This window comes from Aegilops tauschii, chromosome 7 (genome assembly GCF_002575655.3).
Source record: "Aegilops tauschii subsp. strangulata cultivar AL8/78 chromosome 7, Aet v6.0, whole genome shotgun sequence".
In the NCBI taxonomy this organism is placed as follows: domain Eukaryota; kingdom Viridiplantae; phylum Streptophyta; class Magnoliopsida; order Poales; family Poaceae; genus Aegilops; species Aegilops tauschii.
In genome coordinates this window covers 207874538-207946626 of record NC_053041.3, presented here as the reverse complement: position 1 = coordinate 207946626, position 72089 = coordinate 207874538, and the positions used below count along the sequence as shown (strand labels likewise).

The 72089-nt window shown below is 43.6% G+C and overlaps 2 protein-coding genes across 5 annotated transcripts; both read right to left on the bottom strand.

Annotated features, from left to right (window-relative positions):
• Positions 1-15403: 15403 nt before the first annotated feature.
• LOC109775821 (probable galacturonosyltransferase 4) lies at positions 15404-48474 on the bottom strand. Of its 4 annotated transcripts, XM_020334520.4 has the most exons (12): positions 47790-48474; positions 47618-47697; positions 47478-47531; positions 47337-47391; positions 19383-19662; positions 19254-19291; positions 19116-19160; positions 18660-19013; positions 17612-17877; positions 17122-17479; positions 16409-16984; positions 15404-16145 (listed from the first exon to the last, which is right to left on the bottom strand). In XM_020334520.4, exons 5-12 carry the CDS (start codon positions 19513-19515, stop codon positions 15870-15872), a joined length of 2046 nt encoding a protein of 681 aa, XP_020190109.1. In that variant the 5' UTR covers positions 19516-19662; positions 47337-47391; positions 47478-47531; positions 47618-47697; positions 47790-48474; the 3' UTR covers positions 15404-15869. The 4 variants fall into 4 exon arrangements, 2 of the variants coding, with proteins under 2 accessions (XP_020190109.1, XP_045087392.1); XM_045231457.2 differs by lacking the exons at positions 19254-19291; positions 19383-19662 and having other exon boundaries at positions 47618-48474; XR_012190314.1 differs by lacking the exons at positions 15404-16145; positions 16409-16984; positions 17122-17479; ... (3 more) ...; positions 19254-19291; positions 19383-19662 and adding an exon at positions 40952-44191 and having other exon boundaries at positions 47618-48474.
• Positions 45886-47316, bottom strand: LOC120968422 (uncharacterized). The gene is made up of 2 exons (XM_040395185.3): positions 46807-47316; positions 45886-46647 (listed from the first exon to the last, which is right to left on the bottom strand). The coding sequence occupies exon 2, from the start codon at positions 46637-46639 to the stop codon at positions 46181-46183; it is 459 nt and encodes a 152-aa protein (XP_040251119.1). The 5' UTR covers positions 46640-46647; positions 46807-47316; the 3' UTR covers positions 45886-46180.
• Positions 48475-72089: the final 23615 nt, after the last annotated feature.

Below are 72089 nucleotides of genomic sequence, written 5' to 3'. Positions count from 1 at the left end.
ACCCGCCGATCACCTTTAAGCAACAAGTGCTCGCAACGGTGAAACCAGTCTCGCGTAAGCGTACGCGTAATGTCGGTCCGGGCCGCTTCATCTCACAATACCGCCGAACCAAAGTACGGCATGCTGCTAAGCAGTATGACTTATATCGCCCACAACTCACTTGTGTTCTACTCGTGCATAGCATCAACGCATAAAACCAGGCTCGGATGCCACTGCTGGGGAACGTAGTAATTTCAAAAAAATTCCTACGCACACGCAAGAACATGGTGATGCCTAGCAACGAGAGGGGAGAGTGTTGTCCACGTACCCTCGTAGACCGACAGCGGAAGCGTTATCACAACGCGGTTGATGTAGTCGTACGTCTTCACGATCCGACCGATCAAGTACCGAACGCACGGCACCTCCGAGTTCAGCACACGTTCAGCTCGATGACGTCCCTCGAACTCCGATCCAGCCGAGTGTTGAGGGAGTGTTTCGTCAGCACGATGGCGTGGTGACGATGATGATGTTCCACCGACGCAGGGCTTCGCCTAAGCTCCGCGACGGTATTATCGAGGTGTAATATGGTGGAGGGGGGCACCGCACACGGCTAAAATATCGTATATCAAGTGTGTATAGAGGTGCCCCCCTGCCCCCGTATATAAAGGAGCAAGGGGGAGGCCGGCTGCCCTAGCCGCGCCAAGGAGAGGGGGGAGTCCTCCTCCTAGTAGGAGTAGGACTCCCCTTTCCTAGTCCAACTAGGAAAAGAGGGGGGAAGGAAAGAGAGGGAGAGGGAGAGGGAAAGAGGGGCTGCGCCCCCCTCTCCTAGTCCAACTAGGATTCCTCATGGGAGGGGGCACGCCACCTCCTGGCTGCTGCCCTCAAGGCCCACTAAGGCCCAGTACTTCCCCGGGGGGTTCCGGTAACCCTCCGGCACTCCGGTTTAATCCGAAACATCTCCGGAACACTTCCGGTGTCCGAATATAGTCGTCCAATATATCAATCTTTATGTCTCGACCATTTCGAGACTCCTCGTCATGTCCGTGATCACATCCGGGACTCCGAACAACCTTCAGTACATCAAAACATACAAACTCATAATATAACTGTCATCGTAACGTTAAGCGTGCGGACCCTACGGGTTCGAGAACTATGTAGACATGACCGAGACACCTCTCCGGTCAATAACCAATAGCGGAACCTAGATGCTCATATTGGTTCCCACATATTCTACGAAGATCTTTATCGGTCAAACCGCATAACAACATACGTTGTTCCCTTTGTCATCGGTATGTTACTTGCCCGAGATTCGATCATCGGTATCTCGATACCTAGTTCAATCTCGTTACCGGCAAGTCTCTTTACTCGTTCCGTAATACATCATCCCGCAACTAACTCATTAGTCACAATGCTTGCAAGGCTTATCGTGATGTGCATTACCGAGTGGGCCCAGAGATACCTCTCCGACTATCGGAGTGACAAATCCTAATCTCGAAATACGCCAACCCAACAAGTACCTTTGGAGACACCTGTAGAGCACCTTTATAATCACCCATTTACGTTGTGACGTTTGGTAGCACACAAAGTGTTCCTCCGGTAAACGGGAGTTGCATAATCTCATAGTCATAGGAACATGTATAAGTCATGAAGAAAGCATTAGCAACATACTAAACGATAGGGTGCTAAGCTAATGGAATGGGTCGGGTCAATCACGTCATTCTCCTAATGAGGTGATCTCGTTAATCAAATGACAACTCATGTCTATGGCTAGGAAACATAACCATCTTTGATTAACGAGCTAGTCAAGTAGAGGCATACTAGTGACACACTGTTTGTCTATGTATTCACACATGTATTATGTTTCCGGTTAATACAATTCTAGCATGAATAATAAACATTTATCATGATATAAGGAAATAAATAATACTTTATTATTGCCTCTAGGGCATATTTCCTTCAGTTTCTTCATTGACGTAGAGTTCTTCATACTCACACCACTCCCGAGCATTCATACCAGCCCCGTCTACTATAGTGTAGCATTAAAACTATATAGCGTCACGGGCTTGATAACAGGGTGATGGGTTCCTACCTCATGCATTCTACTCAACTACAAGAAGTCAATATAACTACTGGAAGGATTATGAATGGTGACACTAAATGCAATAAAAACATAGGTATGAAATGCATGGTCAAAGTGAATTTCCCTGGTATTACTTGATGAAGATAATAACGCTCTCGTAATCTTTGATAAACTATTCGTCACTCCGAGAAAATCTATATGGTCAAACATTGTACTCACATAAGCAATAATCCTAGCAAACAATACTAGCAATCAAAATGACAATCAAAAAGCAATAAATGAAACAATAATGAAGTCAAAGAAAACCAAATAGAATTCCAAAGAAAAACTTCACGAAAACAAGGGAGAAACCAACTCACACAATACCAGTCAATACTCTCGTAGAAACACTAAATTACTCTAATAATTTTCTACAGCAAAGAAAATAAAATTCTAATGCAACAACAGAAAATAATTTACTAAATTAATAACTAGCAAAACACTAAGACAATAATAAACAATACTAAAATAATTATGAAAACTAATTTACTTCTAAATATAGAATCAATAACAACATATATTCAAGTGGCAAAAAGAATTACTTTAAAACTAATAAAAATATTTCATGAACTATCACTATGAACTAAGCAAACAAATACTAAAATAGTAGCTAAACACTAATAAATAACTACAAAAATTTATCTACTGTAGTCTAACAGAAACATATGACAACATGTAAAAATCTACAAAAAGAATTAACTAAAAATAATTAAAAACACTAATTATATGACTAAAACAACTACATAAGCAAAACAATACTGTTTTCACAATAAACCTAATTTAAAATAAAATAAAAATAAATAACTATATGCTACTGGATAGAAAAAATAATAACAAAATAGTAGCAAAAAGAATCAATCAAACAATATTTTATAAAACTCGGGGTTGGTAACGGTTGCCTGTACTTGGATCAATCGTCCTACCATTCTAAGGTTTAAACAAGGTCTCGATATCGTCGTCTCTCAACTATGGGTAAGTCACTCTATATTTACCATCCCAAATAGCAAGAGTGAATGATAAGAGTAAGTCGGTATGGTGATCAATACATTCCACACCCAGATCATTACCCTATATAAGGTTTAGCGGATCTCACAGTTCTAACGCTCGGGCAATCTCACAAGCATTGCATAATTTCTCTTGTCCTCGAACTGGGTTCGAGTAATTCCATTATTTCTGCAAGCTGAACAAAACATCTACCGTTCTTCACAACTCTCGAGTTTTTGCGTAATCCCCTAGGGAACGTCTGCTCATCAAATCATAGCTTCTTCCAATATTTCTTCTTCCAGGGAGTTCTTGATCCTTATTAATTTCCTGGGCCTATGGGTTATGGACCTACTTCAATTCTTATACAGTTTTCACTCATCCTTGGAATTACAATCGCTCCATATTTCAACATTACACCTCCTTTAAATCCAATATTACTTCATTCCTTCATAAAATCATATTAAAGATAAAACTCCAACTCATTTTGTCCAAACTCCAATCTGTGGAACACATTTTCCTTTCCATTGGTCTAGTGTTCTTCAGAAGGTACTACCGCCCTTAAATGAAATTCACAAATCCATCCATAGACCATATTTCTCATATCCTCGAAACTGGTCCAAAATCTTTGTTCATAGAGTAAAAACTCATATAATACAACATATGAAGTCATAACACATTAACTTTATTGATTCATGAATTCATTAACCGAGGCTTCCATTACATAATTCAACTCATCGAACTTATGAAAATACAATTGCTTTCTACTACTCTTATTATCCATATCAAAATCTCAATTACTCAACTCCAGCTTCCTTCTTGTAGGGACATTCATCAGCATAATGCCCGGCTTCCTTGTAGCGAAAACAGATGACTTCCGTCAAGTCTCGAGGCTTCTTGGTGATTATGTATGCTCCATGGGTTCTTGGCTTCCTCTCTGGACATTTATTAGCGTAATAACCTAAATCCTTGCACCTGTAACAAGTGATATGACTCAGGTCCTTCTCTGCAGAAATTGGGTTGTTCTGGGGATGCCTTCATTTTCTCTTCCTGTATCCCTTCGCAATGATTAGAACTTCTATTTCCTGGGGGTCAAAATTCACCTCTGCTATCGGGGTGTCTCCGGGATACTCTTGGCTTTCCTTCGTGCAATACTTTGAAAAATATCCTTCTTCTCCACATGAATAACATGCTTGGGCGAAAAAGTTGTTTAGGCCTTCACCATCAGGGCCTTCAATAACTTCCTTCATCGCACGTTCTTCTGAATTTTCCCTGAGGGTTTCTTTCACGGCTTCTTTCTGCTGCTTGGTAATTTCTTATACCTTGGGGTAAATGTGACATTGATCAGGGTAGTGTGTAGTTCCTTCACACAGGAAACAAGTAACTTGCCCAGTCGGGCACTCTTCGGCTGGGTGATTCTCCTCACAATGAGGGCATCCATCCTTGTGTTCCTCATGGGTGTGTCCTATTTCTCCACATATCTTGCATGCACAAGTTTGCTTCATCGAGTTATCACGGTGCTTCCGGATGAGACGTGATCTCATCAGAGTCTTCTTGAATTCCTCCCAAGTTCTTGCTCCATTACATCCTTGTATGGCTTGATGCATTTTCCACCAGATTGCAGCACTTTCTGTAAAGTACTGAAGTGCGTATTGAACCTCATACTTCCTTGCAATCAATTTTTTTCCGAAGTGATCTGCCATGTTCTTAATCCATAGCTCTGCCTCCAACTGTGTCGTCGGTCCAGAGAATACCAGTCCAACTTCATTCATTATCTATGGGGTCCAAAGGTTTGGGATGAGATACGAGGGGAGAATGGAGGGATATACACACAATACAAACAATAGTTTTGAAGGAACAGGTTTTATTTTATGTCTGTCGGAAAACATCAAACAAACGACAGCTCACAAATCGTCGTATCTAATGTACGTATATAACAGGGGTTTGGTCTTCTAAAGGTCAAATAAATCTTCAGAGTTTTCCAATTCTTCAAGTCTTCGGAGTCTTCTGTTGTTGCAACTGCAATTCTTCCAACACATGGTGAAATCCTCTTTACTCTGAAATGGCCATCAGTTGTCCGATATGTTGTACTTCTTGGAGTGACTTCAGTTGATCCTCCGTGTGGTCAAAAGGGAAAAGGGTATACTCCGGCTATTGGAGGTAAGAGGGACTACATGATAAAATCAGAAAAGACGAGAAGTAAGAGTCTTTTTGAAAATAAAGTTTTGGAGATATTCTATCCTAGGGCTTTCCGGTTTCTAGGGTCACGTCCTACAGTCAACATGTGCTCTGATACCATCTCTGTAGCGACCCAACCTCAGACGGTCAAGCCTTTGTGTATCTGTGCCATCCCTGGATCAGTATGCTGGCACACACAGTACATCAATGTATATATCAAAGTGCAATCACATGTATAAATAACGTAAAATTGATATATACCTCATAAATCTCAGCGGATACAATCAAACGGGTGTGGAGTCCCATCAACGCCATCGGCGGGTTGAGTGTAGACCATAATCATGTATCGTAACTCTTGCTCGTCGAAGAAAATCCTGCAACATGATACGTTCCAGCCATGTAGGTCAGTACATTGAATGTACCGGCAAGATCACTGTAAGAAAAACAGATGATAAAACTATATTGTATGCAATATGGCTTTGTGGCTCTGTATCTGAGTTTTGTTTGCGTAAAAGCTGGTTTTATTTTTCACACATCAAAGGAATATCAGGAGTCTGTACTACGGAGTTTTCTAACATGACATGGTTCCGCCAACCGATGTCTCATAGCCCGGAACAATCATAAGTTGCCCACAATTAAGTTATCAGTCCGGTGTTGAGAGTTTCGAGATAGATCCAAGTCCAGATGCTCAAATTGTCCGTAACCGGGGACATGGCTAATCGATTAGGTTTTAACCCTCTGCAGAGGTTTGTACACTTTACCTGCAAGATTCGATCCCTCTTTTTATGTTCTCGCACTTCAGGGTGTTTGAGAACAAGATGACTGAAACATGGTCTTCCGAAGAGTTCCTCTGACCACTGTCTGGTGCTCATCCAATCCTACCGTAGTTCTACATCTGCTAGCACCGTCCCAGCCAAAGTCACCACTAAGGTCAACCAAGCCAGAGCCCATAGTGACTTGCGGTTGCACAGGTAAGCTTTCGGGCATGAAGTATTCTTCCGTCTCTTTGAGCCTGGGTGGAGCTTTCCGCATGATATCACGGCGCTTCTCCGGAATCACCAAGTACTAGACGCACCAATGTACCCTTCTTAACCATTCTCCACCCAGAGGTATACTGAATTCTTGTCTTGAGTCTTTGAAGTCTTGGCCTTCAAGATGCAGTCCTTGCACATGCCATCATGGAGTTGTCTTCATTGACGTAGAGTTCTTCATAATCACACCACTCCCGAGCACTCATACCAGCCCCGTCTACTATAGCGTAGCATTAAAACTATATACCGTCCCAGGCTTGATAACAGGGTGATGGATTCCTACCTCATGCATTCTACTCAATTACAAGTCAAAATATCTACTGGAGGGATTATGGATGGTGGCACTAAATGCAATAAAAACATAGGTATGAAAAGCATGGTCAAAGTGAACTTGCCTGGTATTACTTGATGCAGATAATAACGCTCTCAGAATCTTTGATAAACTATTCGTCACTCCGAGAAAATCTATATAGTCAAACATTGTACTCACATAAGCAATAATCCTAGCAAACAATACTAGCAATCAAAATAACAATCAAAAAGCAATAAATAAAACAATAATGAAGTCAAAGAAAACCAAATAGAATTCCAAAGAAAAACTTCACGAAAACAAGGGAGAAACCAACTCACACAATACCAGTCAATACTCTCGTAGCAACACTAAATTACTCTAATAATTTTCTATAGCAAAGAAAATAAAATTCTAATGCAACAACAAAAAATAATTTACTAAATTAATAACTAGCAAAACAGTAAGATAATAATAAACAATACTAAAATAATTATGAAAACTAATTTACTTCTAAATATAGAATCAATAACAACATATATTGAAGTGGCAAAAAGAAATACTTTAAAACTAATAAAACTACTTTTATCAACTATCACTATGAACTAAAAAAACAAATACTAAAACTGTAGCTAAACACTAATAAATAACTACAAAAAATTATCTAGTGTAGTCTAACAGAAACATATGACAACATGTAAAAATCTACAAAAAGAATTAACTAAAAATAATTAAAAACACTAATTATATGACTAAAACAACTACATAAGCAAAACAATACTGTTTTCGCAATAAACCTAATTTAAAATAAACTAAAAATAAATAACTATATGCTACTGGATAGACAAAACAATAACAAAACAGTAGCAAAAAGAATCAATCAAACAATATTTTATAAAACTCAAAGTATGGCCAAAATAGTGATTTGAACAAATTCATGCAGACTCAACTTTAAACTACTAAAATTTGAAATCCAATTGCACTAACAGAAACTTCAAGAAATTTTGAATCCAATGCAAAAAAGAATCACTCAATTTGGATTTAAAACATAAAAGATATTAACAATCTAAAACAGAAACTATTTCTGTAAATAAAACAAAAACAGAAAAGAAAAGAAAGAAAGAAAAACAGGCGCTAGCTACGTGGCCTACTGCTATTGGGCCAGGGAGGTGAGTGATGCGAAGCTAAACGGCGCTCAGCCGTGACTTAACAGGAACGTGCACATGCGTTTAAAAATGAAACCGGCACCCGGTTCGACCTAAACCACACTAAACCGTATAAAAAACCGATCTACTTAAATAAAGAAAAAACCTAACTGATTCGTTTAGATCTAATCTAGGCCGTGCGTTGAAGATCCAACGGAGGGGGGTCGTCGGAGCTTACAGCGGTGGTGGTCACCGGTGATGCGGCTCGGACGTCGGCGGCGGCGACACTCCGGTCGTCGGCGATCTCCGGCGAGGGCACGGGCGGACGCGGCGTTCGACGACAAGTCCAGCGGTGGTCGAAGTGGTAGCATAGGTGGACGGAGGAGGTCGGCGGCGAGGTCGAGACGGCGTTGGCGTTCGGGCATCGGTGGTGGCGGCGCTCCGGTGGTCCTAGAGCTCCGGCGAGTGCACGGGAAGGTGCGCACGGCGACGGCGGTTGCAATGGTGGTGGTGGAGAGGCTTGGAGATGGCCAGGGGGCTTTAGTGGGGATCGGACGAGGGGCAAGGGGTTTTATAGGGGGAAGCCTTGGAGGAGGGGTTGGGCGAAGGAGATCCGGGATACAGCGGCGCGACAAACGGCCACTGGGTTCGGCTTGGCGTCCCAAGCAAGAAGATGAGGAGTGGGGCCCGGCGTTAGTGACCACGGGAGAGAGGGGAAAGGGTCGGGCGATCGACGCGTAGCGACTCGAGCGCTCGAGCGGGCCGAGGATGAGAGAGAAGGGGAGGTGGGCCTCGGTCCGTTGGCTACGGCCGTTTGGTTTTTTTTAATAACACACAGTAGGAAAAAACATAACCAAACAAAATACAAATATTATAATATATCCAAATGTTCACAAGAACAAGTCCTAAAAGATGAACTATTTTTCAGAGACAAATAAAATACAAAAAAAATCACAAAAGTCAAACAGTGCTGCTATTGAAATAAAACCAAAAAAAATCATTTTTAAAATACCAAAATGATTTCAAATTTATTTTCTCCTAATTTTCCATTTAAGGGAATAATTTTACCCTTATTTAAATTTATTTATTTGTAGGAGGAAAATAATTTGAATAAAAATTCAAATAACTCCAAATTGAAAGTGGGTTTCAAAATACTTCCAAATGACTTTCAATTTGATTTATTTTTAAACTTCTAACTCATATTTCACATAATTTGAAGAAGTCATTTTATCTTCTCTCATGAAAATCATTTAGTTGGATAAAGCTTCTGAATTTGAAATATTTCCAAATGGAATTCAAATCTTTTCAAAACCCTTTTCGCTTATTTAAATGGAAGAAGTCACTTTATCCTCACTCTAGGGTTTAGTGATGAAATGAATTTGAATTCATCGAGATCAAAATGCAAGGATGAAATTTTGGGAAAGTCATTTCATTCCCTCTCATTCAACTTTCAAAAAGTTTCAAATTTCACACAATCAATCACACAACAAACAAACAACAATCAAAACTATTTATTTAATATAACATTCCAAAATTTAGGATTTTTGGATGTTACACTACGGGTCTATAGCTAGTAGCTAGATGGCTTCTTCTCTCTCTTTGATCTTTAATACAATGTTCTCCTCGATCTTCTTGGAGTTCTAACTGATTTAATCTTCTTTTGTGGTGTGTTTGTTGGGATCCGATGAATTGCGGGTTTATGATCAGTTTATTCATTGAAAGTAATTGAGTCTTTTTTGAACTTTATTATGCATGATTATGATAGCTTTGTATTTCTCTCCGATGTATCCGTTTGATTTGGCCAACTAGATTGATTTATCTTCGGTGGGAGAGGTGCTTTATGATGAGTTCAATCTTGCGGTGTCCTCACCCAGTGACAGAAAGGGTAGTGAGGCACGTATTGTATTATTGCTGTTAAGGATAAAACGATGGGGTTTATTCATATTGATTGGGTTTAATTTGTCTACATCATGTTGATACGTCTCCGCCGTATCTATATTTTTGATTGTTTCATGCCAATATTTTACAATGTTCATATACTTTTGGCAACATTTTATATTATTTTTAGGACTAACATATTGATCCAGTGCCAGTTCCTATTTCTTTGGATGTTTTCTTGTTTCACGAAATATCCATATCAAACGAATTCCAAACATGATAAAAATTGACAGGGATTTATTTTGGAATATATGTGATTCTTGGGAAGAAGAATCAACGCAAGACGGTGTCCGAGGTGGCCATAAGCCACCATGGCGCACCCAGGGGGTGGGCGCGCTGTGGTGGCTTGTGAGAACCTCGTAAATCGGTTGACCCCCTTCTTTCGTCGCAAGAAAGATAATATCCGGAAAAATCATGTTAAAATTTTTGCCCAATGAGAGTTACGGATCTCCAGGAATTTAAGAAACAGTTTTCGGCCAGAAAACAGGAATGCGAAACAGAAGAGAATAGAGAGAGAGAGAGAGAGAGAGAGAGAGAGAGAGAGAGAGAGAGATCCAATCTCGGAGGGGCTCCTGCCCCCGGGAGCCATGGAGACCATGGACCAGAGGGGAAACTCTCATCCCATCTAGGGGCAAGGAAGAAGAATAAGAAGGAGGGTGGCTCTCTCCCCCTCTCTCCCGGTGGCGCCGGAACGCCGCCGGGGCAATCATCATGACGGTGATCTACACCAACAACTTCACCGCCGTCAACACCAACTCTCTTCCCCTCTATGCAGCGGTGTAATCTCTCTATTCCCATTGTAATTCTCTATATAAACATGGTTCTTCATGCTATATATTATTTATCAATGATGTATGGCCATCATGTGATGTTTGAGTAGATTCATTTTGTCCTATGGGTTGATTGATGATCGTGATTGGTTTGAGTTGTATGTTTTATTTTGGTGCTGTCCTATGGTGTCCTCCGTGTCGTGCAAGCGTGTGGATTACCCTTGTAGGGTATTGCAATACATTTATAATTCGCTTATAATGGGTGGCGAGAGTGACAGAAGCTTATACCCGAGTAAGGGGGGTTGTTGCGTATGGGAGTAAAGAGGACTTGATACTTAGTGCTATGGTTGACATTTACCTTGATGATCTTTGGTAGTTGTGGATGCTTGCTAGAGTTCCAATCATAAGTGCATATGATCCAAGTACAAAAAGTATGCTAGCTCATGCCTCTCCCTCATATAAATGGCAATAATGATTACCGGTCTAGTTATCGATTGCCTAGGGAAAAATCTTTCTCTTGTGTTACAAAAGCTTTCTACTAAAAAACTAACTTTTACTATCTTGCAAATTACTTGTAGTTTTATTCTCACTAAGTATATCTATTTTATTCTTGCAAACTTATCCTTACAACTACAAAATAGTTTCATACTTGTTCTAGGTAAAGCGAACGTTAAGTGTGCGTAGAGTTCTATCGGTGGTCGATAGAACTTGAAGGGAATATAAATCCTACCTTTAGCTCCTCGTTGGGTTTGACACTCTTATTTATCGAAAAAGCTAAAATTGATCCCCTGTACTTGTGGGTTATCAAGACCTTTTTCTGGCGCCGTTGCCGGGGAGCAATAACGTGGGGTGAATATTCTCGTGTGTGCTTGTTTTCTTTATCACCAAGTAGTTTCATTTTCTGTTGTAAGTTGTTTTATATCTTTAGTTATGGATATGGAACATGAAATACAAAAAAATTAGTTGTACTTGCTACTCATGGAGATGGGGAACCTCCTAAAACCCTCGATGCTCGTTATGTGGAAAATATTAAACACTACTTTGGTAATCCTGAGAAAACCCCATTCAACTTGATAATGGGGGACATGTTAGATCAACGTGAATACTATAGGGATTATCGCTTGACTCAAAAGGGAAACTCTTATGGGATCAAATTGATTGTTTGCAATGGTATGCTTGGGATTTATGCTTAAGATATGATTATACTTGTTGCTCTAGGATGAAGGCTCCACACCTTCTCTTTTCATGTGAATTTAATGATAAAACCTTGGCTTCTTATGCTAATGGTATATATGATTAATATGATGTGGAACGAATAGAAGAATTTGTTGCTTTTAAGGGTGCTTGTGAAATTAAATGTTTGTTTGAAGAGTATGAACATTATGATGATGCTCTTTACAGATCTGAAAATTTTGCTATACTTAAATATTGCTATGAGAATTATAAATACAATGCAGCTATTGATGAATTTATCGAGAAGGTCTCCGCTGTCCAAGAAGAGACTAATATTTTGCAGCAATCTATGGAAGAAGAAATTGTTGAAACTGTGAGCTCATTAGATGAAAAAGATGAGGAGGAGAGCAAAGAACAAAAGGAGGAAGAGCGGATTAGCTACCCGTGCCCACCTTCTAATGAGAGTAACTCTTTAACTCATACATTGTTTAATTTCCCTTCGTGCTTACCGAAGGATCTCCACGTCCTCCACCTTCCACGGTCCCTTCCTCCGTATCCACCCCTTCCTTCTCTTCCATCCATACCCCTTCTACCTCCTCCTACTTGGAACCAACTATTGTCCATGTGAAACGCCAGAACAATGAACTCTGGTGGGTAAAATAATCTTTTCCACTGCCAAACTCCATACCCACATTCTTTTGAAACATGTCCCACAAGACCACATGCACCACATAAATTTGACATATTCTCATACTGCAATGTCATCAGAGTGATGCTTGCTACCGGGTTAAGGGCTTGCATATGTCAATAGGAACACCAACCCTCACCCCATTTCCTGGCCCCCTTCACCGAAAACGCATCCAACCTGATCACCTCCCAAGCCTTCCTCGCCAACTGCTTTGCAATGTTCCCTGTTATGAGTTTTTCTTTAAGATCAAGCATGTGCACCCAAGCCGGAAACCTGACTAGTTTGATAGTATTCGGATCCGCCCATCCATCATACTCCGGCATTAACATCGGGTGACCCTTGAAGATCCATGGACCGCCTCCCATTACCCTCTCCCAATCAGCAAGACACTGGAGCTGGACAAAGAAGGGATTGTCCTCCATCACTCGGAAGTCCACGTCCTTTGCCAAGTGCCACCCTCATATCACCATACATCGCGCCATGACTGAAGTTCCTCGTCATGAACACCTGCGCTAGGGCTAGCCATTGGACGTCAGCTTCGAGTTCCTCCAGATACTAGTCCAGCACTACGCCCTCCTCTTCATCCTCCCTTGCATAATCAACAATAGAACCTCAATCGGCACCTTTCCCCTTGGTCTGACTTCACACTACTCCTTGCCTCCGACCCCTCCTCCAAAATCCTACCTCTAGCATCCCATCGTCTTTGACGTGGATGCCCATTTTTTTTTGAACAATCACCGGGGGGGTCCCCACCTGAATGCATTACTCAAAGGGGGCAAATCCCAGGTTTACATAGAGAAGCGAGAGGCGAAGTAGTGCCGCCATGACATGGCGGCCGCCTTTTGAGCGGTATCCCTAAATCTATGAGTCCAGAGGGTAAAGTCTGAGATGATGTTTTGATGCCATCCCGCTTCCTTACAGCCAAACCGATGTACAATGGCCAAGGAAAGAAGCCCGCACCTCTTTATGTAGATCAGACAAAGAATCCCACTCAGAGTCGGTGAGAAGTCCGGCCCGGAGCAGGGGATACGGTGGCACCCTCGGCAGAGATGACGTTATGTTGGGCCGGCCCATTTACGGGTGCGGTAGCAAACGGCGCAAACTGAAAATCTCGCAAAAAATAAAGTGCACTAGCTAGGGATCGAACTCCAGCCCTCCCGCACATGAGTGCATGTAGCTAGCCACGGGAGATGACAACAATTGTTGTCATATACATAGCCCGAAATATTCAAGAACTAACATCAGCGCCAGATTCTGAAACATTTTTTGAAAATTCTAAATGCGAACATTTTTTACTGTAGTTGCCTTTTTTATTCTGAACAATTTTTCAAATTTGTGAAAAATTTCGGAATTTATGAACAAAAATTGAAACAGGAACATTTTTTGAACTTCTGAACAGATTTTGAATAGCAAGAACATTTTTTGAATTTTTGAACAAAATTTGAAAACGGGAATATTTATCGTAAAAGCACGAACATTTTTATAAATTGTGAAGCAAAATTGAAAACAGGAAAAAAATTCGAACTTCTGAACAATTTTTGAATAGCAAGAACATTTTTTGAATTTCTGAACAAAATTTGAAAACAGGAACATTTTTTGTAAAAGCACGAACATTTTTTTAATTTCTGAACCAAAATTGAAAACATGAACATTTTTCAAACTTCTGCACAATTTTTGAAAAAGCACAAACATTTTAAATAAAAAAGCGAAATTTTTTTGAATTTCTGAACAAAATTCGAAAGAGGAAACATTTTTTGAAATTTTAAACAATTTATGATAAATGCAAACATTTTTTGAAATTTACGAACACTTTTCCAAAATACAAACATTTTTTTGAAAAAAAGAAAATTAAAACGAAAATGGAAAAAGGTAAAAAAGAAAAAGAAAAAGGAAAAGGAAAAAAAGGAGAAGAAGAAAAAAACATGAAAAAAGGAAAAAGAAAAAAGAAAAAAAGAAAAGAAAACAGAAAAAGAAGAAATAAAAAGGAAAATAGAAAACCAGCTGAAGGAACCTTCTAGAGGGTTCCTAAAACCGATAAAAACAGGCTGGGAAACTTCTTGAAAGTTGCCAAAACTGAAACTGCCTACAGTAGGAGATGGGCCGGCCCAGCTGATCGCTCCCCTATGCTTTCGCTCGACATTTTGACGCAACGAGCGTCCAATAGGAATTTCCGAGAGGAACCATAACCCGTTAGGGGAAAGGACAGATAATTCCGTTATTCATTCTCCAATCGAAAAGAAAAAGACACAGCATTTTGTTGTTGTTGTTGCTGCTGCGTGCATGCAATTGGTCAGTACGTCCTGTGTGCCACTCGAAAGCAGAAGGAGCTAGCATAGGCCCTAGGCAACAACGCCGGGGAGCAAGCCACAGATGCGGTTGACGACGGGTAGGTAGGCGGCGCCCAAGTGGAGGCGGGAGAACACGTCGACGACGCACTTCTCGCCGACCTGCCCCAGCACCACGCAGCACTCCTTGCTGAGGTGCGGCGCGCCCCGGACCAGCGTCCGGATGATGTCGCGCGCGCACGGCACCGGAGTCTCCATCACGGTCTTCCAGCAGTCGGGGGCGACCGGGCGGCCGCGGTGCCCAGGGGCCTCTGCCGCCGCGGCGACCGTCGTCGACACGGCGTGCCCGACGAAGATGACAAAGACGAGGAGGATCGGGAGGCAAAGGCGGAGGACCGCCATTGTTGTTGTACCACGAGGAGGCAGGTTGTACCGTACGGACGCAACTCTGCAATGCTGCTGTGCTGTGGCAGTAGCACACAGTGCAGTATTTGTAGAGCAAGGTGTCTGTGTCTCGCTTGCAGATTATAAACCGGCCGCCGTAACGCTGTCGATTACTCCCAGGACTCCGTTACCCGTATTGAAGCTATCTTTACGGCCATTGATGGCCATGGTGGAGACTATGAATGTTTATGTCTGTTACAAGATCTGTTAGACAGAGCATGACAATACTAATATCGCTTAATCCATCCTACCACCCAGTAGTAGTTATCCCACATATCTTATATACTACCATATGATACTATATATACTATTTTATTATTTTAAATATGTTCATAAACTATATCTAAGATATTTCAAAGCAAGTTACATGAAAAAATTGCGTATGAGTCCATAGTTTTTGTTATATTTATGAAATTCGTACATATTTGTACGTAAAAAAGAGCATACTCAAAATATGGTACATACTATCTAAAAATTAGTATATATACTACCTAATCATTGATATATACTACATACTACACGTACATACTCTCGATTTTGACAGATACTACATACAACATAGAAAACGCAAGTGGTGGTAACTACCACTGCGTGTAGGAAACATTTGTCCTATACACACACACACACACACACACACACATATATATATATATATACTCTACAGCACTGCTGGCTCTAGCCTCTACTGCACATTTTATTCCAAGGCCTGCTACGACTTACTTGCACTGTGATTTAGTCACCAAACCAACGCTCTAGATAATGTAGATACCAAGGAAGAGAAAACCTACGGAGCTACAAAAAAACTGAAGCCATCTCAGCAGCCTATGCACAGGATTCCGCAGCAGCAACTCATGGATGTATGTGGCACTCCCTTATGAACGCGTGATCGAAATTGACATACTTGGACCAGTAACTGCGGTATTTTGGCAACCCAACCTCAAGCCAAGGTTTCAGATTCCCGTTGTAGTGTATGACTGCAGCCTGCTCGATATCCATTGGGTTGACATTCCGCTTGTATCCTAAGCCCAAGAGATGCCATGAGCGATCGAGAGGGAAGGTGTTGTTCCAGAATGTCACCAGGCCAGCAGGGAGTGTTCCTAACTTCCATAACAGTCTATGTTCATTCTGCAGAATGAGATACATGTCCTTGGGTGAACTATATGGTAACAGCAGAACAGAATAGTGAAAACAAACTTAATGTTGAGTATGATACCACAGCTTCAACATAGTTCAATACTTGAAAAAAAAAGGATCAATAGCAAATATATAATGCTCATACAGATAGAATGAAACGCAATTTTCTTTTAGTTGTTGTCGGAGCTCATGCGAAACATAAGGGCGAGGGCAATTTAACTTTAAACATTGTTGAAAAGCTCACGAATACTCACCTGTTCCTGCCAGTAGTGATACACAGCAGTGATATTCTGCCTTCTCCACTCAGACAAGTCAAACATGTTCATGCCATATGCCCACCCACATGCATGTCGGTCAAACTTCTTGGCTATAAGAGGGTTTGAGAAGTTGAGGTACCTATCAAACCTATGGAAAACTTCACCACAGGTTTTGACAGCAGCATTAACCCTGCCTTTGAGATCTACCGACCAAAGTGGACTTAAGTCCTGCTGGACTACAATGTCATCATCGACAAATAACACCTTGTTAAGTTTTGGGAAGATCTCAGGAAGATAAAACCTCAGATGATTGAGAATAGACAGGTACTTGGGGTTCCGGAACTTGGGATTTCTATCAGGTTTATTCTGTGGAGTACGGAAGTAGTAATTGATCATGAATTGGGACGCCAGTTGCTTCAAAACTGGACTGTAGCTCGAATTTAGCCATGTAAACTCTTCGATTTTCTGAACCTGAATAGCAGCTTTAACCGGGGGATTCGCCAAAAACCACATCCTCATTGCAGCATAATTAAGCTTATCAGTCACAATATGGAAGACATGGTCTGCTGGTTTCTGCATTTTAGGTTAAGATATTAGTACTTGGTACATGTAAAACGAATTTGAATTTTCTGAAAATGGTCACTGCACCATAAGTTTTACTTGCAGTGATTCAGAGTTATACGTGCTCCCTTATGCACCAAGCACTATACCTTAGCATGTATAAGAGTTGAGTTCACAACCACAGCGGCAGCAAGTACATTGTCAGAGAATAATGCATAGTGATGTAGTTTCGGATCTTCCAACTTGTCTTGATATGGAAAATGCTTATTGTTGGAACTGGATGTATAGTACTCATTTGTAAGCCGCAGTGCAAGACAATGAAGCCTCTTTGGCAGAGCTTTAGCTGCTACCTGTGCTGCGTAGGTAGCCTCTTGCTTGTTAGCCTCGAGCTGGTTCTCTGTCCAGTGAAGGTTTGTTTGTAGCTTATCAATAGCAGCTGCACAGTTATCATGGACTTGTTTGATCTTTGTTAATATCGATTCCATCGCTCTAATTTTTTTATGGACACTGTAAACAATAAAATTGGGTTAAATAGTTAAGAGCCAGTCACTTGCTATAAAAGAGTAACCAAACAGCAGGTACGCATCATCACTCAACACCAAGAGTGCAGAACTTTGTAATACAAAGAAAGAGAAGTACTTCTTTGGTAACTGCCTATCAATGGTTGTACCACTCAGTGCTTGCTGGATATCCCTCATCCTTCTTCGGAGATCCTTCACAAACCCATGATTGCCTCTAGAAGGTAAAAATCCAATATATATTTTCGCTCTTCTCAACTGGTCCTTGAGAACAAGTATCGTCTTATCTGAAGAAGTTGGGGAATAACTAGTATTACTACTAGTTATCATTGCACCAGACTCTTTTGACGTAGAGTCTGTAATTTGCTGAGATGATTTTTCATCATTCTGGAAAATCAAATCACTATCGGTTAAATCATTACCTAATGCCGAAAGAAAAAGTATACTGTCAGCCTGTGAAAACTAAAAGCTGCAGATTAATTCTAATAAATTACACGAAAATATCGGTATAGAAAGCTTCTCTCAAAAAGTGACTCATAATAATATTTTCCAGATTCTTTTTTTCCCTAAAATACACCACCGCTGGTTTATTATCTATTAATATGTTGAAGAAAAAAGACTGCAGAGCAACAACATCGCCTAAATGATAGGCAAGTCCACAACAGGGAGTAAACAGCAGGTTCTCTTCAATTAGTGTTTCTACAAAGAAAGCATTTGTAAGAACAAAACCAAAAGGATTCGTTGCCTCAATGAATGGAAAGGAGATAAACCTACAATTAGTTACAAGAAGGAAAGCTAACAAACATAAGAACCGCAAAGAAGTGAAACAATTAGTGCTCCCTCCGTTCCAAAATACTTGTCGTGGTTTTAGTTCAAATTTGGAGAGAGTACTTTGAGATTAGTCATGACGAAAATTTGATATTCCATCAGGCCACCAGCCCGGCAGCATAGCAGGAACTGCAAACTGAATATTGACCTAGGATGACTCTGTTAGTGACAGAATGTAATAAACCATGCCTCAATAAGCCTAGACTTAATCCAGTAATAAGGATTTTGTCTGTTCACATAATTCAGAGTTATTTATGTACAAATGTAACACCTATAAATTTTACTTGATGAGCAGGAATATATGCACAGCTCTACTCTCTGAAAAACAAAACAATCATTACCTTGTCCAAATGGGCATTTAGATCTCCAGCATTGTGCATTGCACGAACTTCGTTATCCCCTGCTGCACCAACATTGGTCAGGCCACTCTGTTTGGTGAGCTGAGCACCCTCCTCCGAAGTAATAACCATGCCATCAGCACGCTTTCTCTTACTCGTATCATGTGACGACACCTTCGCCTCTTCTACATTGCGCACTCTGCCGTCCTTGCTACCACTGGATTCACCTGACATCTCTATATTGCTTCCCATGACAACTTGCTGAACTCCACCATTCTGTCCCAGTTGAGTGCCCTGATCGCCCACATTGTTCGCTCTTGTATCCGATGCAGCCTTCGGCACAGGATCAAATGTGTCCTAGGAATATATTCAGCGCTACAAACTTCAGATGACAACCTTTCACATTCATTTCAGAAGAAGAAGAAGAAGAAATGGACGCATATCTAAGAAGAAATTCACCTGCGGCAGAGCGTTCAGGCGCTTCCCCGCCTCATTCCGGGAAATCTACGAAAAGGGAAACACGTCAGGACCGCAAAGCTTCAGTCGACCTCCGAAAGCCTTTCTGAAACATGCAGAAATTCCCAAACGCGGCCATACCAAAGTGGAGGGATCGCGACCCAAGGCGCCCCTAGTCACTGCGAAGAGCACCAAGATCAACACACGCGTCAGGGACGAGTTCAGATGGGCACTCTGTTAAGAACGAAGGGGGGAGGGCAAGAGGCGTACGGGCGGGGCCGGAGAAGGGGGAGATGGGTGCGCCGCTGTAGAGCGCGAGGGGCGCGAGCACCGAGGCGATGAGCAGCGCCAGCACCGCGTTCCGCGTCCTACATTTTCGCCGCCACCGCCGCGCCGCGGCCATGGCCGCAGTCGATCGTCTCCGGCGACGTGGTGATTAGAGCCGCCGCTTCCGAGAGACCTCCGCGGGTCAGTGCGCATTTGGGTTCAGGCCAGGCCGTCAAGATCAGGCTTGCCACGTTCCGGTGGTTCTGTTTGGGGCGGGATTTTGCTAATTCTCGCCCGAATGGCAAATTAGTTTTGTACACACCAAGGAAACTTTTATCGCATATAGTACACCATAATAAATTCTGTTTCGTAAATTATTTTTGAAACATAGAAAAAGTGTTGAACAAAGCATGGTAAATTCTGTTTGTATACCATGGCAAATTACATGAACATCACATGTAAAAGAATCAATATTTTTTGTGCCATCTTCTTCTATGTGAAACAAATGGCAACTCAGGTTGACACATAAATTTGTTAAGTTTTTCTTCTATCTGTTTTTCAAGTATTGGGATTTTTGTAGTTTCATAACTGGTATGATCGTTGATTGCATCCCCTCTTTGAGGTTGGAAATCCTAGCACATTGCTTTTTTTCTCGCCCTCTCAAAAACTGCCAAGGCAATGACTCTCCGCTTAAGCCTAGAGCGGAGCTCCAGCTCCTCAACAGAGAGGTGCCTCGAGTCTTGAGCCATGCCCAGGTGAAGAATTACTAGTAAGGCAGCATGATGCATGACCTTGGCCTTTGAGAATAGGCCCTTACTCCATCTCAAGAGTTTGGCGCCAGTGTGTTGAAGCTTGTGGTGCAATATCTTTTCCACCGCCGGGTGAACGCTAGAAGACGCAAGAACCACATACACTGTATCAAGCGCAACGGTGGATGGGTCACTGAGCACTCTCAAAAGGAGGCAATTGTCCACGACTATTTCTCCTCGACCATGGGAAAAGGCTCCACGGCGACCACAGACTTCAACTGGGAGGGGTTGGACATTGAGGCTCGTGATGATTTGGGCAACCTCGCGGACCCTTTCTCCGAGGAGGAGGTGCGTGAGGCCATCAACCAGATGCCTGGTGACAAGGCGTCCGGCCTGGATGGCTTCACCGGGCTTTTCTTCAAGAGTTGTTGGGCCATCATCAGGCATGATATTATGAAGGCCATCTTTTGCTTCGGTAACCTCCGCACGGCCAACCTTCATTGGGTCAACTCTTCCAACATTGTACTGCTCCCAAAGAAGGATGGAGCTGAAGAAATCTCTAACTACCGTCCAATTAGTCTGATTCATGCTATTCCCAAGATCATTGCAAAGGTCCTCGCCATCCGTCTTAGCCACCACATGCTCCACCTTGTCTCCAACGCGCAGAGTGCTTTCATCAAGATAATAAGCATCCATGACAATTTCATGTATGTGAGGAATCTTGCGCGGAGCCTCCACAAGTGCAAAACCCCTTTGCTTCTCTTCAAGTTGGACATTCGGAAGGCATTTGATTCAGTCAAGTGGGAGTATATCATTGACCTCCTCTGCCGTAGGGGGTTCCCGAGCATTTTTCGAGATTGGATCACCACCCTACTTTGCTCCTCATCCTCGCGGATTCTTCTTAACGGCGTCGCTGGCAGCCCCATCAACCATGGCCAGGGGCTCCAGCAGGGGGACCCTATATCCCCCTTGCTATTTGTGATCGCGATCGACCCACTCCAAAGAATTCCAGAGATGGCGGCAACTAGAGGGCTATTTCATAAAATCCGTGGCCGTGGGGTTCTTTTACGAACCTCCCTTTATGCGGACGACGCGGCGGTCTTCATGGCACCCATCAAGCGCGATATTGACCACTGTTGAGGACATGTACCTAGGGTAGGGTCGCAGGCATGACCTAAATACCCTCCCCAAGGACATCACTCTAAAGCCAGAAGCATTTGAGGGGTACCATCACCCACTCGACCAGAAACATTTCCACTCGGAGGAATCAAGATCACTCGACCGTAACAAGAAACACTCGACGGACAGAAGACCTAAAGTCACTCTACACAGCAACGGTCGAGCATTAACTCCTAGACTTAATAGCCATTTATAACACTTTATTACGGACGTTACCAGTAATGCCCCCCTCTTGATGTACCTTAAATCCCTTGTAACGTGGGCTGGCCGGGGTCCTGGCGCACTCTATATAAGCCAACCCCCCTCCACATGCACAAGGGTTCGCACCCCCTGTAACACACACGCATATAATCCAGTCGACCGCCTCCGGGCTCCTAGACGTAGGGCTGTTACTTCCTCCGAGAAGGGCCTGAACTCATAAAACTCGTGCGTACAGCTTCTCCATAGCTAGGATCTTGCCTCTACATCCCTACCCCCCATTCTACTGTCAGACTTAGAACCACGACAACCACCTCTCCAACATCCTTTGTCTTTTTGGCGATGTCATCGGTCTAGCCACCAACTTTCACAAGAGCTCGGTCATCCCAATCCGTTGTGGGCACATCAACTTGTCGGACATCCTTCAAAACCTTCCGGCGGCGCGCGGATCCTTCCCCATGAAATACTTAGGCCTCCCGCTCTCTGTGTGGCGGCTCAGGAAGGTGGACTTTCAGTTCCTGGAGGATAAGGCGGCGGCAAAGTTGGTCCCTTGGGACGGGCAAAACATCACGTCTATGGGACGCACCGCCTTGGTCAAGTCGGTGCTTGCCTCCCAAGCCATATACTTCATCACTACGCTCGTCGTCCCCACAAGCACCCTCAAAAATCTCAACAAGCTTGAGCGAGCGTTCCTTTGGGAGGGAACAGACAAGACCACCGGGGCTAAATGCAAGGTTAATTGGGACACTGTTTGCCGCCCAATTGCCAATGGGGGTCTTGGAGTGCTAAACACGGAGAAATTTGCTAGGGCACTGAGGCTTCCTTGGATTTGGTTTGAGTGGAAGGAGCCAACTAAGATGTGGGTTGGCATGGGCAAGCCGTGTGATAACGCAGACTACAACTTCTTCTATGCCTCCTCAACTATTATCGTGGGAAATGGCGCGCGCACCCCCTTTTGGGACTCTCCGTGGGTGCACAACCGCAAACCCATGGATTTGGCCCCTCTCATCTACGCGGCATCAACAAGGAAGAATTGGAAGGTGTGGGAAGCACTAAAGGATGGCGCTTGGGTTAAAAAGATCAAGATGACGTCCGATTTTTCTATAGAACACTTCAGACAATTTCTCGAGCTTTGGGCCACCATCCGGGATTTTCACCTATAGGAGGATATTGACGACGACATTGTTTGGAAGCATTCTACTAGTGGCCTCTACACGGCGGAGTCCGCCTACAAAGCGCAATTTCTCGGTCTCATTCGCTCTCCCTTGGAGCATGCAGTGTGGAAAATCTGGGCTCTACCCAAGGTCAAGTCTTTGCTTGGCTGGCCATCCAAAATAGAGTCTGGACTGCGGATTGATTGGCCAAGCGCGGTTGTCCTAACTGTGGCTCATGCCCCTTATGCATGCGTGAGAATGAATCGGTTGACCATCTCTTCTTCAAATGTCGTTTCACCATTCGCCTATGGGGCTTGGTCAAGGCATGGCTGCAACTCATTCACATTGACACCTCAACTTGGCCCATGAGGCATTCCACCTTAGACTGGTGGCTTGGGTTGACTGATGCTTCTGTCCTCAACCGGAAGGCCATGGCCTCGCTCACCATGCTCACTACATGGACGATCTGGAACGAGCGAAACGCCCGTGTATTCCGCAACATGGCCGCTCCGCCTACGGTTCTTCTCGACAACATCAAAAGGGAGGCATCATTTTGGGTCGCCGCCGGAGCTAAGAAACTAGGGTCCATCATACCGGGAGAGTGATTCTTCCGTGTATTGTTAAGGGGTGTTTGTAACACAAACTTTATTCTGTCTTAATTAATATACGTGGCAAATCTTTTGCCCGTTTTCAAAAAATAACTGGTATGGTCTGCTCGTACTGACTTGGCTTTAAAACATAATTGTTAAGTTTTTAAGTTCTAATCCATTTAAACATGACGGCGGTGTATTATACATATTATGGTAAAAAAAATTACTAATTGAAAATCAAGCCCAAATTCCAGGTTTAAGGCTTGTTAGTAGTCAACATGAAAATTGGCCACCCGCAAAAAAACATGAAAATTGGCCTTTTTTGTCCATTTTTATGTTTTTCGCAATGATGACGTTGATTGAGGGGAGGCCCAATTAAAGTCTTGGCCAGCCTTATGAGGTCACGCTAGGAAGCTATCCTAGCGAACGAAACCGTTCGATGAATCGATCCTCCCTCACCAAATGTTCGCTCGGGAGAACCAGGAAACCTAATGTTTGACTCATATCGGTGTCCTTTACTTATGGTTTGCTCCAACCGACCTTTTCTTTCTGCCGGTGTTCTAACCAACCTTTATGTTTCAAAGGTATGCACTTTATGTGGATGACCTGTAAATTTTTGCTGCTATACTGGTCACATGCTATTTCTGCCGATCCTTGGCGCAACTATGGACAACTATTGCCAAATAAATTGGCTGGTTAAGTTTGCCACAAATAAAGATAAACCTTGTTTCGGTAAGATGGAATATGTCACTAGTCAAACACACCTTACCTCACTGGATTGGGTAATTTGACCATAATTTTGTTGTTGGTTGTTTAAGAGATAGCTAACCGCTCGTGTCAATATTTGGGGACCGACCGTGTATTTTGAGTTGGTTTTTGGTAAAGCAGTGTGTTTCTTGTATGGTTCTATTTTGTATTGTTCTTTGATCATAGGTAAAACCAGGGCAACAAAATTGGGCGACCTAAGAACTGAGCTCAGCCGGGGACTTGCGATTTCCTTTAGGCGAAACCATCGATGTGCCAGCGTTCGCTAACGTTCATTTTCTTTGATCATAGGTAAAACCAGGGCAACAAAATTGGGCGACCTAAGAACTGAGCTCAGCCGGGGACTTGCGATTTCCTTTAGGCGAAACCATCGATGCGCCAGCGTTCGCTAACGTTCATTCATCATGGGCGTGTTTGGTTGCCCGCATGCAGCCCAACCAAGCTAGTGCGGGATGTGCGCAGCCTGTTTGGTTGCCTGCGTTGTATGCGTTTTGTGGCCCGCATGGACCTTAAAGCAGGCCGCAGCCTGGCCCGGCGGAAGCTCGCGAGCCTGGCTCGATGCGGCCACGCGTCCGAGGGAGTTGCACGCCTCGGGCAGCGCGGGAGACGGAGGGGCCGTCTCATAACCCCTCCCCTCTCCTGTCACCGCCTCAGTTGCACTGTTCCCACCGCTCCCTCTCTCCCTCACCGCCCCTCCCTCTCCTCTCCTCCGATGGCTCTGCCTCGCCCACCATCGCGCCGTCCTCTGACCCCCGTCGACCAGCGCATCGCTAGCATCCAGGAGCGCTGGCTGGCCGGGCTCCAGAACTCGGGCCAGGACCTAGCGTCGGCGCTACGAGCGCCGTCCCCCATCTGCTGCCGGCCAACACGAGCACCGGCCAATGCGGTGCCGGGCGTTCCTGCTCCGCCGATTCCGGACCTTGTGGTCCTGGGCTCGGCGCCGGCACCGCCCACGGAGCCGCCGCTTCTTGGGACCCCATTGGGCAGGGGGGTTTTCTTGACCCCCGTCCAAGGGTTTTCTCCTGTCGGCGGGCCGTCCTCCTCGACCTCCGGCGTGGCGATGAGCACGGGGCCGATGCCGCAGGCCGTCGCCAGGGCCGGCTCCTCCTCTGCTCCGCCACCTCTCTCCTTCCCGCCGGGGTTTTCACCCCGGCCTCGGTTCGCTGCCACTGCGCGTGCTCCGGTGAGTCAAACCCCCTCAATGCTTGCTCGTAAATGTAGATTAGGGGTTTATTTCTTAGGCATGTGCTAGTACTTAGTGGATTCGATAGAATTAGATAGGACTCGAGTAGACCCGATTGGATGCGACCCCAATCGAATCCAATCGGACCGATTTGTTTTTGTTTCGTATAGTGTGTGTCCTAGGATAATTTTCTTCTGCTACTGCTAGTGTGTCCTATGATCTGTGTTCATACTAGTAGCTGTGTTCATGCTAGAATCCCCAATGGTAGTGTGCTTTGCTAGAATCTGTGTTCATGGTAGGGTCTTGCTAGGATCTGTGTTCATGCAAATGGCATGTTCATGTTCAAGCTAGGATCATGTTCATGTTGTTGTTCCTCTTGCTACATACATGTTCAAGCTAGGGTTTGTGTTGATTGTTATACGTGCATGTAGAAGGACCATTTTAGGACGCTGCAAAATGTGCATGGGTGCACATGGGTGCTATTGGCACTTGTTGAAGGAAATATGCGCTAGAGGCAATAATAAAGTTATTATTTATTTCCTTATATCATGATAAATGTTTATTATTCATGCTAAAATTGTATTAACCGGAAACATAATACATTTGTGAATACATAGACAAACATAGTGTCACTAGTATGCCTCTACTTGACTAGCTCGTTAATCAAAGATGGTTGAGTTTCCTAGCCATGGACATGAGTTGTCATTTGATTAATGGGATCACATCATTAGGAGAATGATGTGATTGACTTGACCCATTCCGTTAGCTTCGCACTTGATCGTTTAGTATGTTGCTATTGCTTTCTTCATGACTTATACATGTTCCTATGACTATGAGATTATGCAACTCCCGTTTACCGGAGGAACACTTTGTGTGCTACCAAACGTCACAACGTAACTGGGTGATTATAAAGGTGCTCTACAGGTGTCTCCGAAGGTACTTGTTGAGTTGGCGTATTTCGAGATTAGGATTTGTCACTCCGATTGTCGGAGAGGTATCTCTGGGCCCTCTCGGTAATGCACATCACTATAAGCCTTGCAAGCAATGTGACTAATGAGTTAGTTGCGCGATGATGCATTACGGAACGAGTAAAGAGACTTGCCGGTAACGAGATTGAACTAGGTATTGAGATACCGACGATCGAATCTCGGGCAAGTAACATACCGATGACAAAGGGAACAACGTATGTTGTTATGCGGTTTGACCGATAAAGATCTTCGTAGAATATGTAGGAGCCAATATGAGCATCCAGGTTCCGCTATTGGTTATTGAACGGAGACGTGTCTCGGTCATGTCTACATAGTTCTCGAACCCGTAGGGTCCGCACGCTTAAAGTTTGGTGACGATCGGTATTATGAGTTTTTGTGTTTTGATATACCGAAGGTAGTTCGGAGTCCAGGATATGATCATGGACATGACGAGGAGTCTTGAAATGGTCGAGACGTAAAGATCGATATATTGGACGACTATATTCGGACACCGGAAGTGTTCCGAGTGATTTCGGAGAAAACCGGAGTACCGGGGGGTTACCGGAACCCCCCGGAGAGTTAATTGGGCCTTATGGGCCTTAGTGGGAGAAGAGGAGGGGCGGCCAGGGCAGCCGCACGCCCCCTCCCCCTCTAGTCCGAATTGGAAAAGGAGGGGGGCGGCGCCCCCCTTTTTCCTTCTCCTCCTCTCTCCCTTCCTTCCCTCTCCTACTCCAACAAGGAAAAGGAGGAGTCCTACTCCCGGTGGGAGTAGGACCCCCCCCCTTGGCGCGCCCTCCTCCTGGCCGGCCGCCTTCCCCCTTGCTCCTTTATATACGGGGGCAGGGGGGCACCCTAGAACACACAAGTTGATCTGTTGATCTATTCCAGCCGTGTGCGGTGCCCCCCTCCACCATATTCCACCTCGGTCATATCGTAGCGGTGCTTAGGCGAAGCCCTGCATCGGTAGCAACATCATCACCGTCATCACGCCGTCGTGCTGATGGAACTCTCCCGTGAAGCTCTGCTGGATCGGAGTTCGCGGGACGTCATCGAGCTGAACGTGTGCTGAACTCGGAGGTGCCGTACGTTCGGTACTTGGATCGGTCGGATCGTGAAGACGTACGACTACATCAACTGCGTTGTGCTAACGCTTCCACTTTCGGTCTACGAGGGTACGTGGACAACAACTCTCCCCTCTCGTTGCTATGCATCACCATGATCCCGCATGTGCGTAGGAAAATTGTTGAAATTACTATGTTCCCCAACAGTGACATCCGATCCTGGTTTTATGCGTAGATGTTATATGCACGAGTAGAACACAAGTGAGTTGTGGGCGATACAAGTCATACTGCTTACCAGCATGTCATACTTTGGTTCGGCGGTATTGTTGGATGAAGCGGCCCGGACCGACATTACGCGTACGCTTACGCGAGACTAGTTCTACCGACGTGCTTTGCACATAGGTGGCTGGCGGGTGTCAGTTTCTCCAACTTTAGTTGAACTGAGTGTGGCTACGCCCGGTCCTTGAGAAGATTAAAACAACACTAACTTGACAAACTATCGTTGTGGTTTTGATGCGTAGGTAAGAACGGTTCTTGCTCAGCCCATAGCAGCCACGTAAAACTTGCAACAACAAAGTAGAGGACGTCTAACTTGTATTTGCAGGGCATGTTGTGATGTGATATGGTCAAGGCATGATGCTATATTTTATTGTATGAGATGATCATGTTTTGTAACCGAGTTATCGGCAACTGGCAGGAGCCATATGGTTGTCGCTTTATTGTATGCAATGAAATCGCCCTGTAATTGCTTTACTTTATCACTAAGCGGTAGCGATAGTCGTAGAAGCAATAGTTGGCGAGACGACAACGATGCTATGATGGAGATCAAGGTGTCGCGCCGGTGACAATGGTGATCATGACGGTGCTTCGGAGATGGAGATCACAAGCACAAGATGATGATGGCCATATCATATCACTTATATTGATTGCATGTGATGTTTATCTTTTATGCATCTTATTTTGCTTTGATTGACGGTAGCATTATAAGATGATCTCTCACTAAATTTCAAGATAAAAGTGTTCTCCCTGAGTATGCACCGTTGCCAAAGTTCGTCGTGCCGAGACACCCCGTGATGATCGGGTGTGATAAGCTCTACGTTCATCTACAACGGGTGCAAGCCAGTTTTGCACACGCTGAATACTCGGGTTAAACTTGACGAGTCTAGCATATGCAGATATGGCCTCACAACACTGAGACCGAAAGGTCGAGCGTGAATCATATAGTAGATATGATCAACATAGTGATGTTCACCATTGAAAACTACTCCATCTCACGTGATGATCGGACATGGTTTAGTTGATTTGGATCACGTGATCACTTAGATGATTAGAGGGATGTCTATCTAAGTGGGAGTTCTTAATTAATATGATTAATTGAACTTAAATTTATCATGAACTTAGTACCTGATAGTATTTTGCTTGTCTATGTTGTTTGTAGATAGATGGCCCGTGCTGTTGTACCGTTGAATTTTAATGCGTTCCTTGAGAAAGCAAGGTTGAAAGATGATGGTAGCAATTACACGGACTGGGTCCGTAACTTGAGGATTATCCTCATTGCTGCATAGAAGAATTACGTCCTGGAAGCACCGCTGGGTGCCAGGCCTGCTGCAGATGCAACTGACGAGGTTAAGAATGTCTGGCAGAGCAAAGCTGATGACTACTCGATAGTTCAGTGTACCATGCTTTACGGCTTAGAACCAGGGCTTCAACGACGTTTTGAACGTCATGGAGCATATGAGATGTTCCAGGAGTTGAAGTTAATATTTCAAGCAAATGCCCGGATTGAGAGATATGAAGTCTCCAATAAGTTCTACAGCTGCAAGATGGAGGAGAATAGTTATGTCAGTGAACATATACTCAAAATGTCTGGGTATAACAATCACTTGATTCAACTGGGAGTTAATCTTCCGGATGATAGTGTCATTGACAGAATTCTTGAATCACTGCCACCAAGCTACAAGAGCTTCATGATGAACTATAATATGCAAGGGATGGATAAGACAATTCCCGAGCTCTTCGCGATGCTAAAGGCTGCGGAGGTAGAAATCAAGAAGGAGCATCAAGTGTTGATGGTCAACAAAACCGCCAGTTTCAAGAAAAAGGGCAAAGGGAAGAAGAAGGGGAACTTCAAGAAGAACAGCAAACAAGTTGCTGCTCAAGAGAAGAAACCCAAGTCTGGACCTAAGCCTGGGACTGAGTGCTTCTACTGCAAGCAGACTGGACACTGGAAGCGGAACTGGCCCAAGTATTTGGCGGATAAGAAGGATAGCAAGGTGAACAAAGGTATATGTGATATACATGTTATTGATGTGTACCTTACTAGAGCTCGCAGTAGCACCTGCGTATTTGATACTGGTTCTGTTGCTAATATTTGCAACTCGAAACAGGGACTACGGATTAAGCGAAGACTGGCTAAGGACAAGGTGACGATGCGCGTGGGAAATGGTTCCAAAGTCGATGTGATCGCCGTCGGCACGCTACCTCTACATCTACCTTCGGGATTACTTTTAGACCTAACTAATTGTTATTTGGTGCCAGCGTTAAGCATGAACATTATATGTGGATCTTGTTTGATGCGAGACGGTTATTCATTTAAATCTGAGGATAATGGTTGTTCTATTTATATGAGTAATATCTTTTATGGTCATGCACCCTTGAAGAGTGGTCTATTTTTGTTGAATCTCGATAGTAGTGATACACATATTCATAATGTTGAAGCCAAAAGATGCAGAGTTGATAATGATAGTGCAACTTATTTGTGGCACTGCCGTTTGGGTCATATTGGTGTAAAGCGCATGAAGAAACTCCATACTAATGGACTTTTGGAATCACTTGATTATGAATCACTTGGTACTTGCGAACCATGCCTTATGGGCAAGATGACTAAAACGCCATTCTCCGGAACAATGGAGCGAGCAACAGATTTGTTAGAGATCATACATACTGATGTATCTGGTCCGATGAATGTTGAGGCTCGCGGCGGGTGTCGTTATTTTCTCACCTTCACAGATGATTTGAGCAAATATGGGTATATCTACTTAATGAAACATAAGTCTGAAACATTTGAAAAGTTCAAAGAATTTCAGAGTGAAGTGGAAAATCATCGTAACAAGAAAATAAAGTTTCTACGACTGATCGTGGAGGAGAATATTTGAGTTACGAGTTTGGTCTACATTTGAAACAATGCGGAATAGTCTCGCAACTCACGCCACCCGGAACACCACAGCGTAATGGTGTGTCCGAACGTCGTAATCGTACTTTACTAGATATGGTGCGATCTATGATGTCTCTTACTGATTTACCGCTATCGTTTTGGGGTTATGCTTTAGAGACGGCTGCATTCACGTTAAATAGGGCACCATCGAAATCCGTTGAGACGACGCCGTATGAACTGTGGTTTGGCAAGAAACCAAAGTTTTCGTTTCTTAAAGTTTGGGGCTGCGATGCTTATGTGAAAAAGCTTCAACCTGATAAGCTCGAACCCAAATCGGAGAAATATGTCTTCATATGATACCCGAAGGAAACTGTTGGGTACACCTTCTATTACAGATCCGAATGCAAGACATTCGTTGCTAAGAATGGATCCTTTCTAGAGAAGGAGTTTCTCTCAAAAGAAGTGAGTGGAAGGAAAGTAGAACTTGATGAGGTAACTGTACCTGCTCCCTTATTGGAAAGTAGTTCATCACAGAAACCGGTTCCTGTGACACCTACACCAATTAGTGAGGAAGCTAATGATATTGATCATGAAACTCCAGATCGTGTTACTACTGAACCTCGTAGGTCAACCAGAGTAAGATCCGCACCAGAGTGGTACGGTAATCCTATTCTGGAGGTCATGTTACTTGACCAAGGCAAACCTACAAACTATGAAGAAGCGATGGTGAGCCCAGATTCCGCAAAATGGCTTGAGGCCATGAAATCTGAGATGGGATTCATGTATGAGAACAAAGTATGGACTTTGGTTGACTTGCCCGATGACCGGCAAGCCATTGAGAATAAATGGATCTTCAAGAAAAAGATTGACGCTGACGGTGATGTTACTGTCTATAAAGCTCGACTTGTTGCGAAAGGTTTTCGACAAGTTCAAGGGATTGACTACGATGAGACTTTCTCACCCGTAGCGATGCTTAAGTCTGTCCGAATCATGTTAGCAATTGCCGCATTTTATGATTATGAAATTTGGCAAATGGATGTCAAAACTGCATTCCTAAATGGATTTCTGGAAGAAGAGTTGTATATGATGCAACCAGAAGGTTTTGTCGATTCAAAGGGAGCTAACAAAGTGTGCAAGCTCCAGCGATCCATTTATGGACTGGTGCAAGCCTCTCGGAGTTTGAATAAACGTTTTGGTAGTGTGATCAAAGCATATGGTTTTATACAAACTTTTGGAGAAGCCTGTATTTACAAGAAAGTGAGTGGGAGCTCTGTAGCATTTCTGATATTATATGTGGATGACATATTGCTAATTGGAAATGATATAGAATTTCTGGATAACATAAAAGGATACTTGAATAAGAGTTTTTCAATGAAAGACCTCGGTGAAGCTGCTTACATATTAGGCATCAAGATCTATAGAGATAGATCAAGACGCTTGATAGGACTTTCACAAAGCACATACCTTGACAAAGTTTTGAAGAAGTTCAAAATGGATCAAGCAAAGAAAGGTTTCTTGCCTGTGTTACAAGGTGTGAAGTTGAGTCAGACTCAATGCCTGACCACTTCAGAAGATAGAGAGAAAATGAAAGATGTTCCCTCTGCTTCAGCCATAGGCTCTGTCATGTATGCAATGTTGTGTACCAGTCCTGATGTGTGTCTTGCTATTAGCCTAGCAGGGAGGTACCAAAGTAATCCAGGAGTGGATCACTCGACAGCGGTCAAGAACATCCTGAAATACCTAAAAAGGACTAAGGATATGTTTCTCGTTTATGGAGGTGACAAAGGGCTAGTCGTAAATGGTTACATCGATGCAAGCTTTGACACTGATCCGAACGATTCTAAATCGCAAACCGGATACGTATTTACATTGAACGGTGGAGCTGTCAGTTGGTGCAGTTCTAAACAAAGCGTCGTGGCGGGATCTACGTGTGAAGCGGAGTACATAGCTGCTTCAGAAGCAGCAAATGAAGGAGTCTGGATGAAGGAGTTCATATCCGATCTAGGTGTCATACCTAGTGCATCGGGTCCAATGAAAATCTTTTGTGACAATACTGGTGCAATTGCCTTAGCAAAGGAATCCAGATTTCACAAGAGGACCAAGCGCATCAAGAGACGCTTCAATTCCATCCGGGACCAAGTCCAGGTGGGAGACATAGAGATTTGCAAGAGACATACGGATCTGAATATTGCAGACCCGTTGACTAAGCCTCTTCCACGAGCAAAACATGATCAGCACCAAAACTCCATGCATGGGTGTTAGAATCATTACTGTGTAATCTAGATTATTGACTCTAGTGCAAGTGGGAGACTGAAGGAAATATGCCCTAGGGGCAATAATGAAGTTATTATTTATTTCCTTATATCATGATAAATGTTTATTATTCATGCTAGAATTGTATTAACCGGAAACATAATACATGTGTGAATACATAGACAAACATAGTGTCACTAGTATGCCTCTACTTGACTAGCTCGTTAATCGAAGATGGTTGAGTTTCCTAGCCATGGACATGAGTTGTCATTTGTTTAACAGGATCACATCATTAGGAGAATGATGTGATTGACTTGACCCATTCCGTTAGCTTAGCACTTGATCGTTTAGTATGTTGCTATTGCTTTCTTCATGACTTATACATGTTCCTATGACTATGAGATTATGCAACTCCCGTTTACCGAAGGAACACTTTGTGTGCTATGAAACGTCACAACGTAACTGGGTGATTATAAAGGTGCTCTACAGGTGTCTCCTAAGGTACTTGTTGAGTTGGCGTATTTCGAGATTAGGATTTGTCACTCCGATTGTCGGAGAGGTATCTCTGGGCCCTCTCGGTAATGCACGTCACTATAAGCCTTGCAAGCAATGTGACTAATGAGTTAGTTGCGGGATGATGCATTACGAAATGAGTAAAGAGACTTGTCAGTAACGAGATTGAACTAGGTATTGAGATACTGACGATCGAATCTCGGGCAAGTAACATACCGATGACAAAGGGAACAACGTATGTTGTTATGCGGTTTGACCGATAAAGATCTTCGTAGAATATGTAGGAGCCAATATGAGCATCCAGGTTATTGGTTATTGACTGGAGACGTGTCTCGGTCATGTCTACATAGTTCTGTAACCCGTAGGGTCCGCACGCTTAAAGTTTGGTGATGATCGGTATTATGAGTTTTTGTGTTTTGATGTACCGAAGGTAGTTCGGACTCTCGGATATGATCACAGACATGACGAGGAGTCTCGAAATGGTCGAGACGTAAAGATCGATATATTGGACGACTATATTCGGACACCGGAAGTGTTCCGAGTGATTTCGGAGAAAACCGGAGTACCGGGGGGTTACCGGACCCCCCCCGGGGGGAGTTAATTGGGCCTTATGGGCCTTAGTGGGAGAAGAGGAGGGGCGGCCAGGGCAGCCGCGCCCCCTCCCCCTCTAGTCCGAATTGGACAAGGAGGGGGGCGCCGCCCCCCTTTTCCTTCTCCTCTCTCCCTTCCTTCCCTCTCCTACTCCAACAAGCAAAAGGAGGAGTCCTACTCCCGGTGGGAGTAGGACTCCCCCCTTGGCACGCCCTCCTCCTGGCCGGCCGCCTCCCCCCTTGCTCCTTTATATACGGGGGCAGGGGGCACCCTAGAACACACAAGTTGATCCGTTGATCTATTCCAGCCGTGTGCGGTGCCCCCCTCCACCATATTGCACCTCGGTCATATCGTAGCGGTGCTTAGGCGAAGCCCTGCGTTGGTAGCAACATCATCACCGTTATCATGCCGTCGTGCTGACGGAACTCTCCCGTGAAGCTCTGCTGGATCGGAGTTCGCGGGACGTCATCGAGCTGAACTCGGAGGTGCCGTACGTTCGGTACTTGGATCGGTCGGATCGTGAAGACGTACGACTACATCAACCGCGTTGTGCTAACGCTTCCGCTTTCGGTCTATGAGGGTACGTGGACAACAACTATCCCCTCTCGTTGCTATGCATCACCATGATCCCGCGTGTGCGTAGGAATTTTTTTGAAATTACTGCGTTCCCCAACACTTGTTGTTGCTATTTATAGATATTTCCATGCTTAGGATAGTGCACTGATGAGTGGCAGTTACAGAAAAGCAGATGCCACTGATCAGTGGACTTGCCCAACAGCAAGTGCCACTGATTAGTGGTAGTTGCCCATGAGCAAATGCCACTGATCAGTGGCATTTGCCCAACAACAAGTGCCATTGATAAGTGGCATTTGCTCATGGCAACTACCACTGATCAGTGGCACTTGTTGTTGGGCAAGTCCACTGATCAATGGCATTTGCCCAACAACAAGTGCCATTGATAAGTGGCATTTGTTCATGGGAGACTACCACTAATCAGTGGCACTTGTTGTTGGGCAAGTCCACTGATCAGTGCCACTGATCAGTGGCATTTTCCCAAAAGCAAGTGCCACTGATAAGTGGCATTTGGCAAAGAGTTTGTGCACTGATCAGTGGCATTTGCCTTTGGGCAAATGTCTCTGATCAGTGCCATTTTGCAAAGAGTTTGTGCACTAATACTTGTCATCTTATCTGGCAAGATATTGAAGACTGACTGGGATGTGGCGGGTGGAGGAGCTCAGGTGGTGGCCGGAGCTAAGGGCGCCGAGGATTTCATCCCCATGAACAGGTGGCTCAAGACGGTGGACCTGCCTGGCAGGATCGCCTTCATGAGCCTGCCTCATTCAAGGGGACGATCTCCGAGGCAGGGCCACGAGGAGGGAGCCCGGGAGCCGCTGCGCTTCTACTAGCAGATCAAGGACAACGAGGACCTCGCCATGCTCGTCGTCCCTCGCAAGTTCGTGGAGGTGATGAACACCTGGTTGGTCATCAAGCGGCTCCCGCGTGTGGTCAGGCTGTCGGCGAACAAGCGGTGCGTGTTCTGGGTGCAGGTCCAGAACTTCGAGGGGCACATGGTGCTTGGCCGGGGCTGGAATTACTTCTGCCGCGGCCACCGGATCGTCCCCGGCGATCTTTGTCGTTGTGCGCATCTCAGGACTCGGACTGAAGGTTCAGATCTACAACCACGTCTCCTCGGTCATGTGCAGGTTTCGTTGCAGCAGGCACAACTGCGTTGGTGACATTGAGCATGCTATGTACTTAAGTTAAGTAAGGTGTTAGTGTTGAACTTTTATGGTGTGTGGCGAGACTTATGGGTACTTATGCTCGGAACTTGTTCATATTTTGGCCAGGAGCAGCAACCTCGCATGGAGTAGGGAAGGAGGATGCACCTGCTGTTAATCTAGACTTATGCTATGTAGTTAAGTAGTTTGCTGTCATTTCCTTGCTTGATTTGTTTTTTTCGAAACGCAGGCAAAAGAATTGCCTCATCGATTAATTAAGAAGAAGAGAATTGTCCAGTTAATTTACGGAAAACTGGGCGAAAACCGATACAAACAACCCAGAAGAGGGCTACTCACAGAGCACGAAGCACCACGGACACATACACTGCCCACCCAATGCTCCTAACACACAACACTCACAACCCTCAACACTTGGTGAGAACATCGATGCAATGACTCAGAAGATCAAAGCCACGACGACGACTGATACGTCTCCAACGTATCTATAATTTTTTATTGTTCCATGCTATGTTATATTCTGTTTTGGATGTTTAATGGGCTTTATTATACACTTTTATATTATTTTGGGACTAACCTATTAACCGGAGGCCCAGCCCAGAATTGTTGTTTTTTTGCCTATTTCAGAGTTTCGCAGAAAAAGAATATCAAACAGAATCCAAACGGAATGAAACCTTCGGGAACGTGATTTTTGGAACAAACGTGATCCAGAGGACTTGGACCCTACGTCAAGAAAGCAATCAGGAGGGCACGAGGTAGGGGGCACGCCTACCTCCCCTGGGCGCGCCCTCCACCCTCGTGGGGCCCACGTTGCTCCACCGACGTACTTCTTCCTCCTATATATACCTACGTACCCCCAAACCAACAGAAGCATCCACGAAAACCTAATTCCACCGCCGCAACCTTCTGTACCCGTGAGATCCCATCTTCGGGCCTTTTCCGGCATCCTGCCGGAGGGGGCATTGATCACGGAGGGCTTCTACATCAACACCATAGCCTCTCCGATGATGTGTGAGTAGTTTACCTCAAACCTTCGGGTCCATAGTTATTAGCTAGATGGCTTCTTCTCTCTCTTTGGATCTCAATACAAAGTTCTCCACGATTCTCGTGGAGATCTATTCGATGTAATCTTCTTTTGCGGTGTGTTTGTTGAGACCGATGAATTGTGGGTTTATGATCAAGTTTATCTATGAACAATATTTGAATCTCCTCTGAATTCTTTTATGTACGATTGGTTATCTTTGCAAGTCTCTTCGAATTATCAGTTTGGTTTGGCCTACTAGATTGATCTTTCTTGCAATGGGAGAAGTGCTTAGCTTTGGGTTCAATCTTGCGGTGTCCTTTCCCAGTGACAGCAGGGGCAGCAAGGCACGTATTGTATTGTTGCCATCGAGGATAACAAGATGGGGTTTATATCATATTGCATGAGTTTATCCCTCTACATCATGTCATCTTACTTAAAGCGTTACTCTGTTCTTTTGAACTTAATACTCTAGATGCATGCTGGATAGCGGTCTATGTGTGGAGTAATAGTAGTACATGCAGGCAGGAGTCGGTCTACTTGTCGCGGACGTGATGCCTATATACATGATCATACCTAGATATTCTCATAACTATGCTCAATTCTGTCAATTGCTCAAAAGTAATTTGTTCACCCACCGTAATACTTATGCTCTCGAGAGAAGCCACTAGTGAAACCTATAGCCCCCGGGTCTATTTTCCATCATATTAATCTTCCAACACTTAGCTATTTTTATTGCCTTTTATTTTACTTTGCATCTTTATCATAAAAATACCAAAAATATTATCTTATCATATCTATCAGATCTCACTTTCATAAGTGACCGTGAAGGGATTGACAACCCCTTTATTGCATTGGTTGCAAGGATCTTATTTGTTTGTGTAGGTGCGAGGGACTCGTGCGTGGCCTCCTACTGGATTGATACCTTGGTTCTCAAAAACTGAGGGAAATACTTACGCTGCTTTACTGCATCACCCTTTCCTCTTCAAGGGAAAACCAACACAGTGCTCAAGAGGTAGCAAGAAGGATTTCTGGCGTCGTTGCCGGGGAGTCTACGCAAAAGTCAACATACTAAGTACCCATCACAAACCCTTATCTCCCACATTACATTATTTGCCATTTGCCTCTCGTTTTCTTCTCCCCCACTTCACCCTTGCCGTTTTATTTGCCTTTTCTTCGCCTTCTTCCTGTATGTCTTTTTGTTTGTGTTTCCATGTGCCTTATATTTGCTTGCATCTTTGCTTGCTAAAAATCTATTGATATGGATCCACTTAAAGTGTTCTACTTGGATCATCTTTGATCCTTATGCGCTCGTGCTGAAACCCCAACTAGCCTAGTTGATAGGAAATCTTTAGATGAGCATGCTCATTTTGTGCGTCACCGTTTGTCTGAAAAAGGGAGACTCTTATGGAATCAAATAAACAGATTGCTGTGTTATGCTTGGAATCTTTGTGAAATTTGTGATTTTACTTGTTGCTCTAAGAACCCTAAAAAACACCTTCCCTACCTATGTGAGTTTAATGATAATGAAATCTTGTCTTCTTATGCAAAGGGTGTTTATAGTTACTACGATATCGAACAAATTGAAGAATTTTGCTTTTAAGGGTGCTTATGAAGTTGCTTCTTTGATTGAAAAGTATGATATTACTCTCTACGAATCTGAAAATTTTGACATACTTAAATATTGATATGAAAACTATGCTCATAATGTCTATGTCAAAGAATTTATTGAGAGAATGACCGTTGCTTTGGAAGAAAATAATGATATGCATGAATCTATAGATAATGATGATTCTTATGATTTCATTGAAATATCCCTTGATGAACATGATGCTTGCTATTCTTGTGGCCATGATGCCAATCTTTATGAAGATGAATTTGCTATAGTTCCTTATGTTAAACATGAGATCGTTGCTATTGCACCCATACTTGATAGTTCCTTCGATGAAAAGCATGATTGCAATGATGTTGTTATAAATTCTCTTAATGTCAATTGTGTTAATGATATGCAAAACCTCAAGCTTGGGGATGCTAGTTTTGCTATGACTACTATTTGTTGCAATGATCATGATGGGGGTGATTCTTCTTTTGATCTTCAAAATTTATTTAAGCCCCGTGATGAATATGAGATTGATATTAATTTTTGCAATAATATTGAAAGTGGGTTTGGAAGAGTGTCAACTTTAGATCCCACATATTTGGAGAATGTTCAATCTTATGAAATTTTTGATAAAAGTGGGTTTGGAGAGGTCATGACTTTAGTTAATGATATTCCCACTATTTTGGAAGAGTGTAAACTTTGCATACATGTGGATCGTGTTAAGAATATGTTTTGTGATAGCTATATTGTTGAATTTTCTTATGATCCTACATGTAATTATTATGAGAGAGGAAAATATGGTTATAGAAATTTTCACGTTACTAAATTACCTCTCGTTATGTTGAGATTGCTATCGTTCCTTTCCGCTTTCTTGCATATGCTAGTTTTTGCTTGCTATGATAATTTGTTTTTCTATGAGATGCCTATGAATAGGAAATATGTTAGACTTAGATGTGTTTGTCACGTGTTTCATGATGCTTTCTTCGCGCTTCAATTCTTGTCTTTTATGCGAGCATCATTAAAATTATCAATGCCTAGCTAGGGGCGTTAAATGATAGCGCTTGTTGGGAGGCAACCCAATTTTATTTTCAGTTTTTTGCTTTTTGCTTCTGTTTAGGAATAAATATTTGATCTAGCCTCTGGTTAGATTTTTTTATGTTTTGATTACTGTTTGTGCCAAGTTTAACCTATAGGATCTTCTTGGATGATAGTTATTTGATCTTGCTGAAAATTCCAGAACTTTCTGTTCACGAAAACAATTGTTAAAAATCACCAGAACGTGATAAATATTGATTCCAATTGCAGAAGATCAATAAACAAATTGTCTAGGTCGTCCTATTTTGTAGATTTTTTGGAGTTCCAGAAGTTTGCGTTAGTTACAGATTGTTCTGTTTTTGACAGATTCTGTTTTTCGTGTGTTGTTTGCTTATTTTGATGAATCTATGACTAGTAAAATAGTTTATAAACCATAGAGAATTTGGAATACAGTAGGTTTAACACCAATATAAATAAAGAATGAGTTCATTACAGTACCTTGAAGTGGTGTTTTGTTTTCTTTCGCTAACGCAGCTCACGAGATTTTCTGCTGAGTTTTGTGTTGTGAAGTTTTCAAGTTTTGGGTGAAAGATTTGATGGATTATGGAACAAGGAGTGGCAAGAGCCTAAGCTTGGGGATGCCCATGGCACCCCAAGATAATCTAAGGACACCAAAAAGCCAAAGCTTGGGGATGCCCCGGAAGGCATCCCCTCTTTCGTCTACTTCCACCGGTAACTTTACTTGGAGCTATATTTTTATTCACCACATGTATGTGTTTTGCTTGGAGCGTCTTGTATTATTTGAGTCTTTGTTTATTTAGTTTACCACAATCATCCTTGCTGTACACACCTTTTGAGAGAGTCACACATAAATTGGAACTTATTAGAATACTCTATGTGTTTCACTTATATTTTTTGAGCTATATAGTTTTGCTCTAGTGCTTCACTTATATCTTTTAGAGCACGGCGGTGGATTTGTTTTATAGAAACTATTTATCTCTCATGCTTCACTTATATTATTTTGAGAGTCTTAAAATAGCATGGCAATTTGCTTTAATTATAATATCATGAGAAATTTGACGCTTGATAATTGTTTTGAGATATAAAGGTGGTAATATCATAGTTGTGCTAGTTGAGTAATTGTAGAATTGAAAAATACTTGTGTTGGAGTTTGTGATTCCCGTAGCATGCACGTATGGTGAACCGTTATGTAATGAAGTCGGAGCATGAGGTATTTATTGATTGTCATCCTTTGTGTGGTGGTCGGGATCGCGCGATGGTTAACTCCTACCAATTCTTCCCATAGGAGCATGCGTAGTAGTACTTTGCTTCGAGGGCTAATAAATTTTTGCAATGAGTATATGAGTTCTTTATGACTAATGTGAGTCCATGGATTATACGCACACTTACCTTTCCGCAATTTTCTAGCCTCTTCGGTACCGTGCATTGCCCCTTCTCACCTTGAGAGTTGGTGCAAACTTCGCCGGTGCATCCAAACCCCGTGATATGATACGCTCTATCACACATAAACCTCCTTATATCTTCCTCAAAATAGCCACCATACCTACCTATTATGGCATTTCCATAGCCATTCCAAAATATTGCCATGCAACTTTCCATCGTTTCGTTTATCATGACACGCTCCATCATTGTCATATTACTTTGCATGATCATGTAGTTGACATTGTATTTGTGGCAAAGCCACCATTCATAATTCTTTCATACATGTCGCTCTTGATTCATTGCATATCCCGGTACACCGCCGGAGGCATCCACATAGAGTCATATTTTGTTCTATGAGTTGTAATTCATGAGTTGTAAGTAAATAAAAGTGTGATGATCATCATTATTAGAGCATTGTCCCAAGTGAGGAAAGGATGATGGAGACTATAATTCCCCCACAAGTCGGGATGAGACTCCGGACTAAATAAAAAAAAGAGGCCATAAAAAAAAAGGCCCAAATAAAAAAAAGAGAAAAAGAGAGAAGGGACAATGTTACTATCCTTTTACCACACTTGTGCTTCAAAGTAGCACCGTGATCTTCATGATAGAGAGTCTCTCATTTTGTCGCTTTCATATACTAGTGGGAAATTTCATTATAGAACTTGGCTTGTATATTCCAATGATGGGCTTCCTCAAATGCCCGAGGTCTTCGTGAGCAAGCAAGTTGGATGCACACCCACTTAGTTTCTTTTGTTTGAGCTTTCATACACTTATAACTCTAAGTGCATCTGTTGCATGGCAATCCCTACTCCTTGCATTGACATCAATTGATGGGCATCTCCATAGCCTGTTGATTAGCCTCGTTGATGTGAGACTTTCTCCTTTTTTTGTCTTCCCACATAACCCCTATCATTATACCTTATTCCACCATAGTGCTATATCCATGGCTTGCGCTCGTATTGCGTAAGAGTTTAAAAGGCTGAAGCGCGTTAAAAAGTATGAATCAATTGCTTGGCTAAAACCGGGGTTGTACATGATATGAATATTTTGTGTGGGGAAGATGGAGCATAGCCAGACTATATGATTTTGTAGGGATAACTTGCTTTGGCAATGTTATTTTGATAAGACATAATTGCTTGGTTAGCATGCTTGAAGTATTATTATTTTTATGTCAACATTAAACTTTTATCTTGAATCATATCAAATCTGAACATTCGTGCCACAATAAGAAGAATTACATTGAAATTATGCTAAGTAGCATTCCACATCAAAAATTATGTTTTTATCATTTCCTACTCGAGGACGAGCAGGAATTAAGCTTGGCGATGCTTGATACGTCTCCAACGTATCTATAATTTTTTTTGTTCCATGCTATATTATATTCTGTTTTGGATGTTTAATGGGTTTTATTATACACTTTTGTATTATTTTTAGGACTAACCTATTAACCGGAGGCCCAGCCCAGAATTGCTGTTTTTTGCCTATTTCAGAGTTTCGCAGAAAAAGAATATCAAACAGAGTCCAAACGGAATGAAACCTTCGGGAACGTGATTTTTGGAACAAACGTGATCCAGAGGACTTGGACCCTACGTCAAGAAAGCAATCAGGAGGGCACGAGGTAGGAGGGCGCGCCTACCTCCCCTGGGTGCACCCTCCACCCTCGTGGGGCCCATGTTGCTCCACCGACATACTTCTTCCTCCTATATATATACCTACGTACCCCCAAAGTATCAGATACGGAGCCAAAAACCTAATTCCACCGCCGCAACCTTCTGTACTCGTGAGATCCCATCTTCGGGCCTTTTCCGGAGCTCCGCCGGAGGGGGCATTGATCACGGAGGGCTTCTACATCAACACCATAGCCTCTCCGATGATGTGTGAGTAGTTTACCTCAGACCTTCGGGTCCATAGTTATTAGCTAGATGGCTTCTTCTCTCTCTTTGGTTCTCAATACAAAGTTCTCCACGATTCTCGTGGAGATCTATTCGATGTAATCTTCTTTTGCGGTGTGTTTGTTGAGACCGATGAATTGTGGGTTTATGATCAAGTTTATATATGAACAATATTTGAATCTCCTCTAAATTCTTTTATGTATGATTGGTTATCTTTACTAGTCTCTTCGAATTATCAGTTTGGTTTGGCCTACTAGATTGATCTTTCTTGCAATGGGAGAAGTGCTTAGCTTTGGGTTCAATCTTGCGGTGTCCTTTCCCAGTGACAGCAGGGCCGGGCAGCAAGGCACGTATTGTATTGTTGCCATCGAGGATAACAAGATGGGGTTTATATCATATTGCATGAGTTTATCCCTCTACATCATGTGATCTTACTTAAAGCGTTACTATATTCTTTTGAACTTAATACTCTAGATGCATGCTGGATAGCGGTCGATGTGTGGAGTAATAGTAGTAGATGCAGGCAGGACTCGGTCTACTTGTCGCGGACGTGATGCCTATATACATGATCATACCTAGATATTCTCATAACTATGCTCAATTCTGTCAATTGCTCAACAGTAATTTGTTCACCCACCGTAATACTTATGCTCTCGAGAGAAGCCACTAGTGAAACCTATGGCCCCCGGGTCTATTTTCCATCATATTAATCTTCCAACAATTAGCTATTTTTATTGCCTTTTATTTACTTTGCATCTTTATCATAAAAATACCAAAAATATTATCTTATCATATCTATCAGATCTCACTTTCGCAAGTGATCGTGAAGGGATTAACAACCCCTTTATTGCGTTGGTTGCGAGGATCTTATTTGTTTGTGTAGGTGCGAGGGACTCGTGTGTGGCCTCCTACTGGATTGATACATTGGTTCTAAAAAACTGAGGGAAATACTTACGCTGCTTTACTGCATCACCCTTTCCTCTTCAAGAAAAAACCAACGCAGTGCTCAAGAGGTAGCAACGACACGAGAATGTGAGCACTATCCATCATGAAATCACGTATGCCTTCTCTTTGCCGTCACACTTCTTGCGTTTGTTTCTCTTTGATTTCACCTTCACGAGGCAACCATCTGTCTTGCCGGATGTCGAGCGATCAGTCACAAAGCGGCTCTCAAAAGCCGGTGCCAACACACCACACGCATCCACATTCTTCAGATGCACACATGACAAAGATAAGTCATGTTCCTCACATGAGGTCTCCGACGAGTCCATCTTCATATTCTTCACTAACAGACTCATACAAAGCTCCCTAAGTTCAGGCATGCTCTTCAACACCGGGGCCACGACAACGGCCATGGACTCGCCCTCAGTGGAAGACAATATAGGGGGCGAGGTAGGCATCGATGCTGAATTGTTTGATTTGTCCCAGAACATGCACCGCTTGTTCGCCGACGGCCTGACCACGCGCGGGAGCCGCTTGATGACCAACTAGGTGTTCATCACCTCCACGAACTTGTGAGGGACGACGAGCATGGTGAGGTCCTCGTTGTCTTTGATCTGCTGGTAGAAGCGCAGCGGCTCCCGGGCCCCCTCCTCGTGGCCCTGCCTCGGAGATCGTCCCCTTGAACGAGGCAGGCTCATGAAGGCGATCCTGCCAGGCAGGTCCACCATCCTGAGCCACCTGTTCATGGGGATGAAATCCTCGGCGCCCTCAGCTCCGGCCACCACCTGAGCTCCTCCACCGACCACATTCCAGTCAGTCTTCAATATTTTGTTAGATAAGATGACAAGTATTAGTGCACAAACTCTTTGCAAAATGGCACTGATCAGAGACATTTGCCCAAAAGCAAATGCACCAAGATGCTTGCTTTGTTTGATTTCATTTGGTTGCTTGCTTTGTTTGATCTCATATGTGCTTGTTGTTGTGCTAATCATGTGGTGGTAAGGCCACCACATTTGAATGGGGCGATCAGAACACAGACGTTGTTTGCAACCAAACAGGTGAAGTTTGCATCTGCTCACATCATAAGCACAAAAACGGCAACCAAACAGCAGGGAGTAAATGCCCCTCCATGCGATGCAGGCAACCAAACAGGTTGCATCTGCTGCATATGAAGCTGTATTTCAAGAATCAGTCTGGCTAAAGATGGACATGCAATGCAGCTACTGTTGCAACCTGGAACCAAACACGCCCCATTAGACGATGACAGACAGACACGGCCGCATCGAAGAAAAACCCAGTGCTCCACTCGATCACCTGCCATCTGTAGTACACTAGTAGTAGTACGTAGTCGTCATCGCAGTGGAGCGCGGCATCGCCCAACACCGACTATGCCATCCCCCGGCGCCCCGGGGGCCGCCGATACGCAGGGAAGGAAGCATGCTGCATGCAATCTCCACACGCAAGGCAACGCAACCACCCCTACGATGCGACTGCGACAGGAGATCCAGGTGCAACTGCCAAGGCGCGCGGAGGCATCTCCCTCGAGTCTCGGCCAAGGAAGGAGACGGTTGCGCTCGCACGGGCAGAGGCAGGCGTGCACCGCGTGGACCCCTGCCCCTGGCGCCACGGGTTCACCTGGCCTGGGGACGGACGGACGGATGGTCCCGATCGGGCTCCTCCTGGCCACGGAACCCACCTGGTGCATGGGCGGCGGACCCAGCGCAGCACTCCACGCCAATGCCTTTCGCGTTTCCCTCCCTCGTACCACTACACCTCGGCCCCGGCCTTCCGTCCCCGGGAGCACCCGACCGCCCGGATCGCTCGATCCGTTCTGCACCCATGCATGCAGCCTGCGCTCTCCAGAGTTCCATCCGAGTTCGTTTCAGGGTGCCGGTGGACGTGCACATATTACGTGGTCCGGCATGCTGAATGCAACGGCTACTCACCGGCGCCTCATCATCTAGTCTAGCGAAACAAGCTAGTGGCGTCCCCATTAAATCACTGCAGTCATTAGTAACTCGACAAATCTGCAATCAATGTGCTACTACCGGGTTAAGTTAAGACGGTCCAAATTTAGAACGGCAGTTACTGCAACTGGGCAAAGCCCAAATTTTGGGCGCTTACTCGACTCGATCGGCTTTTCTAAAGCTTCTGGATGAATGCTCGCTCACCCGTCCAGTTAGTCCGGCCGAAACAGTACATGCTTCTGGGCGCAACCACGCGAAAGCGTTTCGCGTCCAGCCACAAACTCCGGCAAACGGCCACCGCTGACAGCTCTACTCCAGGCCGGATTCTTCTACTCTAGCAGCTGTCATGTTCTTGCATGAAATACAAGGATTTTTGTTTCTGTTTTCATCAGGCCTTCGTTCTTAACCTAGCAGGATAGAACAACTCACTTAATTACCACCTTCAACCTTAGCTCAAAACTGTGACGCTTATTTTGGATCAGAGGGAGTAGAACAATTCAGTTAACCACTGCTAGCACGAACTTGGCTCAAGTTTTTATTGATTTTCGGCGACTGCAACATCTTATCTTACAAAGCAGGAACTTAAAACTGACAACTGAAACATCTTATCTTACATACAGAAAAGTAAAACAAGGAGCAAGAAGCAAAGCAACAAGAACGAGAGACGACCTCTCGTCAGACGCATTCATGATTTCCTTCCTAGTATCATCGACCTCTCTATCCAGCGACGTCAGCGCATCGCCGCTGACACAGACGGAACCTCGGGCGGGTGGGGTCCAGGCTCCGTGCTGACCTCGCCACGTTGCGTCATGCGGCGGGATTGGCCCCCTCGAGCACGGCGCGCCACATGGGGTCCACCTCGTCGTCGCCGGCGGTGACGACCCACTCCTCCAAGACGACGAACAGCAGCATGTTGCTCGGCGGCGCGATGAAGCGGTCGCCGGGCACGCCTACCGCCGCCACGTGCCCGTCCACAGCCGACCGGAAGAACACCTCCCGGAGCTCCACCAGGGGGCTGGTGACGGGGGCGTCCAGGCCGCCATGGCAACTCAGCCACGGGAAGTCGAACACCCCCGGCGGCGGCTTCCACGCATCCCCATCCCCATCCCCACCCTCCACCACCGCCGGCGCCGCCTCATGGAATGCCGCTTCAGCCAGCGCATCAGCCGCCGCCGCCGCCGCCAGAGCCGACATCTTCGCTGGCGGCGAGTCCCCCTCCTCCTCCTCTCCCCGCGCACGCTTCCTGCTGCCCTCCCGCTGATCCATGCGCCGCGCTAAACAACACAAACACACACACGCATGCACACCAACATCTCAGCTCCGACAACAAATATATCTCACTCCACTTTGCATGCAACAAGAAACACAGAAGCTATTGTTTGATCGATGTTCATTTGTTCATCGCAAGAACACATGCGCGTGCATTCAGTTACCTGTTCTTCTAGCCTTCTAGGCAAGGAAGGATAATGTCGGGACTGGGGAGAGGCGCCGGCCCTCTCCTCAGGTGCTCGTTCTTTTGCGGTGGCGGCGGTGGTTGGTGTAGTGGGGGATCGATGCGGTGGTGTGGAAACTATGTTAGGGTGTGTGCGCCTATATATAGAAGACACACGCTGTGAAAAGGGAACTACGTTAGGGTGAGAGGCCGAGGGCGATGGACGGTGTTTTGCACGGCATCCGACTACTACTTTTGTATCAACATGGATTCCATGTGACACTGGAAAGCCGGGGGTGGTCCTCCTTTTTGATAAAAGAAATATGAAAAGTGAACTGATTTTGTATGAATTGTAGTTTTGTACTGGTGCCGCTTGAATTGGATGCAGGTAGAAGTAGCTTTATGTGCTGATTTCAAGGGTAGCTATGGATGTGTTTGGGGCTCTTTCCTTTTTGTGGGCAGTTGCAGTAGAATAAAAAATTAAAATTATTATCGATATGGTAAAGAATTAACTAAAGATCGAAAAAATACCTGGTGCCGAAGGGGAAAGTCGGAATACGAGTTCTCACCGAATCCACATCCAGATCTGCATAGGTCAGCCGACTACTAATGTTATGGCGACCAAGGGAATTTTCGATATGGTAAAGAATTAACGAAATATCAAAAGAATACCTGTTACCGAAGGGGAAAATCGGATATGAGTTCTCACCGGATCCACATCTTAATCTGCATAGATCAGTCGACTCCTAATGTTATGGCGACCAAGGAAATATTTTATATGGTAAAAAATTACGAAAGATTGGAAAAAATACCTATTGCCGAAGGGGGGAGTCGGATATGAGTTCTCACCGGATCCACATCCAGATCTGCGTAGGTCAGCCGACTCCTAATGCTATAGCGACCAAGGGAATTTTTGATATGGTAAAGAATTAATGGGAGATAAAAAAATGTTGCCGAAGGGGAATGTCGGATATGAGTTCTCACCGGATCCACATCCAGATCTGCATAGGTCAGCCTACTCCTAATGTTATGGCAACTAGGGGATCTAGGTTCTCGGTGGCTAGAAGCGAGGTTGTGGATGTGAGAAACATAGTATCATGCGGTCAACAGGTGCTATGAGCGAATAATAGAAACTTATGGGTGTCAGCTACGCTAAGTGTGGTATGTTGCTATACCTGGATCTATGATGGAAGGTGGCGATGCAAGAGAGAACCAAAGGAGATCGAGGGATGGTAGATGCTTAACTATTCATGAAGAGGAAATTCGATTACCTATTCTCGCCATCAAATTCACATCAAGATCTATGTAGGTCGACTCACTTCGAGAGCGGTATTCTGGTCTTGGATTCATAATTTCGGTGCTAGAACTGAGGGTGGAGATGGCGAAGGTGGAATCGCACGAGGAGGGGATACTGGAGCATGGCGATGAGGTTCATTGAATGATAGAACCTTTAGGTGTCAACTACCTAAAATGAGGATGCTCGTATCTGGATCTATTACGGGAGGCGACGATGCAAGAGAGCACCTAAGGAAGCCGAGGGATGCCGGCGGCCGGCCAGATGCCGGAGGAGGTCGAGGGATGGAAAAGGTAGGGAAGATGGTGAATTTTGTGGTAGCAAGGTCCGTAGGTGATAATAGGTGTAGAACGGGCCATGGCGATGAGGGGGGGGGGGGGGGGAGTCTGGGCGAAAGGGGGAACATAGTCCCACGGGGAATTGGCAGAAAGGAGGGCGAGCGGAACGATGCTTTATAGAAAAAAAAATTGGGGGGGGGGGGGGCTCTGCGCGGAAGGGGGAACATAGTCCCATGGGGAATGTAGGAATGGGGAGAAAGGAGGGTGAGCTGAACGACGCTTTATAGAAAAAATTGGGGGGGGGGGGGAGGGCTTTGCACGGAAGGGGGAACATAGCCCCACAGGGAATGTAGGAATGGGGAGAAAGGAGGGTCAGCTGAACGACGCTTTATAGAACTTGGGGGGGGGGGGGGGGGGGGGAGGGGGAAGAAGGGGAATATAGTGCCACGGGAATGTAGGAGTGGAAGAAAGGAGGGTGAATGAAATGATTCGTTATATAGTTGAGGGATGGTGCCACGGGAATATAAACAACAGAACATTTTGAAAACTTTAGCCTATTATAAATCGTACCTTTTTCGCGTGTGTTTGGTGAAAAATACTTGTTGGCTGTTAAAAAATTGTCATAAAGGAAATGATCAGTTTGTCCTTAAATTGAAATTGACAATAATCGGTTTGTTCAAAAAAGCTACCCAGACTAACTATTTATTGTCAATTCCAATTATTGTTCAAAAAAGGACATTGATTATGGTAATGATATGGCGTTTAGTTTGCGTTAATCTGCTCTACCATAACGCGCACGCGACATGGCACACACATTAGAGCCTTCCATGGTGTTTTCAGATTCACACTCCATTTCTATACCTCATTGTACTGATTTGTATTTAATATGGGATCCGCAATTTTGAAAAATCATTGAAGTTTCAGATTTTCAAAAAACTCTATATTTGAAATGTGTTAGAACACATACTATGTGCTTGATTTCAATTTTCCATGAAGTAAAGATATCATTAAATTTGAAATGCATCTCACTTAATTTTAGCAATGGTTCAGTAATTTGAAATGCATTACACTGTATTTCGATCTTGATTCAATAATATTTAGGACACTTTCACAAAAGTTCCCAAAAATATCATCATTTTGAATGCATTCGAAATGCATGCCAGCCATGATTCGATAATATGTGTATACATTTCACAAAAGTTTGAAATGCATTTTAATCATGATCTAGTCAAATTTCAAATGCAGTTTGCTTAATTTTAGTTCAGATTTAGTAAGCTTCAAATGCATTTTAATGAATTTAAGTCTTGATCCCATAACATTTCAATGCATTTAAGAAAAGCCTCAAGTACATTTAAAATGCATATGACAGCCTTTCAATCATGATTTAAGTACATTTAAAATTTGCAGTTCTGGGATCCACAACCAAAAAATTCGCGCATTTTTACAAATTACAAATTTTCAAAAAAAACAAAGGTGTTAGAAAACTATTCCGGTTGCATATATAAATCGATATATTTCACTGGTTTGCTGTATGTATAAATATACGAAATACATACGTTAATACATGATAGCGTGTAAAATATGCATTGCATAAAAAGAGAAATACAACACACGTCTGAAAAAGCATGCGCCGAGGGTGGATTCTTGGCCACGCCAGAAAAATCGTGTTGGTCACGATCTATTCATCAAGGGACACTTGCAAGGATACACGCACCGATCAGTTCATAGATTGATGGTTTTGCAGATATTGTTTTCTTTTTTGCGCTAATTTTGAAGATATTGTTCCTCGGCACTTAGCAGCACCGATCCTTGACGAAGAAGCAAAAACAGGCGGCACACGAACGACCGACGGGCTCTCACACACAACACGAACGATGTCACACCAGCGGGCAACCGTTTCTGGCGTACGATCGTCGGTTCCCCGCCCACAGCCCTACAGATCAGCGTGCGTGCGTGCATGCATGCATGCAGAGACTCCCTTAAGCGGCGGGGCAGCCCGGGAGCAAAATTGGCACGTAGGAGTACGCAGGGAGGGGCGATGACAGGAGCACCGCTGGCTCCATCCTATCCATCTACTGCTATCTCCAGCCACAGGGCCGTGGCGTGCGCCCGCAGGTCCACTGGCTCTCCACCCGCCCCATGGCACGGCCGGGTGGCACCTTTCGTGCTCGTGGCATGCACGCGGCTGCGGTTACCGGTTAGGAAGAGAACAAACGAGGGGTCGCGGGAACGGCACGGCACGGTACGAGCTGGCGCCGGTGCATCGGCCGGGCGCGCGCGCGCGGGGCATGCGGCATACGGGGCCGGCCAGCGGGCTGCAACGGCCGCACGCGGCCCCGCAGTAATCTCCGGCTGGAGGTTAAGTCAGTGAGCTGTCAGTGCAAGGAAACGGCAGGGAAAAGTGAGCCGGCTTTTGTTGGGTGGTGCTGTTGTGCTGCAAGATGACACCGTCCGCTAGTGCGTAAACTGTCAACGTAGTAATTACGTTGGAAGTTAGCAGTAGAGTGTGAGAGGTGAGCCGTCCACCGGCTGTTGCTAGGTGGTGGTGGCGGAGTCGTGGAGGAATGCATCGCTGGTAGAAAAGGTCCCATTTGTTCCGGTTTCAGAGGCCCATTTATCCCGATTCTGAAACCGGGACTAAAGGGCCGGGACTAAAGCCCATGACCTTTAGTCCCGATTCGCTTACGAACCGGGGCACGTGGGGCTCCACGTGGCCGCTGCGGCGAGCCCAGACAGGAGGGCCTTTGGTCTACCAACCGGGACCAGAAAGCATCCACGCGTCAGCAGCTCAGGAGCTGGAGTTTTTTTTAAAGGGGAGGGGGGTTTGAGGGTTTTGAAGGGTTAATTTAGGGATTTTATATATTGTGTTAGCTAGCTAATAGAGAGAAGTGACATCTCTTATCTCCGTGCTTGGTCGACGTTGCGTACTATACGTATAGAGAGAACTCGCTACACACTAGCTAGTAAGCAAATGAAGGAAACCATTAAGTATACAAGATCGTCATGAACATATACAAAGAGAAATGATCGACCTCCTCCTTCTCCGAGAGATTGGTCGAACAATAAGTTTTCGTATATCTATCCGACGCTACTAGCTACATATATACAATATAAGATCTCTTACAGTCCCTAACATCTGAAGTCAAGTGCCACATGGTATTCTCCGGCTTTATTGATGACGTGGTCAAGAAAGAATCCCGCTAATTCCTCTTGAATTGCTTTTATGCGATCATATGGTAGGAGTTCATCCGGCATCTGCCGGAGCTAAATTGAAGAAGAGGGTCAATACATGTGTATGAATGAAACTGATCAACACAAATGATGGTAATAAAATAAAATTATGAATATTTTTGTTTACGCACTTCATATTCTTTTTCAGAGTACCCCGCTTATTAGAGGCAGTCGTGTTATAGATGAACTCGCAAACGTAATATCCACAGAAATCATTCCCTGCTTCCTGCCACAAGCACTTTACGAGAAATAGAGGTCAATCAAACTGATAAGTAAACATGCTAAATGGTATTGATGAAACTAGACAGGATCAATGGGAGATGCGCGGAACTAGGTAGTAGTACTTACTTTCAGGTGTTTAAATCGCAGCTTGATCGACAGTTCCGGAGAAATTGTGGTGAACTCTTTCCAAATCCTGCCAGACAAAGAAAATAATTACTTGATATCAGGAAATGAACAAAGTTGCCGATATGGTGCGATAATGATCGATTGAACTTACTTCTCGAGCATTCGAGTCACGTTCGCATACTCCTCGGGATATTTTCGTCTGGAGTCTAAGACGGTTAATTCTCCCCGCTCAAGCTTAATCTCTAGGAGAATAAAGTGAAAACTGTGCACGCATGCATAACTCATCAGTTACATTACTATAACCTCGAGTAATAAGGGAAACCAAATGTGCATAAGACAGTAACACTCACTTGAAGTTGTAAGGAAAGAGTATTTTATCTTTGCTTTGATTTTTGAGCAACGATTGTAGCAAGTTGTCCTCGGTTTCTGAGACATTGTGTTTAACCGTCCATTCATGTATGACATTTGGGTTAATGAACCCAATGTCATAGATTTGTGCTTTTCTCCATTGGACGATCTTCAATCTGCATAATATAGTGAGGATAACTATATATACATGCAATGAAAGAGCTGAGCTATAGAGACTTAATTATAGAAAGTAGTACTTACAGACAGTAGCAAGCCACGAGTGATTTGTCGAGGGCCTTTTGATTGTAGAACTGGAAAAACTCGTCAAAATCAACAGTTAACAGTTCTTGTCCAATGAAGTCGTGGTCCTCTTTAATTCTCATCGTCAAACCATCATTCCCAGACTCGCTGCAGGTTTTCATGTACCATTGATGGAATCTTCGCATCATCGTTGTTAGAGGAGGACTTCCATCTTTGATGAGAGGCTTCCCATACTGGTATCTGAATTCGTCCACCTCCATTGTATCAAACTGTACATCGTCGCCCAGGTAATCACCAGGATTGGTACCGGGCCATCCCCGGCAGATTTGCGACGATATCGCTAGACACCTTGAGCGGGGGGGCACGATTGGTTCTCCTGTTCGCCGAGCTGGGGAATTTTTTTCCCACTTCTTCGTTCTTCTAACCTTTTGTCACTGGAAATAGTTCCCGACAGGCGCGCTTCTTGTAGTGTCTTTTTAAGAGCGCGGACATGGTTGTCATCCGGCGGAGGCGGTGGTGGCCGCTTCAGGGCATCGATAGTGTGCTTCAATTTCACCGGATCTATCTTCTCCTTCGGAGGTGGATGTTTCATAGATCTTCGCGTTTCAAAGAAGTCCTTCACTTGGGCTTCACAGATCTTCGCGTTTTTATCCACGGTCATCTCGTATGGTAACCTCTCTAGAGGCTTGAGAGATGGACCGTATCTGTATTGCCTCCCGCCTCTGGCTGTACTACTAGGCGCCGAAGCGGCGGCGTCTCTCTTCCGTTGCTGCTGACGAGTAGTAGAAGGAGGCGGAGTGCTCCGACGCGGCGGAGCAGCCGGAGCGGCGGCGTCTGTCTTCCGCCATTGCTGACGAGGCGGAGGAGGAGGCGGACTGCTCGGATGCGTCGGAGCAGGCGAAGGAGGAGGCGGAGTGCCGGCCTCACGCGCCGGAGCAGCCAGAGAAGGAGGTGGAGTGCCCTGATCACTCGTCGGAGGAGGAGGAGGCGGAGTGCCCTGACTCGCCGAAGGAGGAGGAGGAGGTGGAGGCGTCCAGTTCGTAAGCTTGATGTGCTCCTTCCGCCATAGACATGTAGTCTTCAGAGCCAGACCCAGCTGAGTCTCCCCTTCACCTGTAGGGTGGTAAAGCTCGAGCTCCTCAAATCCCTCCGTTATTTCATCCACCATCACAACAGCATAGCCATGTGGAATCGGACGGCAGTGAAAAGTTCTGTCGGGTTGAGGAGGTGCAATAGAGCCGACAGCCGCCTTGACTTTGAGGTTCTGCCATTGCGTCATAAGCTGGCAATGTTGAGCCTCCGTGATAGCATCCACGGGGTAGCTAGGAGCCGTGAAGTCAAGTTGCTGAACGAGCTCGGTGGAAGCCACGCTGCTTCTCCGCTGAGATGGCAGGGTAGCTTCTGGGGTAGCTCCGGCACCTAACTGGCTCTCAACTTGTTCCTCTAGCTTTCATACTCTTGCATTCAGCTTCTGCAGTTCGCTCTGCTCCAATTTCCTCTTCCTCTCCCGGGTTTTGTAACCGCCTGCGCCGGGAAACCCAACCTTCCACGCAACAGAACCTGACGTGCCTCCTGTTCTTCCAGGGTGCTCAGGATTCCCGAGGGCCTCGGTGAGCTCGTCATTCTCTCTGTCGGGAACGAACGTCCCTTTCTGCGTTGCGGCGATACACTTCTGAAGCTTCTTGACGGGTGTTGCAAGTTGCTCGTCCGTCCAAACGCACTTCCCTGTTTCAGGGTCCAAGGTTCCCCCAACCCCGAAGAACCAAGTCCTTGAACGGTCTAGCCAGTTCAATGTCTCTGGTTCGACCCCTTTAGCAATCAGGTCATTCTCAGCCTTGTCCCACAACGGCTGGGCTTTGAGGTAGCCACCTGACCCCGTGCGATGGTGATACAGCTTCTTTGCAGCATTGTTCTTGTTTGTCTCTGACATCTTCTTACTCCTATCCAATGTCTTGTAGGCCACAAATGCGGGCTAGTGGTCTCTTATCTTCTCAAATCGGCCGGTGAATTCTGGAGTCTTCCCTTTGTCGACATACGTTGATTTCAACTCATTCTTCCACCTCCTGAATAGATCTTCATCTTCTTAAGAGCATGAGCCTTGACTAATGGATCTATAACTAGCTTATCCGGATCCTCCTCTCGCGGTAGGGTGAAATTTGCCTTCAGTGGGTCCAAAGATCATCTTTCTGTCTATCGTTGACATAAGGAACTTGAGGGTCTTCGTTCTTAGGCTTATTCCATTGATGGATGCTGATCGGGATCATGTCCCTAACAATAGCCCCGCAATGAGCAGAAAATGCTTCCTTGGTCTGCCTGGGTTCAATCGGTTGGCCATCGCCCGAGATTTCTGTGATCGTGAACCTTTCATCCTGGCGCAACCTTTTCTTCGGGCCTCGTCTCGTTACCGAAGTTTGGATCGATCCGGAGGGCTATAAAAGAAGGAAGAAGAGTTAATATATGTACATACCAAAACAATTAATGCATCAATTAGCTAGTCAGCACAGGCTTAATTAATATATATACCTCGCCGGACTTTGCAACAGCTCCCTCCTCCGTTCGGTCACCGGGCCATCATCACGGTCTCCTTCTTCCACCGGCATTCGGTCACCGGAGCCATCGTGGTCATGTACTTCCTCCTCCATTGTTCGATCACCGGAGCCTGCTTCACCCTCTCCTTCCAGACCATTGGTGTCGTTGAGATATGACAAGATATCACCTCCGCTGAGGATTATGTCCCCCAACAACTGTTCTGTTTCCAAGTCTCTGTGCTCCATAGTTTCTGCAAATATTACAACATGGAAATTAATATACAAACATGAGAGATGGATATATAAGTGGAAAACATAGACCTAGCTAGCTAATCACAACAAGGAATATTAATTAGTGGCCTCGACGACAACGCTTCTAGGGTTTGGGGTGGCCTCGACGACAACGCTCTTTTAACTTGGTAAATTTGGGTGGCCTCGGCAACACTTTTAGGGTTTGGGGTGGCCTCGACGCTTCTAGGGTTTGGGGTGGCCTCGACGCTTCTAGGGTTTGGGGTGGCCTCGGCAACGCTTCTTGGGTTTGGGCCGGACCTCCTCTCTCATGAATGTCCGACGTCTGGACCAACAAGGGATTTAACAAAATGGCGCCATTCTGGATGTGCAAAAAATGGTCCCTATTTTTCCCGATCTCATCTACCCTTCTATATGTCACGTTGTCTAGTGTCAAAGGATTCAAGAAAACCATGGCTTCATCATTAGCCGGAAGTAACAGGCGCATGATGGTATGAAGCTCTCCAAAGTTATTTTGGAACAGAGTCGTGATAGGATAATTCGCTTTTTGGTACGAAGTTTAGCAAGAGCCTTTCGAATATCGCTATTTGGAAGGCCTTTGCTGAACTTCGTACCAAAAAGCGAATTATCCTACCAGGACTCCGTTCCAAAATAATTTTGGAGAGCTTCATACCATCGTGCGCCTGTTACTTCCATCTAATTATGAAACCATGGATTTCTTCAAATACTTTGACACAAGATAACGTGTACATATAGAATGGTAGATGAGATAAGGAAAAATATGGATCAACTTAATTATGCACATCCATAATGGGGGCATTCTTGATAAATCTCTTATAAACCTCGAGAGAGTTTGTCAGGTAGGGGCGGGAGGGGGTAGGAGATCGACAACATTTTTTTTTCTAGGGTTTGGGTGTCCTCGAGAGTTGGTCGAGCGAGAGGGGGTTGATCGACGTCCCCCTCTCGACCCCTCGGCGATCCTCAACCCTCGACCCTCGACCCCTCGGTGACCCTCGACCCTCTACCCTAGTTCCCGACCCTCGACCGCTCGACGATCCTCAACACCCTCGTTTCCGATAAAAAATAAGAAAAGGAAGAAGAAGAAAAAAAATAGGAGGAGAAGAAGAAGGAATAGAGGAGAAGAAGAAAAAACAGAAGAACAAAAAAAAGAGGAGAAGAAGAAGGAACAGAGGAGAAGAAGAAAAAATAGAAAATCTATTTTTTCTTCTTCTCCTCTGTTCCTTCTTCTTCTCCTCCTATTTTTTTCTTCTTCTTCCTCTTCTTATTTTTTCTCCTATTCTTCCTCTCCTCTTCTTCTCCTTCTACTTATCCTTCTTCCTCTTCTTATTTTCCTTTTTCCTCTCCTTCTTTTTCTTCTAAATATGAACATATACATAAATGACTTTGATCATACACAATTTTCCTATACATACACAATTTTTTCCTAAATATGCACATATATATGAACATATACATAAATTGACAAAAAAAATTATATGAACAAAAAAAAATACATCAATGCATACATATCCATGGATCATACATATGAACATATACATAAATGAATTTGATCATGAATATCTCTAACTGTGCAAATATCTCTAACTATGTAACACTTTTCTTATATTTAATAAATTGAATTTCAATTATTCATATTTCCTTTGATTTGCAAAGGAGCTATTGAAAGATCGAGGATGTCGCCTAGAGGGGGGGTGAATAGGCGCTTTAAAATAATTACGGTTGAGGCTTGACCAAATGCGGAATAAACCTAGCGGTTAATTTGTCAAGCACAAAACCTGCAACAACTAGGCTCACCTATGTGCACCAACAACTTATGCTAAGCAAGAAAAACTACTTAGGTGATAGCAAGATATATGACAAGAAACAATATGGCTATCACAAAGTAAAGTGCATAAGTAAAGGGCTCGGGTAAGAGATAACCGAGGCACGCGGAGACGACGATGTATCCCGAAGTTCACACCCTTGCGGATGCTAATCTCCGTTTGGAGCGGTGTGGAGGCACAATGCTCCCCAAGAAGCCACTAGGGCCACCATAATCTCCTCACGCCCTCGCACAATGCAAGATGCGGTGATTCCACTAAGGGACCCTTGAGGGCGGTCACCGAACCCGTACAAATGGCAACCCTTGGGGGCGGTCACCGAACCCGTACACTTTGGCAACCCTTGGGGCGGTCACCGGAACCCGTCAAATTGCTCGGGGCGATCTCCACAACCTAATTGGAGACCCCGACGCTTGCTCGGAGCTTTACACCACAATGATTGAGCTCCGAACACCACCAACCGTCTAGGGCGCCCAAGAACCCAAGAGGAACAAGCTCAAGGGTACCAAGCACCCAAGAGTAATAAGCTTCTCAACTTGTAACTTCCACGTATCACCGTGGAGAACTCAAACCGATGCACCAAATGCAATGGCAAGGGCACACGGAGTGCCCAAGTACTTCTCTCTCAAATCCCACCGAAGCAACTAATGCTAGGGAGGAACATGAGAGGAAGAACAAGAAGGATAACACCAAGAACTCCAAGATCTAGATCCAAGGGGTTCCCCTCACATAGAGGAGAAAGTGATTGGTGGAAATGTGGATCTAGATCTCCTCTCTCTTTTCCCTCAAAAACTAGCAAGAATCCATGGAGGGATTGAGAGTTAGCAAGCTCGAAGAAGGTCAACAATGGGGGAAGAACACGAGCTCAAAGGATAAGGTTCATTGGGGAAGAAGACCCCCTTTTATAGGAGGGGGAAAATCCAACCGTTAAGTGCTCAGCCCGCACACGAGCGGTACTACCGCTCCACGAGCGGTACTACCGCTCGGGCGGAAGAAGCAATGAAAAGGAGCAACAAAACAAGAACCTTGGGGCGGCAGTACCGCCGATAAGCGGTACTACCGCTCACCCCAGCGGTACTACCGCTGGAGGAGCAGAACACGGGACAAAAGGAGGCCGGACACAGCAGAGAACGGTGGCAGTAGTGCAGTAGCGGTACTACCGCTCGACCGGAGCGGTACTACCGCTTATAGGCAGAACTACCGTGCCTTACTGCCGCGCGACTACCGCTGAACCCGACACGAAAAGAGCAGACCCAAAATCGAGGCGGTAGTAGAGCGGTACTGGAGCGGTACTACTGCTTGACGCTACAAGCGGTACTACCGCTGCCACCGCGGTACTACCGCAGGGAGAAAAACAGAACTGCCAAAACTTCTTCATATGAGCTCCGAATTGAGCAAACTCAAGCTTGTTGGATACAAGACGACGAGTAGCATCAAAACAGCCCCCTTGATAGTCACGCGGGAGGCAGTAAGAAGAGGCAGGGGAGGTATGCCAACAAATAGAGGAGTGAAACCTCCAACCGAGAAGAACCGGCATAACCTCCAATATCGAAAACATCATAGAAGATGCGAGTGAACTCCGTTTTCGATGAACTTGAGCTTGTCATCAAGATGACCATAAGCTCCAAAACTCACAAAGAGAAGAACCAAACAAGAACCAATAAAGATGATGCAAGGATGCAATGGTTTGAGCTCTCTATGAACAATACGATCAAGCTACTCATCGAGAGCCCCCTTGATAGTACGGCAATCGATCCTATAACCCGGTCTCCAAACTACCATCATGAGACCGGTAAAATAGAAAACCTATCAAGAGCAAACCTTTGCCTTGCACATGGTCCACTTGAGCTAGATGATGACGATCTTGACTCCCTCAAGATGGACCACCTTTCTTGATTGCGTTGGCTCAATGAAGACTAGTTGATTGCTCCCCCATACTCCACTATGGGTGAGCCACCCTTCCGCACATCTTCACAAGTCCATTGTCACCACAATGGCTTCAAGCATTTGATCTCTTCGTGATGCTTTACTTGAACTTGCCCGCTTCACTTGAACTTGCACACCGCAACCTAACCCCACAAAGAACTCTCACGAAGACCTTGGGTTAGTACACAAAGCGTGATTGACAATGCTTACCATGCCATGGGATCACTTGATCCCTCGGTACATCTTGTGCGCTTTGTGTGTTGATCAACTTGATTCACTCTTGACTTAGTCTTGATCAACCTTGAATCTTTCCAACTCTCTTCATTTGGATGATGTCTTGAAGGTAAACATGAATGATCACACAATCTTCTTCTTCAAGACATGCTTGCAATAAGCTCAACTCTCACATGACCAATCTTTGGATAATTCCTTAATAACACCTTGGTCACCACATAAACTCCTTGAAACCAACACATGGACTTCAAGAAACGCCTATGGACAAATCCTTCAAATATAACTCAAGGCAACCATTAGTCCATAGAGATTGTCATCAATTACCAAAACCAAACATGGGGGCACCGCATGTTCTTTCAGCTATAGTCTCCCTAATTCTTTTGCACCCACAAAAATTACTCCATCTCTTTGACAGTACCCACAACCCATTCCGCCAAAAACATTTGGTCCTATAGTTCAAATTTTCAAATTTCATTCAATTCAAATTTGGACCAGATTCAAACTCCATGGTCAAAGCGCAATTTATATTGGATAAAAAATCCGCAAACTTTGCGAGACTCTCTTTTGTGCATTAACACGTCACCACAAAAATTCTCAAAAATTCCTAAAATTCCTAGAGCCCTTTGGCATTTCATCATGCACTTGATGTGCATTGTTTAGCACTTTCAAAAAAATTAGTAAATTCAGAATATTTGGAGAGAGGGGGAAATCGATGCCATGCACTCCTCATCTTCCTCTATCCCACACGGAGTCGCCCTTGGCCAGTGGCACGCCACCGATGGCAGGGCATCGGGGTCGGCGGCAGGGCGCGGCGACGGCGGCCAGTACAGGGAGGAATAGGAGGAGGAGGAGGGGATCAGGGCGGCGCTCACAGCGAGGACGCGTCGGAGACGAGGAGTGGGCTCGGGGCGGCGATGACAAGGATGGGCTCGGGGCAGGGTGGGGCGACGGCGACGAGGAGGCATGGCCGGTGACGAGGAGCGGGGCATCGACGTCGAGGCGCAGGGCGTTGGCGTCGGGGAGAATGAGAACTTGCTGAAAATTTCCTAAGTGTTGGCTTATATAGCCAGCCCTTTAGTCCCGGTTGGTGGCACCAACCGGGACCAAAGGTCTCCTTTTCCCTTTCGTCCCGGTTCGAGCCATGAACCGGGACCGAAGGCCTTGTGCTGGAACTGGCGCGGTGCGGTGGGATGTTTAGCCCCACCTCGCTAGCCGAGAGGCTTCGATAGTGGTTTATAAACGCGGTTGCGCTAACCACTTCGAGCTCCTCTCAAATGCAGGCTTACGGGCCTAAAGTCACTTTATATGCCTGTGGGCCTACTGGGCCTTCTGCGGGCCCGAATCCTGGCCCATGGTTGAGTTTCTAGTCGTATTCAAGCCGTGGTGGCCCAGTAGGTGGCATTTTTTCCAGTTTTTTTGTTTTGTTTTTTGCTTTATTTATTTTCTTTTGTTTCTACTTACAGTTTTTCAGTGATTCTTTTTGCTTTTAGGTCACCAAAATTATAAACTTTCTGTTAGTGCCATTAGTTTTCAAATTTGAATAGTTTAAATTTGAATTTTTTGAAATTTGTGTGAATCACTAGTTTGTGAATAACTTTACTATAAAAATAGATTTTTGAGTGATTCTTTTTCCTGCTATTTAATATTACTGTGTTTTTATCATTATATTCAATTTGGTAATTTTAAGGTTATTTCAACTGTCTGTTTTAAACAAAAGCAGATTTTGTTATTTTAGTTTGCTATTAAAGTTTCAAACAAAAAATTTATTTATGAAAATTCCTTTTGCTATTAATGTTTCGAACAAAAAATACTTTGATAATTTTAGTTGCATAAATTTTATATAATTTTAGTTTAAAAAATACTAGAGTTTTATAAAAGCTTTTTAGTTGATTCCTTTTGCTATTACAGTTTCATTAAAGTTTTCTAGTTCATTGTTTTGCTATTAGAGTTTCATTAAAGTTTTCGAGTTCATTCTTTTAGTTCATTATTTTTGCTATTAGAGTTTCATAAAAGTTTTCTAGTTCATTCTTTTTTATATTAGTTCATTCTTTGAGCTAAATGACCCTGAAACTGGAAAGCACTTCAAATGAACTCTGAAGAGGTTGAAAATTGGCATGGTATCATCATTTCACCCACATAGCATGTGCTAAAAAGTTGACAGGGTTACGGCAAAAACTGGATGCACTTCGTGTACAAAATGGACAATCTCTTTCGAAGTATCACGGTTTCGAACAAAAACTCATCTGTTAAAAAGGGATTTCATTTTTTGAACTTCAGACTTTTTGTGTGTTCAAAATGCACCATTCAAAGCACATCATCAATTTTCAACCCTTTCTGACTTCATTTGTTATTTTTCATGCATCTACTGATTTTTTGAGCTAAATGGCCCTGAAATTGAAAAGCACTACAAATGAACTATGAAAAGGTTGAAAGTTGGCATGGTATCATCATTTCACCCACATAGCATGTGCTAAAAAGTTGAGAGGGTTACGGCAAAAACTGGATGCACTTCGTGTACAGAATGGACAATCTCTTTCGAAGTATCAGTGTTTCAGACGAAAACACATCTGTTACAAAGGGATTTCATTTGTTTGAACTTATTTGAACTTTAGACTTTTTGTGTGTTCAAAATGCACCATTCAAAGCCACATCATCAATTTTCAACCCTTTCTGACTTCATTTGTTATTTTTCATGCATTTACTGATTTTTTTTAGCTAAATGACCCTGAAATTGAAAAGCACTACAAATGAACTCTGAAAAGGTTGAAAGTTGGCATGGTATCATAATTTCACCCACATAGCATGTGCTAAAAATTTGAGAGGGTTATGGCAAAAACTGGATGCACTTCGTGTACAAAATGGACAATCTCTTTCGAAGTATCGGGGTTTCAGACAAAAACTCGTCTGTTACAAAGGGATTTTATTTTTTTGAACTTATTTGAACTCCAGAATTTTTGTGTGTTCAAACTGCACCATTCAAAGCCACATCATCAATTTTGAACCCTTTCTGACTTTATTTGTTATTTTTCATGCATTTACTGATTTTTTTAGCTAAATGACCCTGAAATTGAAAAGCACTACAAATGAACTCTGAAAAGGTTGAAAGTTGGCATGGTATCATAATTTCACCCACATAGCATGTGCTAAAAATTTGAGAGGGTTATGGCAAAAACTGGATGCACTTCGTGTACAAAATGGACAATCTCTTTCGAAGTATCGGGGTTTCAGACGAAAACTCGTCTGTTACAAAGGGATTTTATTTTTTTGAACTTATTTGAACTCCAGAATTTTTGTGTGTTCAAAATGCACCATTCAAAGCCACATCATCAATTTTGAACCCTTTCTGACTTTATTTGTTATTTTTCATGCATTTACTGTTTTTTTAGCTAAATGACCCTGAAATTGAAAAGCACTACAAATGAACTCTGAAAAGGTTGAAAGTTGGCATGGTATCATCATTTCACCCACATAGCATGTGCTAAAAAGTTGAGAGGGTTACGACAAAAACTGGATGCACTTCGTGTACAAAATGGACAATCTCTTTCGAAGTATCATGGTTTCGGACGAAAACTCATCTATTACAAAGGGATTTTATTTTTTGAACTTATTTCAACTCCAGACTTTTTGTGTGTTCAAAATGCACCATTCAAAGCCACATCATCAATTTTCAACCCTTCCTGAATTGATTTGTTATTTTTCATGCATTTACTGATTTTTTAGCTAAATGACCCTGAAATTGAAAAGCACTACAAATGAACTTTGAAAAGGTTGAAAGTTGGCATGGTATCATCATTTCACCCACATACATGTGCTAAAAAGTTGAGAGTGTTACGGCAAAAACTGGATGCACTTGGTGTACAAAATGGACAATGTATGTCGAAGTATCAGGGTTTCGAACGAAAACTCATCTGTTATAAAAGACATTTCATTTCTTCACATGTAACTGTAGTGATATTCTAGATCGAAGGCATCATCATAATAGTTGTGGAGAGAAAGTCTTCACTTTTTCTTCGCTTGTGTCCTTTGCTTATTGCGCCGTAACCATGGATAATCTTCATCGCTTAACAGGGTGCTTGGGTCAGCCTTGACTTTGAAGGGAGGAATTTCATGAAACTTTTCATAATCTTCAGACATGTCTGTCTTGCCCTCCAATCCCACGATGTCTCTTTTCCTGAAAGAACTATGTGGCGCTTTGGCTCATCGTATGATGTATTCGCTTCCTTATCTTTTCTTTTTCTCGGTTTGGTAGACATGCCCTTCACATAGAAAACCTGCGCCACATCATTGGCTAGGATGAATGGTTCGTCTGTGTACCCAAGATTGTTCAGACCCACTGTTGTCATTCCGTACTGTGGGTCTACCTGTACCCCGCCTCCTGACAGATTGACCCATTTGCACTGAAACAAAGGGACCTTAAAATCATGTCCGTAGTCAAGTTCCCATATGTCCACTATGTAACCATAATATGGGTCATTTCCCCTCTTGGTTGCTACATCAAAGCGGACACCGCTGTTTTGGTTGGTGCTCTTTTGATCTTGGGAGATCGTGTAAAATGTATTCCCATTTATCTCGTATCCTTTGTAAGTAAATACAGTCAAAGATGGTCCCCTGGCCAACGAGTACAGCTCATCAGAAACAATGTTGTCACCTCTGAGACGTGTTTCCAACTAACTGCCGAAAGTCCTGATGTGTTCACATGTAATCCAGTCGTCACACTGCTCCGGGTGTTTGAAGCGTAGAATGTTCTTGTGTTCATCGACATACACGGTCACCAAGGTACAGTTCTGTAGAACTCTGTAGTGTGCTTGAGACCAAGAATGCCCGTCCCTACATATTATTGAGTCCCCTCCTAGCGTGCCTTTTCCAGTCAGTCTCCCCTCATACCACGACTGAGGGAGACCAATCTTCTTAAGGTCAAGAATGAAGTCAACAAAAAACCCAATGACATCCTCTGTTTGATGGCCCATGGAGATGCTTCCTTCTGGCCTAGCGCGATTACGGTCATATTTCTTTAGAACTCCCATGAACCTATGAAAGGGGAACATATTGTGTAGAAATACAGGGCCTAGAATGACAATCTCGTCGACTAGATGAACTAAGACGTGCGTCATGATATTGAAGAAGGATGGTGGGAACACCAACTCAAAACTGACAAGACATTGCGCCACATCACTCCTTAACCTCGGTAGGATTTCTGGATCGATCACCTTCTGAGAGATTGCATTAAGAATGTGCTACCTCTTGAGCACTGCGTTGGTTTTCCCTTGAAGAGGAAATGGTGATGCAGTAAAGTAGCGTAAGTATTTCCCTCATTTTTTGAGAACCAAGGTATCAATCCAGTAGGAGGCCACGCTCAAGTCCCTCGCACCTACACAAACAAATAAAAAACCTCGCAACCAACGCAATAAAGGGGTTGTCAATCCCTTCACGGTTACTTACGAAAGTGAGATCTGATAGATATGATAAGATAATATTTTTGGTATTTTTATGATAAAGATTAAAAGTAAAGATTGCAAAATAAACGGTGCCATAAATAGCTTGTCGGGAGATTAATATGATGGAAAATAGACCCGAGGGCCATAGGTTTCACTAGTGGCTTCTCTCAAGAGCATAAGTATTACGGTGGGTGAACAAATTACTGTTGAGCAATTGATAGAATTGAGCATAGTTATGAGAATATCTAGGTATGATCATGTATATAGGCATCACGTCCGCGACAAGTAGACCGACTCCTGCCTGCATCTACTACTATTACTCCACACATCGACCGCTATCCAGCATGCATCTAGAGTATTAAGTTCAAAAGAACAGAGTAACGCTTTAAGTAAGATGACATGATGTATAGGGATAAACTCATGCAATATGATATAAACCCCATCTTGTTATCCTCGATGGCAACAATACAATACGTGCTTTGCTGCCCCTACTGTCACTGGGAAAGGACACCGCAAGATTGAACCCAAAGCTAAGCACTTCTCCCATTGCAAGAAAGATCAATCTAGTAGGCCAAACCAAACTGATAATTCGAAGAGACTTGCAAAGATAACCAATCATACATAAAAGAATTCAGAGGAGACTCAAATATTGTTCATAGATAAACTTGATCATAAACCCACAATTCATCGGTCTCAACAAACACACCGCAAAAGAAGATTACATCAAATAGATCTCCACGAGAATCGTGGAGAACTTTGTATTGAGATCCAAAGAGAGAGAAGAAGCCATCTAGCTAATAACTATGGACCCGAAGGTCTGAGGTAAACTACTCACACATCATCGGAGAGGCTATGGTGTTGATGTAGAAGCCCTCCGTGATCAATGCCCCCTCCGGCAGGACGCCGGAAAAGGCCCCAAGATGGGATCTCACGGGTACAGAAGGTTGCGGCGGTGGAGTTAGGTTTTCGTGGATGCCTTTGTTGGTTTGGGGGTACGTAGGTATATATAGGAGGAAGAAGTACGTCGGTGGAGCAACGTGGGCCCCACGAGGGTGGAGGGCGCGCCCAGGGGGTAGGCGCGCCCCCCTACCTCGTGCCCTCCTGGTTGCTTTCTTGACGTAGGGTCCAAGTCCTTTGGATCACGTTTGTTCCGAAAATCACGTTCCCGAAGGTTTCATTCCGTTTGGACTCCGTTTGATATTCTTTTTTTGCGAAACTCTGAAATAGGCAAAAAAGCAGCAATTTGGGCTGGGCCTCCGGTTAATAGGTTAGTCCCAAAAATAATATAAAAGTGTACAACAAAGCCCATTAATCATCCAAAACAGAACATAATATAGCATGAAGCAATCAAAAATTATAGATACGTTGGAGACGTATCAAGCATCCCCAAGCTTAATTCCTGCTCGTCCTCGAGTAGGTAAATGATAAAACTGAATTTTTGATGCGGAATGCGATTTGGCATAATTTTTTAATGTAACCCTCTTAATTGTGGTATGAATATTCACATCCAAAAGATTCAAGATAAAAGTTTAATGTTGACATAAAAGCAATAATACTTCAAGCATACTAACTAAGCAATTATGTCTTCTCAAAATAACATGGCCAAAGAAAGTTCATTCCTACAAAATCATATAGTTTAGTCATGCTCCATTTTCGTCACACAAGAATGCTCTCATCATGCACAACCCCGATGACAAGCCAAGCAATTGTTTCATACTTTAGTAATCCCAAACTTTTTCAACCTTCACGCAGTACATGAGCGTGAGCCATGGATATAGCACTATGGGTGGAATAGCATATAATGATGGGGGTTGTGTGGAGAAGACAAAAAAGGAGAAAGTCTCACATCAACGCGGCTAATCAACGGGCTATGCAGATGCCCATCGATTGATGTTAATGCAAGGAGTAGGGATTGCCATGCAACAGATGCATTAGAGCTATAAATGCATGAAAGCTCAACAAAAGAAACTAAGTGGGTGTGCATCCAACTTGCTTGCTCACGAAGACCTAGGGCATTTGAGGAAGCCCATTGTTGGAATATACAAGCCAAGTTCTATAATGAAAAATTCCCACTAGTATATGAAAGTGACGAAACAAGAGACTCTATCATGAAAATCATGGTGCTACTCTGAAGCACAAGTGTGGAAAAAAGGATAGTAGCATTGTCCCTTTTTATTTTCTCTTTCTTTGGGCCCCTTTTTTTATTTGGCCTTTCTTTTCTTTTTTGGGACAATGCTCTATGAATAATGATTATCACACTTATATTTATTTACAACTCAATGATTACAACTCGATACTAGAACAAAGTATGACTCTATATGAGTGCCTCCGGCGGTATACCGGGATAACAATGAATCAAGAGTGACATGTATGAAAAATTATGAACGGTGGCTTTGCCACAAATAGGATGTCAACTACATGATCATGCAAAGCAATATGACAATGATAAATGTGTCATGATAAACGGAACGGTGGAAAGTTGCATGGCAATATATCTCGGAATGGCTATGGAAATGCCATAGTAGGTAGGTATGGTGGCTGTTTTGAGGAAGATATAAGGAGGTTTATGTGTGAAAAAGTGTATCATATCACGGGGTTTGGATGCACTGGCTAAGTTTGCACCAACTCTCAATGTGAGAAAGGGCAATGCACGGTAGCGAAGAGGCTAGCAATGATGGAAGGGTAAGAGTGCGTATAATCCATGGACTCAACATTAGTCATAAAGAACTCACATACTTATTGCAAAAATCTACAAGTCATCAAAAACCAAGCACTACGCGCATGCTCCTAGGGGGATAGATTGGTAGGAAAAGACCATCGCTCGTCCCCGACAGCCACTCATAAGGAAGACAATCAAAGAACACCTCATGTTTCAAATTTGTTACATAACGTTTACCATACGTGCATGCTACGGGACTTGCAAACTCCAACACAAGTATTTCTCAATTTCACAACTACTCAACTAGCACAACTTTAATATCACTACCTCCATATCTCAAAACAATCATCAAGCATCAAACTTCTCTTATTATTCAGCACACTCATAAGAAAGTTTTTACTAGTCTTGAATACCTAGCATATTAGGATTAATTTTCCAATTTAAGCAAATTACCATGATGTTTAAGACTCTCAAAATAATATAAGTGAAGCATGAGAGAATAATAGTTTCTATAAAACAAAACCATCGCCATGCTCTAAAAGATATAAGTGAAGCACTAGCGCAAAAACAATATAGCTCAAAAGATATAAGTGAAGCACATAGAGTATTCTAATAAATTCCGAATCATGTGTGTCTCTCTCAAAAGGTGCGTACAACAAAGATGATTGTGGTAAACTAAAAAGCAAAAACTCAAATCATACAAGATGCTCCAAGAAAAACACTTATCATGTGGTGAATAAAAATATAGCTCCAAGTAAAGTTACCGATGGAAGTAGACGAAAGAGGGGATGCCTTCCGGGGCATCCCCAAGCTTTGGCTTTTTGGTGTCCTTAGATCATCTTGGGGTGCCATGGGCATCCCCAAGCTTAGGCTCTTGCCACTCCTTGTTCCATAATCCATCAAATCTTTTACCCAAAACTTGAAAACTTCACAACACAAAACTTAATAGAAAATCTCGTGAGCTCCGTTAGCGAAAGAAAACAAAACACCACTTCAAGGTACTGTAATGAACTCATTCTTTATTTATATTGGTGTTAAACCTACTGTATTCCAACTTCTCTATGGTGTATAAACTATTTTACTAGCCATAGATTCATCAAAATAAGCAAACAACACACGAAAAACAGAATCTGTCAAAAACAGAACAGTCTGTAGTAATCTGTAACTAACGCAAACTTCTGGAACTCAAAAAATTCAGCCAAAATAGGACAACCTAGAAAATTTGTTTATTGATCAGCAGCAATTGGAATCAATATTTTATCACGTTCTGGTGTTTTTAACAATTATTTTCGTGAACAGAAAGTTTCTGGAATTTTCAGCAAGATCAAATAACTATCATCCAAGAAGATCCTATAGGTTTAACTTGGCACAAACACTAATTAAAACATAAAAACAAGTCTAACTAGAGGCTAGATCAAAGATTTATTCCTAAACAGAAGCAGAAAGCAAAAAACTAAAAATAAAATTGGGTTGCCTCCCAACAAGCGCCATCGTTTAACGCCCCTAGCTAGGCATAAAAGCAAGGATAGATCTAGGTATTGCCATCTTTGGTAGGCAATCCATAAGTGGCTCTCATAATAGATTCATAAGGTAATTTTATTTTCTTTCTAGGAAAGTGTTCCATGCCTTTCTTTAAGGGAAATTGGAATCTAATATTCCCTTCCTTCATATCAATAATTGCAAGAATCGTTCTAAGAAAAGGTCTACCAAGAATAATAGGGCATGAAGGATTGCCATATATGTCAAGAACAATAAAATCTACGGGCACATAGTTCCTATTTGAAATAATAAGAACATCGCTAATTCTTCCCATAGGTTTCCTAATGGTGGAATCCGCAAGGTGCAAGTTTAAAGAACAATCACCAAAATCACGCAAACCTAGCAAATCACATAAAGTTTTTGGAATCGTGGAAACACTAGCACCCAAATCACACAAAGCATAGCATTCATGATCTTTATTTTAATTTTAATAGTAGGTTCCAACTCATCATAAAGTTTTCTAGGGATAGAAACTTCCAACTCAAGTTTTTCTTCATAAGATTGCATCAAAGCATCAACAATATGTTTAGTAAAAGCTTTATTTTGGCTATAAGCATGAGGAGAATTTAGCACGGATTGCAACAAGGAAATACAATCTATCAAAGAGCAATTATCATAATTAAATTCCTTGAAATCCAAAATAGTGGGTTCATTAATATCTAGGGTTTTGATCTCTTCAATCTTACTTTTACCAATTTTTGCATCAAGATCTAACAACTCCGAATTTTTGGAACGCCTTCTAGATAAAGGTGGCTCATATTCAGTCCCATCATTATCAAGATTCATATTAGAAAACAAAGATTTAATAGGGGATACATCAATAACTTTTAGATCTTCATCTTTATTTTCATAGAAACTAGAAGAACACGCTTTCACAAAGCAATCTTTCTTAGCACGCATCCTAGCGGTTCTTTCTTTGCACTCATCAACGGAAATTCTCATGGCCTTGAGAGACTCATTGATATCATGCTTAGGAGGAATAGATCTAAGTTTCAAAGCATCAACATCAAGAGAAATTCTATCAACATTCCTAGCCAATTCATCAACTTTAAGCAATTTTTCTTCAAGCAAAGCATTGAAATTCTTTTGTGAATTCATAAACTCCTTAACACTAGTCTCAAATTCATAGGGCATCTTATTAAAATTTCCATAAGAATTGTTGTAGGAATTACCATAATTATTAGAGGAATTACTAGGATACGGCCTAGGATTAAAGTTTCCTCTATACGCGTTGTTACCAAAATTATTCCTACCAACAAAATTCACATCCATAGATTCATTATTATTCTCAATCAAAGTAGACAAAGGCATATCATTAGGATCAGAAGAAACACTTCTAGTAGCAAATATTTCATAAGCTCATCCATCTTTCCACTCAAAACATTAATTTCTTCTATCGCATGCACCTTTTTATTAGTAGATCTTTCAGTGTGCCATTGAGAATAATTAACCATAATATTATCTAGGAGTTTAGTAGCTTCTCCTAAAGTGATTTCCATAAAAGTACCTCCCGCGGCCGAATCTAAAAGATTTCTAGAAGCAAAATTCAATCCGGCATAAAAAATTTCTATAATCATCCAAAGATTTAAACCATGTGTAGGGCAATTGCGTATCATTAATTTCATCCTCTCCCAAGCTTGTGCAACATGTTCATGATCAAGTTGCTTAAAATTCATCATATCGTTTCTAAGAGAGATGATCTTAGCGGGAGGAAAATACTTAGAGATAAAAGCATCTTTGCACTTATTCCAAGAATCAATACTATTTTTAGGCAAAGATGAAAACCAAGCTTTAGCACGATCTCTAAGCGAAAAAGGAAATAGCTTCAATTTAACAATATCATTGTCCACATCTTTCTTCTTTTGCATATCACACAAATCAACGAAGCTATTTAGATGGGTAGCGGCATCTTCACTAGGAAGGCCGGCGAATTGATCTTCCATGACAAGATTCAACAAAGCAGTATTAATTTCACAAGATTCAGTATCGGTAAGGGGAGCAATCGGAGTGCTAAGAAAATCATTGTTGTTGGTATTGGTAAAGTCACACAATTTAGTATTATCTTGAGCCATCGTGACAAGCAAGCAATCCAACACACGAACAAACAAGAAGCAAGCGAAAAAGAGGCGAACGGAAAAGAGAGGGCGAATAAAACGGCAAGGGTGAAGTGGGGGACAGGAAAATGAGAGGCAAATGGCAAATAATGTAATGTGGGAGATAAGAGTTTGTGATGGGTACTTGGTATGTTGACTTTTGCGTAGACTCCCCGGCAACGGTGCCAGAAATCCTTCTTGCTACCTCTTGAGCACTGCGTTTGTTTTCCCTTGAAGAGGAAAGGGTGGTGCGGTAAAGTAGCGTAAGTATTTCCGTCAGTTTTTGAGAACCAAGGTATCAATCCAGTAGGAGGCCATGCTCAAGTCCCTCGCACCTACACAAACAAATAAAAACCTCGCAACCAACGCAATAAAGGGGTTATCAATCCCTTCACGGTCACTTACGAAAGTGAGATTTGATAGATATGATAAGATAATATTTTTGGTATTTTTATGATAAAGATTAAAAGTAAAGATTGCAAAATAAATGGTGCCATAAATAGCTTGTTGTCGGGAGATTAATATGATGGAAAATAGACCCGGGGTCCATAGGTTTCACTAGCGGCTTCTCCCAAGAGCATAAGTATTATGGTGGGTGAACAAATTACTGTTGAGCAATTGATAGAATTGAGCATAGTTATGAGAATATCTAGGTATGATCATGTATATAGGCATCACGTCCGCGACAAGTAGACCGACTCCTGCCTGCATCTACTACTATTACTCCACACATCGACCGCTATCCAGCATGCATCTAGAGTATTAAGTTCAAAAGAACAGAGTAACGCTTTAAGTAAGATGACATGATGTAGAGGGATAAACTCATGCAATATGATATAAACCCCATCTTGTTATCCTCGATGGCAACAATACAATACGTGCCTTGCTGCCCCTACTGTCACTGGAAAAGGACACCGCAAGATTGAACCCAAAGCTAAGCACTTCTCCCATTGCAAGAAAGATCAATCCAGTAGGCCAAACCAAACAGATAATTCGAAGAGACTTGCAAAGATAACCAAT

Bases quoted from the DNA above. Each gene is read 5' to 3' on its own strand.
- LOC109775821 (XM_020334520.4), bottom strand. From the start codon at position 19,515: ATGGCCGCGGCGCGGCGGTGGCGGCGAAAATGTAGGACGCGGAACGCG. The intron at 17,878-18,659 runs GTAATGATTGTT...TTGATTTTCCAG, and splicing joins TAAATGCCCATTTGGACAAG to AATGATGAAAAATCATCTCA. The intron at 17,480-17,611 runs GTACTTCTCTTT...TATTGTTTACAG, and splicing joins GATAGGCAGTTACCAAAGAA to TGTCCATAAAAAAATTAGAG.
- LOC120968422 (XM_040395185.3), bottom strand. From the start codon at position 46,639: ATGGATCAGCGGGAGGGCAGCAGGAAGCGTGCGCGGGGAGAGGAGGAG.